The following is a 71,783-nucleotide window of genomic DNA, read 5'->3' on the forward strand; positions in this document are numbered from 1 at the left end:
ATGAGAGTGGAAGGATGGGCTTTGGCCGTGGCAAGCCCGAGCTTCCCACAAACAGGGGAGGTATATAACAGGGGAGTTATCCCTGTTCAGGAAATATGCCTCTAATCCAGCAGTGTGGTGGTTAACTGCTGGTAGTCAATTAACAAACACCACCAGCCTGATTAGGTTGCTTAGAATAGCCTGCCCTTGAAACAGAAAGGGAGATTGTGCTCGAATCTCACACAACTTGTGAGACTGAGCATGGGGACAGTTGTCTTGAGCCTGCCAGAAGAAACAGCAGTGCTGCTTTCAAGACACAGGGGAAACTTCTAAACCTGAATGCTGACAAACCCTGAGGAAAAGGTAGCAACCAGGAACAGAGAAGATTTTCCCTCCAAACCACAAGGAACAGATAAGACTTTCATTTATAAGACTTTTTATATCTGCTCATTTCATGATATATGTTTGGGGCTGGGAGACATGCTTATCTAAAGGGAGTTGTGGACTGCATAGTATTTCACTAGAAATACTCCCAAGTGAATAGAAGCTTTGTTTACCCCTTGTTTGGATGGTTTCCTGATGTTAAGGAAACAGGCGCAATAAAAGCCTTATTTAATTTCACCATAACCAGTCTCCCTTGCATACCTCTGTGAGCGTCCGCCTACACTGCCCTATTCCAGCACCTAGAGGCCAGTGATGGGATCACAATAGTTTACGGGTTGCTAAACCCAAAGCCCGAAGTGCATTCCAAGAAAGGCCCATCCAATATGGGGCATTACTAACTCTATGCAATTTAACCCTTACTATGGGTAAAAAATGTATAAGTACCTCCCCAGTGTAAGAGTGCAAGCTACCACGGGATAAAGTTTAGATTATTATGTTTTTGTGAGGATGCGGTGATTGCGGCGCTCACAGCGCGACCCCTCCTCACCTCAGAATGCCCCCGCTGCCGTGAGACGGCTTCCTCTCCTCACCCAACCTGCTCCCGCTGTGCGGGGGCGCCCCCCTCGTTCTCGGCGGGCCGGCGCTGCCCCGCGGCCTCTCAGGGCTCTGGCGGTTCCCTCTGGTCCCGGGCGCGCTCTCCGACCTCACAGAGCACGCGCCGGGTAAGGATAATTTATTCATTGCACTAGCAGTGAAACCACGCCCCCAAATCTCACAAAGGCTGCCACTTAACCCTAAAGCTCCCCACCTGGCTGCATATTATAGGAACCAATCCAGGACAGCTCCTCATGTTCCTCCAGGTCTGCCTCAGTTCCCTATTGGTCAGCCGCAATATATAGTCCCTGTGTTGCCTCTCTCACATCGCTGGACATAGTCTCTGCTTACAGACGTCTATTCTGGCTTTCCCTTTGCTCTTCGTTATTCAGGCTGCGACCCGGCTTGGCGGACGTTCCTCTCTGGCTCTGGACCCCGGCTCCCACCTGACCTTGCAGCTTCTCTCACCCCTCGACTACAGTTTGGACCTCGACCTCCCAGATCTCTTTCTCCCTGACCTTGGCTAACGGCAACGACTTTGTCTCTTCTGTACCGGTACCGGCAAGTATTGCTACACCTATTCACACCTGGCCTGGCAACGCCAAAACACCACACTCTGGACACGCTCCTTCTGCTGCGGGTGCGTGCACATATACGTGCCCACCTCAGTATAAGGGACGAGTCTGGTCTGCGGGCAACACCGGCGTAACAGTTTTGCCACGAGTTTCTATCAAATGAAATGTATGTCTATACCTGTGGAGCCTTATAGATGTCAAATAAAGCATATTTTATGTTTTATCAAACGTTCCCGCCACCTATCCTTTTTCTGCTTATTCACGCCCAGCCTGCAGCGGCTCAGCACCCTGAAGAGAGTCTAAGAGACTCAGCATTGCCGTGTATATAATCAATCTGATGTGACCTCCTTTAGAGCCGGGTAAGGAGGGTTACATTGTTACTGGTTATAAATCTCCCTCCAGGGGGATATAAAATAGCCCCCAACACTTGCAGGTCCGGCGGACATAGAAGAAGCCTTAATGTCATCAATTGTGGCTTCCTATTGGACTGCAATTTAAATCCCGTTTAAATACCACTAAGTTATACCGGTACCTTCACTGAAGAATCTTGAGAAGCAGAGATCGCCCAGAGCTGGAAAGAGTGCAGTTCAGATACGGAGGGTCCGCCATAAATTCCCATGCTTTAAAAAAAAAATGTTTTAAATAAGGAGGATTTAGTGGGGCGGGATTACGGCTTTAATCCCCCTTTCTACATTTATTTATTTTTTCCTTCTTTTTTTTTTTTATAACTTTTTTATTAGGAAACAGGCAAATTTACAATCATATATCACGTCACACTTTCCTAATACACTTTGTTTTTCTGATTTTCCGTGTTGGGAGAGGGGGGGGGGGGTGTACCGCCCCCTTTCTACATTTATAACTGGGCTAATATGGAAAACACATGAGTTCAGGGGTGGACAAAAATATTAAAAGGGGAGGTGGTTCGGCAGCTCGGATTATTGGAGCATTGGAGTATGTGTTTAAGTATGCATGTGTGACACACACTGGCAGACACACGCATGCCACGGTAGACCAGGTCTTTTAACACATTTATATTTAAGGGATCAGTCACAAGGCAAAACAAGGCAGTGAAATAAAATGAGGTTTATGTGGATAAGACCTCGGAAACACACAGAAATATAAAATACAGAGAATATACACACTTCCTGGGGTCTGGGGGTTGAGATCTAGCCCTTTCCTAGTTGCAGGGCGCCTTCTAAAGCAAAAGGCGTTACCCTGTTCGCTCTGTTTGGTTCCAGCCTTCTGGCTGGGCCTCTCCATGCTTCTGTGTTGGTGTTATAGCTCTTTCACACAGAAGCACCTTTGAGAAGCCCACCAGCAGCTGCTTGTCTCTTCAAATCTCCAACAAAAAAGACAGTTTTCTGCTTGCTGCCTATCTAATACATTGAGGGGGCTGGCAGCCAATTAGAGCACGGATTGTGGTTGTGCATTCAATGATAGAACTTGCCAATGGAAATCGTGCCTATGAGTTTGAAATCCAGCAACCATTTTCCTGGCTAGCCCCATCCACCCTGTGCTCCTAGCTCCCCTGTGTCTAGGTGAAACAAAGGCTTTCTACTCCAGATATCTTGTTCAAAGCCTTTCCCCCTCATCATGTGCCGCAAACCTGCATGTCTTTTGCTATGCTAATCTACCTCTGGCTGCCTTTTGTCCTGTATGCAGTCCAGCTCACAGCACAAACACAAAATGCCTTGTAGTTTTAAAACACAGCAAAACTAAAATTTGATCCCTAGAGGTTGCACTCTACAATTTGGACCTAAAACGTGGGGTCTGTGAACTGGACTCTAAAACCTGTTCTAGGACACCAGCCCCTACACCCAATACAGTAGCAGTAACATTTGATCCCTAGAGCTGAAACTCTAAAACTGTGATCTGCGAGTGGGGGGTTCTAAAACCTGCGTTAACATACAAGCCTTCTAGACCCAGCTCTAATACCTTGCTGGCAGGCAATACAGGTTAACCCTGTTTGCCCCCAAATATCCCCCTTTTTCCTCATGTTCCAGAAGTCTCTGCCCTGCAGCTATTTCACATAAGGGGCTACCCATACAAGGCAACCCACTTATAAGCTCGCACAGGCAGCTACGGGACCATGAGTCAAAGGGAATACAGCATAGAATGCATTAACTGGGCTTACATAGTTAACCCCACACACGGTTCTTAGCTTATAACCCTATGGGGGAAATTATAAGGGAACAGAATTACAGGGCAACACGGTAAGCCGACACTCTCAGCTCTTGCCATACGGTTTCAGTGGCAGCCAGCCGGGCTCCGCCTTTTTTTTTTAATGAAGGCCGGCTACCCCCTACCTACACAACGCGCATTGGCAGTCTCACTTACACCGACACTCACACACACACAAGAACAGCCTGACATACACATTCACACACAAACTCCCCTCCCCATAGTTAGGTGCACAGGAATAGTTCTGGAGCACTTAGCCACACCTTCCCATCCGGCCCTTCCCCACACAGACAGCTGACTGAACTGTCAATCACCACCGTGGCCGGTCACAGCGTGCCTTATCCTGCTTTAATGTCGCGCTAGCAAAGTATGATGGGGAGCAGTGTTGCCGGTTGTGGTGGTGACTTACAGGTCAGTAGGCACTGCGCTGCAACATAGGCAGCAGGACTGAAATTGTAGTCGCCCGGGGGACTAAGCGCATAGGTTTTCCATCCCTGCATTAAGTTTATGCATGTTTATGTTGAAACAAAGTGATTACACTTTTCAAAGTGCTACTCCCTCATCACTCTTCATATACAAACATAGAAACTGACCACAGGTAAAAACCACTTGACCCTCCTAGGTTGTCCATTTCCGTTGCTACAAAATTAAATTCTATGATCTTTTCCTGAACTGCCTCCCCCTGTAGAGTTCCTTTGTGTCTATCCCAAGCATAGTTCACCCTACTACTGTACGTTTTCTGGAAGGCTGTTCCATGTCTCTATAGCTCTTCCGGTAAAGAGACATTTCTTCAATGTATAACTGTCGTGACCCGATGCCCTTCCTTCTTTGTTTCAGTAATATGCCTTTATTCTTGTACATTTGAGATATTTGAAGGTCTTTATCACATCCTCATTAGTCTGCTCTCTTCCGAGACGTACATACCGAGGTCTATCTTTATACAGATTTAGAATAACTGCTTTTATTTGTGCATTCACATGTCCAATCCAAACAGTTTACAGTGTCAGTGAACATGAAGTCACCATAAAAAGTGAGCTTTTCATTTGTTTTTACTTTTATTTTAGTTTTAATTGATTTTAGTTTGTTTTATAATTGTATATTTAGTCATTTTTAATGTTACTTTATTCTTACAATGTAAATGTTGTATTTGTAATATTTTGTGTTTATTCATTGTGTGGGGTTTTGCTTGGGACTTTAGATTCTTGTATTCATTTATCTCTTTGGAAGTAATTGTCTGCAGATTATGGTAAAGTTTCAGTTCTGCTGAATCTGCAGTCCCCACTCTTTATACGTCTGTGACACGATTTATAAAGTACTGTAATTTGTTATAGTGCTCCCTAGTGCCTTGCAGCAGTCATTACATAAATGCCCCCTCCTCCTTCACTACTACTACACAAGATAATAGCCAAAACAAAGATGGCCACCACTGCTCCAGCAAATAACAGCCTTAACAAAGATGGCCACAACTACTTCAGCAATAGGAAATACCAGCCTTAACAAAGATGGCCACCACTGATTCAGCAAGTAGTAAGAAATAGCCACAACAAAGATGGCCACCACTGTTTCACCAAATAGGAAGACATAGTCACAACAAAGATGGCCACCACTGCTTCAGCAATTAAGATATCGCCACATGAAAGATGGCTCTTAATAAGTGCCCAATCACTACTCGGCGTGCGCACAGCCCCATCCCTTTCAAAGCTTATTTTAAAAATCAGGACCATTTTTATAACATTGAAAATAAAAATATCACTTTACGGGACCAGCTCTAATGGTGAGGGGATTTTGGTAAATATATATTAAGTTATTTGTGTTGCTACAAGTCTATAAAAAAAAAATAAAAAAAAATATTATCCTCAATATGCTGTTCTTAGTAAACTGGTTCTCAAAAATGACCACTATGGGAAAGGGAGATGGGAGGGACCTTGTATCACATCAGAAGTAAGGCTGCGCTTATAGTGACGGCGACGTCAGACTGCGGTCGCTGGAAAAATCAAATTGAGATGACTTCCAGCGATCGCGACCAAGCTGTTGAGCTTACTATAAGCGTACGCGGCAACAATGCATTTGTTTTGACGTCGCTGTAGCCAGCACTATAACCGCGGCCTTATGAGCGACCCCCTCAAGAAGCGGTCAGTCCACCCATAATACTACAACCCTTGCAGGGGCGCAACTTCAAACAATATCTGTTTTATGATACTTTGCGCTGCCTACTACTAATAGACCCACCAACTGTTTCTTATCTATGATCAATATATGGAATACGTCGCCGTACGGAAATATATCCGAGCAAATTCCCTCCCTCCCTCCGGTGTTGGGTTCGCCCACTGCACACGGACGTGAGTGACGTCCGAACCCGAGGGAAGCGGCCCCCGGGTCACGTGATCCTCTCCGCCCTTATCGATCACTCGGTCGTGAGCTTGTTTTCCCTAGCAGGGGGGGGGGTGAACTCCTCCAGTTCGATTTGTAGAGCGCCGAGTCCGCAGCGTTATTCAGCACCTCACAGAGCCAGGCGGGACTGTATCTGCTCATCATGGTAAGGATGCGCGGGTGTCACCCGTTAACTGCCTGCCGCTTTCTCTCTCCCCATCACTCCCCCCACCCCTCAGCCAGTCTCGTCCCTTGGTGGCGGCCGGTACCGGCCGTGACTGCGCAGCGATAGTCAGGGAGAGGCCTAGTGCGGCAGGTGGGCCGCAGTGAGGCGCCCGGTGCAGGGGAGAGGCTTTGGATCCCTTGTGGGCTTTTGATTACATATTTGGCAGCAACGAGTTACCGGGTCGGTCTCCCCCGAGGTGTCAGGGAGGTGTAATGTCACAGGCAGCTCGCGACTTATCTGCACTTGTTACTCGGTAAAGTCACTTCAATGCTGATTAACAGGCAGCCGGTTAAATAAGGGATCAGTGCAGCCTTACACTAATATACCAGCGTTACCCTGATATGCCCGGGACTGAGCGTTAGTGTTACCCTAAAATGCCATGGGCTGGGCGCTACCCTGATATGCCCGTTAACCTAATATGTCCGTGGCTGAGTGTTACCCCCGATATGCCCCAGGCTGAGCGTTATCCCCGATATGCCCCAGGCTGAGCGTTATCCCCGATATGCCCCAGGCTGAGCGTTATCCCCGATATGCCCCAGGCTGAGCGTTATCCCCGATATGCCCCAGGCTGAGCGTTATCCCCGATATGCCCCAGGCTGAGCGTTAGTGTTACACTTATATGCCATGGGCTGAGCATTACCCTGATATGTCTGGGGCTGAGCGTTACCCTGATATGTCCGGGGCTGAGCGTTGCCCCGAAAATTGTGGCAATCAATGCTGATCCTATTTCAGAAAGAGATATATCTATATATCCCTCTAATTTCGATATTCGCTGATAAATTGGCAAATTTGGTCAATTTAGGATGCAGGCCGCCTAAATACAGTTGAGTATCAGTCATAGAGCAAAAAAGGCAGGCACGCTATGTCGCAGAAATGTTGAAATTCAATAAAAATTTATTTTTCTGCAATATGAGGTGCCTGCCTTTTTTTGCTCCATCTATATATCCACACACTTTTCTTACCTAAAAAGGTAAAAAGCCAGAGAGGCATCCTAAAAAAATATATGTATATAACCGTTGTTCTTCAAAAGGAAAACTTGTGTGTGGTGGGGGGAACACACTTGCAAAATAAATAACATCACACTTGGTCAATACTACAATTGCCGTGTTATTTTAACCTATCGCTACCGGAAGAGCATGGAACACCCCATAACTCTTCTCATTGCACCCTAAAGATCCTGTTTGCCAGATATACAGATGTGCTGTGTGAAGCCCTTCTTAGCCAGATGGATCCGGTGTGCTGTCCATGTACAGCGCAGTATACTGCAGGCCTTTGCATTGGGCACCCTCTGGCAGAAAAGGGATTCCATGCCTTGTACTCTGCATTGATATTTTAAAAGCAAATCTGTATTTATATTAACCGTAGCCCTATTAATATAGATTTGCTATTAATACCGGCTGTTAATGCCATTCTGCGGCAATATCAGATGCAACGTTACCTGTGCCTGCTCTATTAAGCCATTCGCTGTTGGCGCTTAAAATGAGAAAGCAAAGGGATTCGCTAACCTAGGTTTGGAGAATGTTCTAGAATCCAAATCCTTCATTCTGTGCCAGAAACTTTCACTTTCTCTTTTCCCTCCCTGACTCGATGTGAGATGGCTGTACTTGGAAGTATTGTAATTTTAGCTGTGTAATGATGGCATACCTTGGCCACATTTAAGCTTCTGCTGAAAAGCTGCATTCATTTAACCCCTTTTGTGCTAGTCCTCATCAATGCCTTGTAATGGTTTTTATAGCCATTCTGCAGCAAAAGGGAGTGACTGCAGTTTGGAACTCTGCTCCATTCTGTTAAACACAGTAGATTTAAAAAAAAAATTTTTAGATTCAGCACACAATACAATTAGTGGAAACGAAGAGGTATGATATCTATGGGATGTTCAGTGGTGTAAAAATTTGCATCAATCTTTAGATAAATGTGCATTCAAATGTGTGTATGTATAAATAACATGTACACATCACACACACTACTTATTACAGGAGTGGCCAGCTCCAGTCCTCAAGGACCACCAACAGGACAGGTTTTACAGATATCCCTGCTTCAGCAGGGATATCCTTAAAACCTGTCCTGTTTGGTGGACCTAAAACCTGTCCTGTTGGTGACCCTTGAGAACTGGAGTTGACCACCTCTGTTCTAATACATTACACATAATCGGACAGTAAATGAAGAGTTTGTTCACAAGAGAACACTGCCTTCTGTACCATGTGGAACAAGGAAGCTGGGTGCTCAGGTAAACAGAGGGATGGCGGAGCAGGGTCACAGCAAAGTCCATTGAGAGCAGAAGCCGAAAACTCTGCCACTCGCGGTTCTTGATGCAAGGCGAGTATATTTACTGGAACACGGCATGCGACCCGTGTCTGGTACGCTCGTGGACTTTTACCAAGATGGATTAAGGCCCGCGACCGGACCGAAACATTGATCGTTTGCTATATTTATCGAAGACATTCGCCTTGAATGAAGACCTGTGAGTGTCCGAGGCTTCTGCTTCTGCCGCCTGGGACATGAATGGTTTTTTATTCTTCCACTTGCCCAATTTCTGCAATAATGAAAATGTTTTAACTATCCTCCGATTCAAGCTTTTGCGTTAACATGAGATGAGAAACCGGATACAATAGTTTATTTTTCCCCTTCCCCAACCTATTTGACACGCTTTAGGAAACCGGTATAATGTCCACAGTGTTGCATTATGAATACATTTGAAACCTAAGAGCCCTCTCGTACCAGAATGAAACAGATGGTATTTAAATGTACTGCTAGAGCTGTTTGCTGTGGAGCACTTGATGTGCAAGTTCTATCTCGGTGCTTTGGAAGGGCTGTTTATGCTGTGTACAATTTCTTATGGATCTCTATAATTGTGCAATGGAGCTGCCACCAAGTTTAGTAAGTAAAACAAACTTGGGCGAACCCAGATTACACTGCTTATCCTGTGAAGGATAAAGTATGTAACTACCTTTATTGTCAGAGGTTATTGCGTGTGTTTGGTGCTGCGATTTATCACTAAAAGCTTCTCCACCTCCCCCCCCCCCCCATTGTGCGAATGACCTGTAATTGACAATATGTGGCTATGCATTTTTACCTATGATTTAGTATTGTGGCAGTGAGAGGACATGATATATGCCTCCTGTATCGCAATCATGATCCAATTCAGTCAGTGCATTATAGCTGGAACTTTCAACCTCTACTTTTGGGTCGGTGGCATGATGTGAATTTAGTTATCAGAACCAGCGCAAAAATACTTTAGTCTTTGCAGAACGCAGGCGCTTGGATCATACATTTGAATCAATCTGAGAGCAACCACATTTCTACAGTGTTGGCGTAACCACAAGTGGATTACAAACCTACGGCTTTAAAAGAGCCACAGCAGGACTGCAAAGTTTGCCATATAATGTAGTGTCCCTTAAAATAATGTTACATTTGCTTCTCACTTATACAGTTGTGTTTCTGTTTTCACATGCTTAGTTTCGCAACCAGTATGACAATGACGTGACAGTGTGGAGCCCTCAGGTAAGACCTGGCTATCTCTACGTGTTGTTTAAAGTTCCAGCCTGTCCAAAATTGAGAGTAACAAAGGACGTTCATTGTTTGTTTTTGTGTTCAATTTAATTCTAGAAATCTCATCTAAACTGTTACTCCCTAAGGCCCGGGCCATAGAGGGGGGGAGCCGTGCTGAGGCGAGCGGACGCTGAGGCGCGCCTGCAGAAGCTGGGCGATTTCATGCCCATACAGGCTAGCCAGCGTCCGCGATCGGAGGTGGGGGGAGACTGTAGGGAGGCGGGGCAGTGACGTCGCTGGGCCAATCGCCCGCGACGCACTGACGTCGACGTCACGGCGCCGACGTCACGGCGCCGACGTCACGGCGCCGTGACGTTGACGCAGCCCCACTCTCATTGGAGGGTTTCAGCCGACAGCGCGCTGAAAAACAGCTTGGCGCTCGGCTGAAACCTCCAACTCCTCCGCACGCCTGCGGACGCTCGCGTGAGCCCCCTGTTAAGGCATCCTCATTGAGGATGCAGGGGCTCAGCGCTGAGCGTCCGCACGCCTCAGCACGGCCTGTCCATCTATGGACACGGCCTAAGATTTAAAACTCCCAAAAGACTTAAAAGGTGCAACCGGATGCTTCTTGGGTGTTAAAGTATCAAAGAAAAAGGAATTCATGGCTGAATGAGGCATTGTAAGGCTTGTTCATAGAGTAAAAACTATACACCTGAAAGTCCCAAGAAAACGTATTTCTAAGAACCTTGTGGGTTTCCAGCAAGCTGCTTTTTGTAAAGCAGAAACAGCGAGACAAAGGTTAACTTGGAAAACACATTGATATCATGGAAAAATGGAAACAGAAATAAAATCTTGCTTTGTTCTAATTGGTCTAATACGTTGTGGTTAAAAATGTTTATGCTGAAAGGAGCAAAACCACAATCTTCTAGCTTTAGAATTTTTTTTCGGTTTATCACAAGCAGCTGATGGTATAAGGTAATAAGGAAACGTAATAATTTCACAAAAATCAATGCAACAAAACCGTAACATGATACACTACCTACTTTGAATCCCAGAAAATGCATAGAGTAGGAAAATTTAAAAAAAAAAAATTCTGAACCAAAATAGTTGTTTTTTGTTGCCGTCTGTTGCCTTTTCTCGGTTGATAAAAAATACCTTTTCTTCCTGCTGCAAAGGGCCGGATTCATCAAATTGAATATGCCATGGAGGCTGTGAAGCAGGGCTCTGCCACAGTAGGACTGAAGTCCAAAACCCATGCAGTGCTTGTAGCTTTAAAGGTAAGATGAAAGGCCTTTGTGTATTATTGTCTTACAAGCACAGCTAAAACACACACCGCCCACCTTAACTGCCTACCCCCTACTTCCCTCCGAATATGCCGCTGGTACCAGCCCCGGCTGGGGAAACAATTGGAAGTTTAAATCTCCCATGGGACATGAGTCAATAGGAAGTTGCAGCTTCCTATTGGCCTGTGTGCCACCGGAAATGTAAGGACCAGGATGTACCTGCAGGACCCAAGGTAGTTAATATCTGGGGGGGTGTCCACGGAACTGAAATGAATGAGGTTCAGCTCCAGAGACCCCCCCCCCCCCATCATACTTATTTAGCAGTTCCGGTACTCCAGGGGCCCCATGATGTAGTAATGAGTAGTAGTGGCTACGTCATGCCCTTAGAGGTCTCGTTTTCTAGGGGAGATCGCGACCTGCATCTGTAATGCAGGGGAATGGAAGAAGACCTCTCTTCCGTTTCTGGGTTAAGGGCTGTCCCGGTCACATGATTGCATTCTGCCGTAGGGTTTAAGCTGCAGTTCACGTTTGGAGTGTGCCCCCTATACTGTACACTAACCTGCTATGATATAAACTACACTATATTATCTTCTTACAAAAAATACAACCATAATATTCAAAGCGGCTACCCCCAGTCCCCACTTTGGATGTCTTCTAAATTGAAGCTTGAAATAAAGTTGACTTTCACATTGTAGTAATAAGCTTCACGTTGCAAGAGACCTGGCTGCCAGTCCTGGCTTTGTTTCCTGTAAGTATTGAGGATGAGTGCAGTACGTGTTTGTTTTTATACAGCGAGCACAGTCGGAGCTGGCTGCCCATCAGAAGAAGATTCTGAACGTGGATAGCCATATTGGTATCTCCATTGCTGGTCTGACTGCTGATGCTAGGCTGTTATGGTGAGTGTGTGTGTGTGTCTCTTCTCTCCTTTATCCAACAAACAACATGGTATGTGTCTCAGACACTACTTTTGTTAAAGGCTACTTACAAGTTCATGCCTAATAGAGGCAGCAATTTCCAAGTTAAAATATTCAGGGCTCTGTTATGAAGTAATTTTTATAAGGTTCAGAAACGTGGCCATTTTTATAGCCCCATCAAATATTATTGTAAATATTACGTTTAAAAGTAACTTTTGAAAGAGAAGTCGTGGATCTAGTACTTGGGACTTCATATTACATTATTATTAACCCGTCAATACTTGGCCATTGAGGGACTCTGCCATTTTAACACCTTCGGTGCTGCTGGCACATGCAAAATGTTTTGAAAGCCTTTCTATAATTTGACGGAATCACGCTTTACAAATCTGGTGAACTCTGACACAGGAAGCTAGACTCTAACTAATTACAAACACTTGTTTTTGTTTCTAAATGTCATCGGGCTTCTCTGAAGCTTCACAGGCCGGGCGTCTATTAATTTACGTTCATTTTCTCTTTCACAGTAACTTCATGCGTCAGGAGTGTCTGGATTCCCGATTCGTGTTTGACCGCCCACTTCCAGTGTCCCGCCTCGTCTCCCTGATTGGAAGTAGTATCCTTCAAGTCATGAACAGCTAGATATAGTGTCATCACTTTTAGCCTAGGCTTGGTGTTAAAAGCTGCGCTAATGCTGATCAATATCTCTAGGCAAATCAGCAGATTCCCACATCTCATGTGGTGTACGCTGATCTATTTCTTGATGTAGGCCAGTCACGCACTTGGTTGTTCCTCAGCGCTATTATAATCTCATGTGACCGCACACAAGCTTACAGACATCAAAGTCCTATATTTTGCAGATTACCTGTACACTAGAAGACATAAGGTGCAGTCTGTCTGGGAACACTTCACTTTATTAATCTGATGTATCATTTTAGAAGGAAAGGGATGTAGTTCAACTGTTTAACACTGCAATTACTTATTGTAGCCAGGTCAGTAAAACTGATGTACCACAAGATACTAGATAAAACAAACATCCGTATCTGTAGTGGATCTTGTGATGAATAAAATGTAGTTTGCGTGGTACATCACACAGAGTTTATTCACAATGCTGTGGGTGCTTTCAATAACCGTGATTTGGGTTTGTTCTGTTCAAATCATGTCCATATTTACAGCACTGCTTCCGATTAGCAAGTACATGTATATACCAGTTTTGTTCTAAGATTATCACTTCAAGTAAACAGATGGGCACTCAGACTAAAGTATTTATTTCTAGGGCACCATCTCTATATATTTTGGAAAGTTGTTTGTCTGTTCGCTATGCATTTGGACACCTCTTAGTAGATCGTAACCAAATTTTGCATGATGGTTCCGGAGATCAAGGAGCAGGTTTTTGTCTGTTTGGAATTTGGATACCTTCTATTTTTAATTCTATGAGTTATTACAATTTGTCCGACAAGCAAGTCAGCCACTGGGTGCTGTACTTGGTAGGCTATTTATCTGGCACGTGACATCATACTGGTGACATCATACTGGTGACATCATAATGCACATAGCCTGGTGGCAGATAAGGAGAGTGATACCTATAAAGTTTACACAGAAAGCAAGCAAAGAAAGAGAGGAAGTCAGTTGACACATGAGACAGTAAAAATTCTGGAGAAAGAGAGGCGGAAATTATTTGGGACATCATAAGGTATTAAAGGGAAGTGAGGGCAAGAGGAAGAGGAAGGGGGGGGGGGAGGGAATGAGGTTGGTTTCTTAGAATTCCTGAGCAATGCCGGGTAGTTTCGGCTAGTAGGTTTATAAAAGTGTAAATCCAAATACCCGTTTCTTTATTTGAGAAACCATGATACATTGAGAACCACAGCAGGCCACTCCCTTAGATTAGGGTACCGGACGTCAACAAACGATTGAATTAAACGATAAGACAGAGCGTTGCACTTTTATTCATATCTAGTTCGGAGATTACACAGAGGAGAGCCTGATCCTCGACACGTTTCGCCCAACTCCTTTGAGAAATTGTTTGCATAGTGCTTTGTGTAGTGGAAATTGTTTTGTTCCTTAACTGTCTTCAAGAAACCCAGGTTCCAACGCAGCGTTACGGCCGGAGACCATACGGAGTAGGACTGCTTATTGCAGGTTATGATGTAAGTGTGTTTGTGAATTTAGGATGTGTGCGGTAGATTTGCATATTTTAGGCCCAAAAGCCTAACTTCAAACAGTACAACAAATGTCATGTAATATATAGCAGTCAAAATAGTGATTTGTTAAAAATGTCTCCTGTTGGGAAGTCTGTGTCCCCTGCTCTTGTTTTGAAGCTCACCCATCCCACCTCTGCTTGATCAGCATGTCCCAGCACACGTGTAATCGCAGTAATCACTGAGAGATTTCTTCCCTAAGGGGGAGAAAATAACAGTGCGTGTGTATGTCACGCATCCCATGCCAGTGTTTTGTTTTCGCTATGCAGTGGAGGAAATGCAAAGCACACAGTATAAAATAGGTAGTGTAGGAACCTGCTGAAAGAGTTTGCAACCACGTTAAAGTAATCTTAAAGCAGCAGTCCAAGCTGCCTTTTTTGTGTGTGTGTTTGTATTTGTTTTTTTCCCCTTTAATATGTGCATCAATACTATCCACACATAAGTAAATAGCTAATTTGCCGACCAATCCGTTCTCCTGGGATCGATCGGCGAAGGTTCAACTCGGGCTCACTAAATGGCTGTCAGTGCAGCAGAAGAGAGGGCCAAAGATGCACAGTTCTGTGGGGAAGATCATGTGACCAGGCAGTCACTAGATACAATTGGTGCGCTGCTAGAGAGAGGGCAGGGCTCAAAAGGGTGTGTGCCAGAGCCTCTTTCAGAAGAGGAAGGGGATATGCTTTTGTAAATGGTTGCTATAGAAAGAAAATTGCTTGTTACATTATAATACATTAAACATGTCTTTCAGTGTTTAATAAAAAAAAAATGCTACATGTATTTTCTCATACTACAGAACGGATTTATTTAAAAAAAAAAAACACATGTAGGAAATTGCTTGGTCTGCAGCTTTAACATGTGGCCAAAAAATTGAACTAACGTGACCCAAAAATAACACATTGAAAAGAGCTAAATGTAATTTGTCACATTGGGCGTGCATTGCAGCTTCTTTGTTTACTGATGGATATTCTATACCTTCACCCAAACCCACAGATCACAGTTGAGTATGCAGCATACCGCAGGTAAGTGATTAAAACCTGTTGTGATAAGTAGAACATGTTGGGTTTTCTACTGAACACGCCAGGGTTTGCTCACTTACCTGCGATGTGCTGCCTTGGGTGGCGAATACATGTGTAAGTGATTTTTATAATGCGCGCACTCTCCTTTTTACGTGCTAATGCTATTTGAGGTGCGTCTGCTGTACATATTATATCTATCAATCTCCCTCCAGGTGTGATTTTGTGACGTAGCACAATCCGTATACATTGCATAGTTATGAATTCCTAACTATTTTCTATCAATGTTCTCTCTTGTTTCTATAGGACATGGGTCCTCACATTTTCCAGACTTGCCCTTCTGCAAACTACTTTGACTGTAAAGCAATGTCCATTGGAGCGCGGTCGCAGTCCGCTCGCACATACCTAGAGAGACGCATGTCCGAGTTCTCTGACTGTGAGTGGTCATGTATTTTTGTTGCTTGAGTGGGCAAAACATTTTGTCCCATGTAGTTTCACTTGTTGCCGTATGAAGTCCAAGATTTACAAAGCGCTGCCTTGTTCACTGCACAGGTACATCCAGTATGTCCTTATATTTAAGTAATAATCCCCTCAGAACAGGGCTTTACTGGCCAATAATGCCCTGGCTAGAAGAGTTGAAAGCCCGAGGCCAAGCCGAGGGACTTTAAACCAGCCAGGGCTGTTCTGAGGGGATTATTACTATTATAGGCTAAATGTAGGCTTACAGGCAGTCCTCGTTTTACAACGATTCGCTTTACAACGAATGGCTTATCCAACGCTATGCAATGCATACCTATATTCATTTTTACAACGCCAAAATGGCTTATCCAACGCTCTTAAGACGCTTTGCAACGTTGTGTATGTGTGTATATATATACACATTCACATAAACAACGTTGCAAAGCGTCCTAAGAGCGTATATATATAATATTATATTATACTATATAATATATTATTTATTATGTTATATATATATATATAATACAGTATATACACTATATAATATATGTGTGTGCTGCATATCTTATTGCCGGCATAAAATATTTGGTGTATTTTAGTGTTAAAAATGCCTTCAGGAACGGAACCTTTCATTTAAACAGTGTTCCTATGGGAAAATGTTTCGCTTTACAACGTTTCGCTTTACAACGCCATTTTGAGTAACGCATTGTGTCGGATAACCGAGGACTGCCTGTGTGTGTGTGTATATTAATTATATATATAGACATAGACATAGACATAGACATAGACATAGACACTTTTTTTAGTCATATTGATTTTTATTAGCATGATCTACATTATTTTACTGCACGTGTTTATTAAAGGGAAATTGTACATACACAAAGCACCCTCTATACACCCACACTCTGCAGCCCCCCCCTACCCTACACCCACAAAACACTCTGCAGCCCTCCTCCACCCTCTACAGTCACAAAACACACACTGAAGACACACACACACAGAGCAGCCCCCCTCTACACCCAAAAATACACACTGCAGGCAGCCCCCTATAAAACCGCAAAACTGCAGACACATATACACACACATACCAAAACACACTGCAGCCCTCCTCTATCCTCTACACCCACTGAAGACACACACTGCAGCCCCCTCTAAACCCACAGCACACTGCAGACACACCAACAAAATAGACGGCTGCCACATCTACATCCACAAAACAAACACCAGCAGAGCCCCCCTCCACACCCACTGCAACCCCCCTGTAAACGCACACACTGCAGACACACACAAAACACTCTGCAGACACACACAAAACACTCTGCAACCCTCCTCCACCCACAAAACACAAACGCACACACTGCAGCCCCCCTCTGCACCCACAAAACACACACTGCAGACACACCAACAAAACAGACTCTGCTGTCCCCTCTACACCCACAAAACACTCAGCCGACACAAACATTTCTCCTCTGTGTTCTCCTGTGTGGAGCTCTCTGCAGGCAGGGTGGGGATGGAGTCAGTGCCTTGCTGCTGCCTTCTGTCCAATCGGCTCCCCTGTCTGAAAGCTACTTTCACTCTGTGAATGAAACTGAAAGCTGATTGGCTGAAAAACTTGGCAGGGTGCCAAAAATTCCAGGCCATTACGGAATGGTTAAAATGCCGGGCATTATCCAATCAGAGAGCAGGGATTTCAATAATGCCCTGACTTTACCAGCTGTGGCCTATAATACGTAATAATTATCTACGTGCATGTGTTGTATAACCCTGTGTATCATTTCATAGAATACCTCAGCAACATGCAGTCACCCGCGAAAGTGATATTCATACCTAGAAGTCATTTTTATCATTCAAATATTCCTATTTCCTAGTTCTTATTTACACAATCGTTGAGTTAGGAGACTCATTCTCACTACTCCAAGAGGTACATATGAAAACTAAACCAAGCAAATGTTTTTCGTGTCTGTTTTCCCCCTCAGTATATTGTGATATTACACTAAACTAGTGCACATAGTTTTTTTTGTTTTCTTTATAGTTGGAGTAAGATAGGTAAGCAGTATAAATATCGCAATATACGTGTGAATAACGAAATGAAATATCCTGGTTCAAAGGGCTATTGCTCCCAGGCAAAAATGACCACTGACTGGAAGCTGCTTGCCAACAAAGGTTGGTGGTGAGATAGTAGAGCGCATAGCTGCTTCCCAAGCAGTTGACCTTGGTTCGATTCTCGGCCAATGCATGGATCCTGGAAGTGTAGGTCCTCAGAGATACAAAGCAAGAAGACCTCGCAGGTTAAAGTAATTTTGAGCAGAAATGAGCTTGATCACAACTGTCCATAAATAAGTATGTTCATGTTGTTCCCTTGTAGGTAATTTGAATGAGCTGGTCAAACATGGTTTGCGTGCGTTAAGAGAGACCCTTCCTGCAGAACAGGATCTGACTACTAAGGTATACCTCCTGGTTCTTTGTTGGTTGTGACATGTTTTCTGGGATCAGCATACAAGTTGGGACAATCTTGTTGCACACGAGCATTCAAAATAACACGTCTTCCAGGGCCATCGGCAAAAAAGGAACCTAAATACAATACACGTGTAAAAGAGTATATACTATATGTCCAATTCCTCAAATGCTGCAGTCACAATTGGAGACGGCAGCAATTTGTACTGCATTATCGAAGATGTATGAAAAATATTCAACGTTACGGTTGCTGTATTTGAGCAGAAATGTATGCCTGCACATGTAACGGCTATCGGAAGCCATATACTGTATAAATAGGGTATCTGTGGAGGACGTTCTTGTTTATCCATTAAATGACCTCACAGCCCACAGTGAATCTGTGAATCCATGTTAACCTGATAGTTGCCTACAGTCATGAAAAATATAGATGCAGCTACTAGACTTAAAGGAGCGGTGCCTCTTAGTTTGTTTTTTAACTTGAGGGGAAGCAGGGGATCTTTTGAGCTGAACTGTGTTAATCTCAGCTCCAGGGACCTCCTGCTTCCTGAGAGATACCCGAGAAGGTGTCCCCCGGTAGTAACCCTGGCTGGGCACCCGATATGGCGGTTTAAAGCTCCGGCGCCCCACGACGTAATTCCTTGCGTCGTCTTATTGGTCCGCGTGATGCTGGAGCTTTTAACTTAACAGAGATTCCGGCTGCATCTTTCCACGTATCTCAGCGAGCAGGGGTCCCTGGAGCTGAAATTATCTTGGTTCAGCTTTGGAGACCCCTTGCTTCAAACCTGAGGGTAAATCAATTTTTGTTTTATGAAAGGCATCGCTTCTTAATTGACATTTATCTATGCGCGCGCACACAATGCATTCAGGGTTTTGGTGCATTCCAGAGGCACATGGCCTTTGCAACACTTAAGATGCATTGCATTTGCGTGACCTGTATGTTATCCACACACTATACTAGTGGCCTTGTTCATTTAGCATTTACTTGAAAATAGAGGATTAAGGCCCTGCTGATGTGCTTTTGCAATGCGTGTGTTGAAGAATAAGATCCCCAGCGTGCTCCTTGGCTATGAAGTCATGAACAAGTTGATTATTTCTAAAATAAATTCGCAGTGAGAGTTGTTCCTAAACTGAACTCTGTGTTTTGTGTTGGTATACGGCCTTACATTTGTTCAAACACAGAAAACTGACATTAAATGGACATTTCTGAGCATGTAATAGCAGAAAGCAATACATCAGGTGTGGAGGAAATGATTTTTTTATATTCTGTTCTCCAGAATGTTTCTATTGGCATTGTTGGGAAAGAGCTGGAGTTCACAATCTACGACGATAGTGAGGTCTCCCCATTCCTGGAAGGCCTGGAGGAGAGGCCACAGAGAAAGGTAGGAGCTGTGTTACCTGCAGCACATGACAGCTACCATCGTGTGTGTGTGTGTGTGTGTGTGTGTGTGTGTGTGTGTGTGTGTGTGTGTGTGTTCACTGTAAGGAAGGCACCACAATTAGGAACCTGCCATTGATGGCCGCATTCGTGAGAGTCGCAGCCTCACAGCCAAGTCATTTTATTTTAAACAATCTTTTATTATTCTTTGACATACAATATCTTCAAACCATAGCTAGATTTTTACAAAATGGAGTCTATTTTAGGGCTCTGTGTAGCTTTTGAAAAAACAAATGTATTTTTTTATTTTAAATCTGTTGCTAAATTGATCTGGTGAAGGCGATGCACCAGTAATCTTGTACACAAGGTGCTGTATTGCTGAGCGGGGTGTCCGCTTTTATGATGAATAGCAGTTAAAAATCATTTTGATTCATATACCGCGATCTGCAAACCATAACTTTATTTCATATAGTGCCTTTCTCCCAATGGGACTCAAAGCGCGTCACAATTACAGTATAGCGCGCGGTACTCAGCACATAGGAATTCTACAGACACAGTCCCTGCCCAGATGAGCTTACAATCTATGTTTTTGGTGCCGGAGGCACAGAGAGATAAAGTGACTCGCCCTAGGTCACAAGGAGCCGACACCGGGGTTTGAACCAGATTCCCCTGATTCAAACTCTGTCATTGTTTACAGAGTGTGTGTCTTGACTCATCCCTTAATCAGAAGTGCAGGATGTAGTTTGCGACACGGCAGCCCTCCTGCAATATGGCCTTATTTTAGTATGCTACGTGGTACCTAATTGCCTGCATTGCTGCATATCCAGTCCTGATGGACACGGAGCTGTGACGTACAGCAGCTATCTGCTTGATAACCTAGAACCTGGTGCGATTTTGTGATTTGCAACAACCTGGAATCGCACAGTTGTTGATCCTCTTGATCATTGTGCATCTGAATGCTTCCCTTCTAATACACAATTATGTAACACTCACGTTTTATAAGGACACCTGACACCTAAGGGGTATAATAATAGAATAAAAATGAGCAGAGCGTTGACACCATAATTTAAATATACGTTATATGTTACAATGCTTCTACCACTACCGTACATAATGTTTGTGTCCTGTACCCAGGTTGCTCCACCTGCTGAAGATCCCGTAGACAAGCCTGAGGAGCCAATGGAGCACTAACGCTTAGGGGCCCTTGAACAGGCAACGCAACGTTTCAAACATATATTCCCAGAATCCTGGAGAAATCAGCCCACTCCAACGAAGACCTCATGAAATGTTATTTCATTTCCAAATCTGATCTTAAAAAAAAATCAATGTAGACGCTTCCTTCAGAAAAAGAAACCTGTTCTCCTTTTTCCGAATGGTGCAGAACATGGCTTATTGTTTTGTATGACGCCATATTGCCACTACAGTTTGTGAAGGCGATTGTGGAATAAAACTTTATTTTTTTTTTCTTGAACCCGTTTGCTTTTTGTTTTTTAAATGTCATGCCCTTAACACATAAAAGGAAATCCCAACTCGTAACTGCTTGCTTTGTATTAAAACTTCAGTGTAACAAGGAAAGAGGTATCAAAACAAACCTCTGTAGTTCTCACCTGTACTAGAAATGTGGGAAGCTATAGCAATGGCTTGCTACTAATATTAAGGGAATGACCTGCCTGGTTGTGGTTTATGTAAAGTCAGAATCGCTTCACACCGTGCAATCTGTCATCTAAGCGTTTAATCCACAATGCAAGTTCCAAGAAGAAATAACATATATACACAAACACACACACTGGTTCTTCTGTATATGTAAGAAAGCTTTCTAACGTTTGAATGATACTTTTATATCATGCACATTACTATTTTTGAATCTTTGCTCAAATTAGACAAAATTGCCAGATTTAATTTTGATTGAACGTAGAGAACTTTTTTGTTCCAAAGCGGGGGTTTCCTGTAACCATGTTTATGAGGCGGTTTAGTTTTTTTTTTTTTTTTTTTTCATACAAAGAATTTAAAAAAAACAGCCCTCAGAACTCCTTGAAATAGTATTTATAGACTAGTAAAAAGAAATAAAGCCCACTGGTCCAGACCATTTATATATATATATATATATATATATTTTTTTTTTTTTAAGTGGGAGAACTTGGAGATCTGATGCACATTCCTTATGACCCTGAACAGGTCACAACCTGTGCTTTGGGCGCCAGCATATTAAATTATCTCAGAGCTGCCTCTGTGACCATGCAATAATCCTTCCCTCTAATCCTTCCACTACCTTACTCCAAATAATTTGCAAAACATCTGCATGAGCGTTTCTGGTGAATGGAAGTGGTTGAACATGAGACATTTTGTCAGCTGTCTTTTATATACAGCAAGGCCCTGCTTTTCGTCGATCCGCTGGCACCGAGAAGGGGGCCGCCATGTCTCCTCAGAGGTGGCGCAGAACGGGCTGTTGCTGCCGGCGCGCATGCCCAGAACGTAGGTTGCTGGCGCAGAATGGAGGTCGCGCATGCGCGAAATTGCCTGGTTGAGCACAGCTGAAAATCGCCGGTTCTGCTTTCTGATGATTTTTTACTATACGGCGGGCCCTTAGAACAGAACTCGCCGTATTCCCGGGGCCCTGCTGCAATATATTTTTAATTGACAGGATGAAGGGAATCAGTACAATTAAGTAGAAGTCATTTAAAGGAAGCATAATGTACTAATCATATACTCGGTTCTCGCATAAACTTCAATGGGTTGTCAAAAATCTGAATCAAGAGCTGTTCTGGAGGAGACAGAAAACTGTCCATGATGGAGACTGCAACAAGAAAGGATGTCCAACACAGAGGGGCTCTTCACAGCAGCCTGTGCACACCCATCTGTCCTGGTAATGGATATAAGGCCACGCAGAAAGGAGGTTATGATGGGGCTGAGAAGGAAATGTAAGGAGAATGGTGTAGAAAAAGAGGTGGAAGAATTGTATGATGGAAGAGGTGAAGGTGTGGTGTATGAGACCTACACATATCAGCCGCCAAATTATGGTTAACAAAAAGACACTGCACGCTCAGAAATAATAAATATAGAAAAGAATCTACAAACAAAACCCTTAAAATAAACACACACACATATAAAAAAAAAAAACCTTTTGCTTCAAAACCATTTAACATGGTCCCCTATAAGCTTACACTTGCTGCATTTCACAGCTTTGAGCACAGCCTTGCTTAAGATGCATAGCCAGTAAACCCACCCATAGACCGCTGTTTCGACCTTAATGGGTCTCCTCAGTGTGGGGTTGGTTATACTGGCTATGCAAAATGAAGCAGGGATAGGTTATGGTGGGTAAAAAAAGTGACAAAAACCCTCCACAGTAAAGTATTTAGCAAATGGAAATATTACTGTGTGCTCATCTGCATGTCTTAGACAGGTCTGCAACCCCGCCTTTCACCATTATCACACAGCACTTCCACTACAGCAAGGGATTCTGGGAAATGACATGCAAATGAGCACACAGTGCCACCTTTTGCTTCAAAACCATTAAACATGGTCCCCTATAAACTTAAGCTTGCTGCATTTCCCATCTTTGAGCACAGCCTTGGTTAAGAGGCATAGCCAGTAAACCCACTCACAGACAGCTTCTTTTTTTTTTTCCCCTGTCTCAATCAGGGGCCCAAGCCACTTCAGTGGCGAGGGTGCATGCCCTTGGACTGTCCTCCCGAAGTTGGACCAGTCCTCGGTTCATTTCCCCGATGGATTTCAGCCCGAAGGCCTAGGTCCTCGGGGGACATTGATGCTTTCCTCCACTAGCATTCAGGACATCCGTCTCTTCCTCCCTCTGGCCAACCGGCCCGCATGGGAGTTCACGTCAGGTCGTTTTCCCTCTTTCGAGGGATGGTGACTAGCCCGTGGGTTGTGCCGGAGCACCCCAGTCCTAATGGGACAGTTGTAAGAATACCAATCCTCCACAGCCAAAAGGCGCAGGAGAGATGTGGGCCTGGGACTATCCTACCCCTCGACAAGCCAGAGGACCAATGCGTGCCACAGACCATCCTACTTAAGCCCCAGGTAGGATAGGTACTGCATTGGTCATAGCCAAATTCTAGATCTTAGCCAAACGGTCGAGAAACCACCCACACTTTTTGTTTATTATGCAGAAATATTTTTTTTTTACAATTTTTGCTTTTCAGAAAAAAAACCCACATACATTACACATATCATATCAATATATATTACAGAAAACCGTACTCCGATGCAGTAAATCTTTCATTAGCAAAAATAACTGTCTATTCTTTCACCCTTCTTCTAGACACTTTGTTGGCATTGTTTTCTACCCAAATGAAACACTTTTAGGCGTAACCTTCACACAAACCGTCCCTAAACAAAACATACTCTTTCCACATCCATCCATTAACATACATTCACTTACATTACTTCTTTTGTTTGGTCCCCACATGCCTTTCCTCCATCTTACTCCAGAAACGGAGGGGGGCACTGGCCCGCCTCAACTCTCCGGTACACCACTGAAAAGACCCATCACGCACATACAGTGCAGATCGGAAATAATTGGACACTGATACAAGTTTTGTTATTTCGGCTGTGTACCAAAATAAATTCAAGTTACAGTTAAATAATGAAAATGGGCGTAAAGTGCAGTCTATCCGCTTTAATTTAAGGGTATTCCCATCCAAATTGGAGGAAGGGTTTAGGAATTACATCTCTTTAATATGTAGCCCCCTCTTTTTCAAGGGACCAAAAGTAATTGGACAATTGACTCAAAAGCTGTTTCATGGCAGGTGTGGGCTAATCCTTCGTTATTTCATCATTAATTAAGCAGGTAAAAGTTTTGGAGTTGATTTCAGGTGTGGCATTCGCATTTGGAAGCTGTTGCTGTGAACCCACAACATGAGGTCAAAGGAACGCTCAATGCAAGTGACACAGGGCATCCATAGGCTGCAAAAAAAAAGAAAAGAAAATCCATCAGAGAGATAGCAGGAACATTGGGAGTGGCCAAATTAACAGTTTGGAACATTCTGAGAAAAAAAGAACGCACTGGTGGGCTCTGCAACACAAAAAGGCCTGAAAGTCTGCCCTTCTATTGCATCTCAGTTGCTTCATTTCAAATCCATTGTGGTGGCGTATAGAGCCAAAATTATGAAAATTGTGTCAGTGTCCAATTATTTCTGGACCTAACTGTAAGTGCCCTAAACAAAAAAAACGTAACTATGTCTTCTTCTCTTTTCGGTAAGGGCATGTGGGGTTCCTGCATGCTCTCCTTACCCATACTCAATCTACTCACACAAACATTACCATTCTTATTTCCTATCATATTGCATATTTTTTCATATTTTTCGATCTAAAAATTTTCAAACTCTTTTTCCGAACTATTAAATTCTCTAATCTATTCATCAACTGCTCAGTAGTTATTCCTGGATTTAACCGTCGCAAGACACTATGCCAAATGTATTTACATAATTACAAGCCATTCATCAACGTCTCGGTCCCAGCGTGGACCCTTTTCGCGATACAAAAGCAGTGACACCTGTGTGCTACGTATGCCCACCAGATGCCACGGGAAACATGTAAGGGGCAGGGGACAGGGAAGGGACTGGAAAAATAGCAGCAAGAGCCCAAGTGCAACTGTGCTAGGCAATTATCCTAACAGTGTTGTGCATAGATGAGGCTCAGCCATAGAGCAAGGTAGTTGCCTTGGGCTCCGCACTCCCTTCTGTTGGCACCGGGATCCAAATTCCGCCCGACAAGAGAAGGGTAGAGCTGGAGGAGTGGGCTGGGGTGTCCCCGAACCAGCGCAGGACCGCATCACTGCTCACTACAAGGTAGGGATGAGGGGGTGTGTTGAGATAGGCTGTGGGGAGATAAGAGGTAGCAGGGGGGCGGTACGCGCGCGTGTGTGCGTAAAGGGGGTCTTACTTTATGCGGAGCGGCCTTCCTTCTGCAGCGTTGAGTTGTCATGGTGACGCATAGCCATGACAATGCAACATCACGTTCCGTTGTGATGTCATGATGCCGCAGAAGGAGGGGTCACGCTGCCAGCATGCCGCCTTGGACACCGCCAAAGGTAAGGCCGACCCTGCGCTGTGATACAACAATAGAATAAGCATTATTGTGAGTATACACAATTATAACAAAAGACAAAAATGCCCAACGCTACATCCAATTTGACAGAATACATACTGCAATACTTCAGTGCTGATATTCTCATGAGTAAGGGTCATTGAGTTAAACCCTTTGGCCATTTATACATAATTATACATATCTCACTTGAATACAATACATTTAGATCATAATAAGAAACAGAGCGGTGTCAATACTATATATCAGGGGTGCGCAAACGTCTCACTCTGCCTGTCCCTGCCTGCACTCCTCCCCTGCTCGCTCCCCCCTTCTTACCTTGCCGCCGAAGACAAGGTAAGGGAAGTTGCAGAGGCCTCATGCAACCCCCTGGCATTTCATTTAAATGCCTTGAAGGAAGAGCGCAGGGCCCCTAACCGCTGCCACCGATCCTCACCCACCCCATATCCTCTCACCCCTCATCCTCTCACCCCCACATCCTCTCACCCCTCCACCTCATCCTCTCACTCCCCCTCTCACCCGCCTCATCTTCTCTCACTCCTATATCCTCCAACCCCCTTCATCTTCTCTTACCTCCACCCCCTCCTCGTCCACTCACCCTCTCTCATTCCCCACCATGATGGGGGGAGGGAGGGGTGAGAGAGGATGGGGGTCCCATCCCCTCTCACTACCCCACTGGTTAAAGTTCCTTTCCTGACTGTGGAGGTCCTCCTGGCAGTGGCACCTGCCGTCCTCCGTCGCAGATGCCGCTCTCCTCCACCTAGACTGCGAGTGACGGGCTGCTCTGCTGTCTGACTCTGCTCCTGGCTGCCCCGCCCGCCGCCCCCATCACCAAGCCTGGAGCCGGTCAGATCAGAGAGGTGAGTTACAGTAGCCTCGAGCGGTCCCCTGGCATTTAATTTAAATGCCTTGGGGAAGAGCGCGGGGCCTCTGTAACCACCGCGCCCCGCTTCTCCCCCTGGAAAATCTTGCACCCCCCAGTTTACACACCCGAGTTACACCAGGTGTGCACAAACTTTTGAGTCTGCGCCTCCCTGCCTGCTCCTCTCTTACCTTTTGTGTCCGGCGTCTTCTGACATCACGACATCATGTGACGTAGCGTTGACGTGGCATCATGTGACCTCGCGCGCACTCCCCCAGCTTTTAATTGAAATGCTTTGGGGAAAAGCGCGGGCCTCTGTTAGGCCTGGGACATATTGCCTAAAACAGTGCGGAGGCGCGCTGAGGCTCAGGGAAAGCGGTGCTTTTCCTGGCCTTACACAGCGCGCCGTCCGTGGGCGTGTCGGGGGCAGGCCAGTGACGTCACGGAGCAGGTTCGCCCTCATTGGGCGAACCGCTCACGTGACCGGCCCTGCGCTCCGGCGAGCGCCAAATCTGAAGACTCGGTGAGACACACGCTTCCGCAAGCGTGCGCGAGCCCCTGCTAAAGCCGCTCTCATTGCGGCTGCAGGGGCTCAGTGCCGAGCAGCAGCGCGCGCCTCAATTATGCGCTGACCATGCCCGAGGCCTAAGTGTCGCGGCCGCACCCTTGAGATACATGACTGCAATGTTGCTTCTCTTTTATCAGTTCCAGCGGAGTTTATTTTGTGGCCTGATGTGCTTCTCTTTCCTTCATCATTAATAGTTTGCTTTATTACATCTATTAAAAGATCATATAATATACCTACTAACCTATCATGTATATCTTAATTTATATAGCGCTTAACAGCAGTAACACACATGACACTCATATAAATAAGAAATAATACAGATGATAACAATAATGGGAAGAAGCGCTTCAGACATAAACATGACATTTAGAAAAAGGAGTCCCTGCTACGGAGAGCTTACAATCTAAACACACACCAACACACCACTTCCTGGAGTTTTCGCGTTTCGGTTTGCTGGAGGACTCTCGGCCCTACCAGGCTTCCGTAGTATTGATGTGGCTTGTGCACCGCCAGGCACTTCCACGTCACCCAGCGAGCGCTTTACTCCTCCCTGACACGGACCGAGGCTGGAGACGGGGCCGCCGGGGATCCAGGTAACCGGGCCTCTTACCCTATCCCGCCGCAGGTAACCGGGCCGCTTACCGTATCCCGCCGCAGGTAACCGGGCCTCTTACCCTATCCAGCCCGATAGGGGAGAGAGCAAGGGGGCTGGGAACTAGCTACTTGTCCTGAGCTCGGAGAAGACCTCCCCGGCCTCATATACCGTAATGTGATGGAATGACCCGGCTGCAGGGCCTCGGAGGTCTCAGCTGCTCGGGCCACTTACTGCAGATAAGAGGGCGAAAAGGGGTTAGCCGTTACCCTACAATTGGGGGGGGGGGGGGGGGGGGGAGAGGAGGGTGTAGGTAGAGTACTATGGGTATGTGTAGGTAGAGTAACATGGATAGGTGTAGGAGGGTAACATGTAACATGGATAGGTGGAGGTAGGGTAACATGGATAGGTGGAGGTAGAGTAGCATGTAACATGGATAGGTGGAGGTAGGGTAACATGTAACATGTAACATGGATAGGTGGAGGTAGGGTAACATGGATAGGTGGAGGTAGGGTAACATGTAACATGGATAGGTAGAGTAACATGTAGAGTTGTATTAGAAGTCCCAAGGACGCGGAGGTGAGAGATTTGGGAATTCTGTAGCAAAAGTGAGGTTTTCATGTGAAAGTCAGACTGAATCTATTGAAGTCTATGAGAGAGGTTGTGACAGGGGTCCTCATAGGAAAACCAAGGATGAAGGATTGTTATTATTATATTGTTGTTGAAAGACTGCATGCCATTTTAAAATACTACAAAAAAAATGATAATATTGTTAATGTAATTGTAGCAGGTTTTTTTTTGTAAAAAGGGTATTCGGCTTTATAGGAACTTTCCCTGAACTATTGATAAGCTGTGGTGGTCTACTGTGTGTTTTATTTTCGGGTAAATGTCATCTTCCCTTCAGTATGTGTTTGTTTTTCCCCAATTCTTGATGCCTTACAGTTTAAAAAAAATAGAAAAAAAAGTAGTTAAATAAAAAAGGGGAAAAGCTCCAATAATAAAACGTTAGGTGGGGAAGTCCTCAAGACAAACACCTGCCTTTCTACACTTCACCATACCACCCCGTTTTGATAGCTCGATTTATAGCTCTCATTCAGTCTGTCACCAGTTGAGCTGAAGGACATAAAATAAAGAGCTGGTTTCCTTTGAGCTTTCTTTAGCGTTCTACACATAGCTAGACTCATGGCTTGGTTTCTAATACTTTAAAATGAAAAGATGAGTATCTTTGTTTGAATTCACTTCAAAGAATCGCCTTCCTTCACCTTTTCTCTGTCTAATTTGAGATAACGATGTGGATGTGTAGACACTGGTTTTGCTCCAATGTCCTGAGCCCCTTGTACCACTCCATATTTGACCCATCCCTGTGGCCGAGATGGGTTAAGGTTTAATCCTTTAGAGATTTTAGCAGACATCCATTGAGGGGATGAATTGAATAGTGCAAATTAATATTATAAAAGCAATTCTTTTATGCTCTTTAAGTATGTTTTGTGCTCAGTTTGTATTAATTTATTTGGTAAATGTGAGTCCCATCAGATGTAAATATGCTCCTTCTTCTTCTTCAGGGTCAGCTACTTCCTTGAAACAGCACTGTATCTGAAGGCAAGCGGAAACCATGACTGCCGCGGAGAATGTGTGTTACACCCTTATCAATGTCCCGATGGATTCAGAGCCACCATCAGAAATCAGTTTGAAGACGGACCTAGGTAAAACATAGCAAGCCACTGTTACCTTTTTTTGAATGGTTGCTCTTTGTTGTCGAAGTCCAAAGCAATGCATTGCAACCCAATCTGGCACGAATAGGGAATGTAATTATACAGGTAAATAAGAATTTTAATCAGTTAGTGTTAGGACCTGCGATATAATGGTCATGCCTTGAAGTGGCTCGCAGGCTTATAATGCTTTGGCCAAAGGGTTAAACTAAATTACCCTTTTTTCAAGAGATATATGTATTTGTATATGAATTTCACTAGGTATTTTTGTCATATTGGAAGTAGCTCTGGGCTCCCTTTGTGTTTTGTTTTTGAGGGTTAATGAAGGTGTTTGTGGAGGTTGTATATAGGATGGGTCTAGTGTTTCTTTACCTTTTTCACTTCGGATACATTTCTTATCCTTCCTCAGAAAAAGGAGATGTCAAGTCCAAGACGGAGGCCTTAAAGAAAGTGATCATCATGATCTTGAATGGAGAGAAGCTGCCAGGTCTTCTCATGACCATCATTCGGTTTGTGCTGCCACTGCAGGATCACACCATCAAGAAACTGCTTCTGGTCTTCTGGGAGATTGTTCCCAAGACGACTCTGGATGGAAAACTGCTGCAGGAAATGATTCTCGTGTGTGACGCTTATAGAAAAGTGAGTGTAGAGCAGGAAATGCAGGAATCCAACAAACATCTAGGCAAAGAAAATGACTGGAGTTCGGGAAACGATTTTACAAAACGTGAATGGATTTTGAATCTGCTATCAGGGAATCCATGTTATCTTTAAAATGCATTGCATAAAGTAAACAAAACACCTTTTTTAAATTGTAAGCAAATTTTGTGCCAGAAAGGTGGGCGTATATGAACATGCTTTATCGGAGTGTCACTCACCACTTGCATATGTTATAGTTAAGGGCTCCTACTGATTGCATGTTACTTATGTTGAGCGAAAATTTACAAACAAGCTTCTATTCTAATAGTTTTCGCTATTCTGGACACCATTTCTGTTAGGCCAGGTCCCCGCTGGCTACTGCAGCGCCCGCTGTGGCGAACGCTGCAGGGACAAGATTCACCCCACAAGGGGGCCGGGCCCGCTGCGAGGGGGGGCTGCCGCGCTGACAAACTCCTGCTCTCAAGAAAATTGAGATTAGGAGTCGCGAAGGAGTGCTAGGCCACGCCCTCCCCCCCCCGTGGTTCAGCCAATGAGGGCGAACCTGCCGGGTGACATCACGGCCGCGCTCACCGTCTTTTCTCCTGCAGCCCACTGCAGACGGGGGACTTGGCTGCACGCGCCGCCTGCCACGCAGACGCGCGTGCAGTGCAGGCAGCGGGGCCGTAGCCTTACATGAGAGCAGTGTGTAAATTTGGTTCACTTATCTTCAAGTGCTATTTCTTTAAACTTCTGGTCATCTCTCCATGATATTAAATCACTCACTTTGATGCTATATATCAGCAGTCTTGGGCCCTGAAGTTAAACTGACATTGAGAGGCATTCGAATCATGTACAGGCATACCCCCGCTTTAAGGACACTCACTTTACGTACACTCGCGAGTAAGTACATATCACCCAATAGGCAAACGGCAGCTCGCGCATGCGCCTGTCAGCACGTTCTGCACAGCAATACCGGCTCCCTACCTTTACCAAAGCTGTGCGCAAGCGGGGAGACTATAGAGCCTGTTACAAATGCGTTATTTACATCAGTTATGCACGTATATGACGATTGCAGTACAGAACATGCATCGATAAGTGGGGAAAGGTAATGCTTCACTTTAAGTACATTTTCGCTTTACATACATGCTCCGGTCCCATTGCAACGTTAATGCGGGGTATGCCTGTATTTAGTAAAGGTGCAATCCCACAGTCGGCCAGTTGAATTTCTTAGCGGTCTCTGAAGGGGGACATCTTTGTCAACGAAGTGTTTTCTTCACCCTTGCCCTCTGTCCTTTGGGCCAATAAAATATTTTTTTCCCCATATTTTTGGTCTGCCTATCCCTTTGTTACTGTATTTGTGTACAATACCTTTTTATAGGTACTCCTGGTATCAGCACCCTCTCCATTAGTCTTGTTTATACTAGTTAAATGTGTTCCCCAATCCCTTCACTATAGATATAGATATCTATATATCTATCCTGATTTGGTTAAAAATTGTATCAATTACCCAGATGGGACCCCTTAAAGACTTCACTGGATTTGGTTCACTTTGGTACTTAGAGGGATTGCCCTTTAACACGTCAGCGTGATGTGTTTCTCTCTTGTTATATTATTGAAATGACCCGGTCTGAGCTCGTTGTTGTTGCAAATGTTTGTCTAAATTGTGATAAGTAAAGAAAAGTAAACTTCTAACACACTGCATGGTATTCATATGTTATAATGCTGACGTTGAACCCTCACAATGTAATTAATTACACGTTTACATCAATAGAGAGAGTAGAGTCCTGATCATGTTAGTGAAGCCAAACATCCAACTCAAGACCCAAGACCATTTCCGGGTTGCTTTTACCGAGTCACATAATCTGTGCCTCAAGAACCAAAAACATTGGGGTCAGGGATTCTTTGTACAATTCTGTATACAGCGCTATGTAGTGTCGGTGCTAAGACGAGAGTAATTATCATCCTGATATCTTGGGGAAATGTTTCATATAGGGGAGAACATAGAAAACTTGAGGCGCATGTTCAGATCCGGCCACCTAAACCGGTTCGACCGAAGTTGTAGACTTACAAATAAATGTAACAACTCCAAAAATTGAGGTCTATGAGACTATTGCTTATAAAAATGGGTCAGACAGCCTTGTACTGGCTAAAACTAATTTCCCTTGAGTGAGACTTGGCAGGCCTGGGGGACCCTGTAATTGACTTGTAAGGGCTCCTCGTGTGATTGTGTTGAGGGGGCTTTGTCACCTTTTTCACCCTTAACTGTGTGTGTATTCTTCAGGATCTCCAGCACCCCAATGAGTTCATCCGCGGCTCTACGTTGCGTTTCTTGTGTAAGCTGAAGGAGGCAGAGCTGTTGGAGCCCTTGATGCCGGCAATCCGAGCCTGCCTAGAACACCGGCACAGCTATGTCCGTAGAAACGCTGTGCTTGCCATCTACACCATCTACAGGTAAGTACTGAGTGTAGACTTCCACTCGCTTTGCTATGTTTGGATCAACTAATGCAACAATTCCCCAAGGACATTCTTTAAACATGCCAACAGAAAAACTGCCTGGTGTCCAAGTGTAGTATACAGCACGTAGAGAGAAACAATGTTCTGTTTCTCAGTTCTTCCGGGTCAGGAATACAGTTGGCAATGTATTAGCTGGCTAATGAAGATAAACTTGCTTGAAGATGGACTTGAAAAAGCATCGTAGAGTATTTGTATGTAATGGAATAATATTAGCTCAGATTAAGGGTGTATAAACATCAAGTCCTGCAGTGGATAATGTAGTCAATAACTGTAGATGAACAATCTTGACTAGTTCTCTACCTGCGTGGACAACCAACCCTAGAGCTAAATGTGCAATATGCAATTTTCCTCCCAGAGTCAGATGACCATAGCGTGGGAAAATAATGAAGTTACTCTTTGACAAAGCGGTGAAACACGTTAGTTACTGACCTCGCTCATGCAATGTTGTCACCTGATTAATTAAAGCTGCTTTTATATTTAGTCCGTGTATTGTAGCCCACATTTGTTGCTGCCGTGCTCCGCTTTTTCTATCTTTATTGGATCCTCTACAAGTGTAGTATAAGTTGTTATATAAAGTATGCCCTGCATCTGTGCCAGTTCAATATGGTCAAAGGGTACTTCCTACTGGTTTCCTACATGTTCATGCACTCCATCATCTTCTCTATTAAACTGGAAGACTGGTATGTTACCTTAATATTTCTTTGTCAGTATGATTTACAAAAGGGATTGCCACTTTTCTTATTCACCAACTTCGCTTTGGCTCATTCTTGGCCATGTGTATTTCTTTCCTTCCCAATCGGTGCTCTTCTAATTTTGTCTGTAGAAATTTTGAACACCTTATTCCTGATGCTCCTGAACTCATCCATGATTTCCTGGTGAATGAAAAAGACGCAAGCTGCAAGAGAAACGCTTTCATGATGCTTATCCACGCTGACCAGGTAAAGGCCAGATCTCGAAGAAAAGCTTTAGGAAAATCTGGACATCTCACTGGGCCGCTACTGCGACCCGTCTCTCTAGGTATCATGTATCTGGTCTGAGCTAGAATTGGGCATGGGGTTTGCCCTAGTTTCAACAATCATTAATTTATTAGTGAAGCATTCTGAGTAATATAAAAATTGGACCTCAGAATGTTTCTTCTTTTACATCCCTCCCTTGAAATCGGAGGATAAAGATTAAAAAAAAATACTTGGGAACCCACGTGGGGGGAGTAAGGAGATCACACAGGGTTTATGGAGTGGTCCTAACGCAGGTTCACCTTACTGGTTACGCAAAGGAAAACATATGCCGATACAGGGTCCATGTTAAAATGACAAGAAGCAAGAGGTGACGCACTGTGTGCTCATTTGCATGTCATTACCCAAAATCCCTGGCTGCAGTGGACGCCCGGTATGCTAAGAGATAATGGGGAAAGGCAGGGTTGCAGACCGGTCTGAGACATGTGAATGTGCTCACAAGTGATATATTTAGTTGCTAGAATAAAAGAAAATGGATCTTTTTCTATTGGCTCCATTTTTAATGGTTGCTTATGTAAAATTATGTTGTAAATAGACATTTAATTTCCCTTTCAACCATTTTACAGGAACTTTCTCATATCTACCTGCTGATAAACATGTTTTGATCTGAATAAGGCTTCCTTGCTGTACGAGAAGAATCGCTAGCTTATGGTTGTATGTTAAATAGGGGAAATGGTAGAGTAGCATTCTCTGTGCAACTTTACTTCTCAGGAACTTGAACATCAATACAAAAGAAATTTGGAGGAGGTAAACACCTTTTTTTCCAATCTCATTAGTAATATGTGATTTTTTTTTTCTTTCTCTGTCTCCCCCAGGACCGGGCTCTGGATTATCTCAGTACTTGCATTGACCAAGTGCACACATTTGGAGACATCCTTCAGCTGGTTATCGTTGAGCTGATCTACAAGGTACAGTATGAGGAATAAAAGGCCTTTCTTGGTGATTGACGGTACAATCACAGCATCTTAAAGAAGAGTTGCCTGGCTTACATTAAGCTGTTGAACATCTCTATCTATTGATCTATCGTTGGTTTGAACCATGATATGATATCCATGGAAACGGCAAGACGTAGTGAGGTTTGCAAAGCATTCTGGTGGGATGGCTGGTTTATATGTTTGGTCATACAGAATCCTCCACCTCACCCTGGTACTTATTGTAGGCAGCAGTTTAAGTTTCAGCAAGCGTAGGATTATACACTTTCAGATCCCCAATAATACATGCGGTTAATGGGAACATTAGTTGCTCTTCATCTACCCACAGTTTCTGTTTCTAAAGCTTCAACTTGGTGAATAAATTCCCCCAAATGTGCAGTAATTTCCTGCCGCTGGCCCCACAACTTCTAACGCCCCCTGACATTCTCTAAACCCCATTGGGGAACAACGTCGATTTAAGAAGGCTATTGTTCTGTTGCTTGTATCTGCTGTTTATATTTACAGCGATTAGCGCACACACACACACAAGCACACCTGGCAGATAGACAGTGGCGTTTGTTGGACACGTGACGGGTTTTTCACTTCCCATAACAATGTGCATGTACCTCTGCAGGTTTGCCACGCCAACCCCTCCGAGAGGGCTCGCTTCATCCGATGCATCTACAACCTTCTTCAGTCCTCCAGCCCTGCAGTGAAATATGAAGCAGCTGGGACGCTGGTCACACTCTCGAGCGCACCAACGGCCATCAAGGTAAAACTGTGCTGTTGAGCTATACATTTTATCTTTGCTAGAAATGACATTTCCCTTTTTGATTTTACTTCTTTTAAAGTACTTCGGGGGTGGAAAAATCCCATGTCGCCCCGGGCGCCTAATGTCCCCCCTGACGCCTGTTCGCTGTGCAGTGATGACTGACCTGATTGACCGGTCAAGTCACCACTGCTCAGTGAGGAGAGCGGGGGGATCGGCGAGCAGAAGGCAGGCATGCGAAGGCGGGGCTAGTCAGAGGAGACGGAGATGCGTGTCTCTGTGCCCACGCCTGCTTTAATCTCAGTGGTAGTTGGAATTGTGGTTTGATATCCAAGGCATCTGCTTGTAGCATTCACAGGTTTTTAAGGCTGCGCTTATAGTGCTGGCGACTGCGACTCAGCGCCGTAGCAAGTACATGCAGTCCGTCGCGGGTGCCAATAGTGGACGCAACCATGACGGAGCGATCGGCAGTAGTCAAAGGATTTTTACTTTTTCAGCGATCGCCACGTGACGTCAGCGACACGTGAGCGGTTCAGCCTATGAGGGCGAACCGCTCACGGCTACGCCTCCGCCACGCTCCCTATAGCCCTCCCTTGGTCTCCTGCACCAGAGTGCAGAAATCACAATAGTGACGGCTGACGTCACACAGTCGCGTAGCTAGCACTATAAGCGCTGTCTCAATCTGCATGACGAACTGTAGACCTTCTGAAAGCTACCGTCGTTGTAACATTTTCTGAATATAGGTGAAACATACCGTTGACAAGACTATTTGTAGATGAGATATTTTTTTTGGCAATACAGACTGTTATTTTTACCTTTGTTTGGCCTGATCCTCCTCCTTGCATGTGAAAGCTGGAGGATGGTTGCAATCCACTTCGCTTCACAAACAACCTTTCAAGTTAAAGCGACAACCCCAGATTTATTTTATTTTTATCTTTTAGATATCTTTCCCCCGGAGTTAATTGGTGGTCCAGCACCAGGACACCCCCAATTTAGTGTAGCTTAAAAAATGAGCAATATATAACAAAATAGGAAGCGCTCTAACAATTTAAATAAAGTCCAATCTTTTGAGATGATTTGGTGCGTTGCAGCTTGAACAGTCGAATTATTCCAAATTCCAATAACAGCAATGACGTTCACAATGTCCAGCGCTCCTCGTGATAGGGAAAGATGTGAGAAAGATAAAGGGGAATATAGTGAAGTACGTCACAACATTGAACATACAACAAGAGGGTGGTAAGATATGCACTCACGTTCAAGTGCCTATACCAGGCACGTAATGGTATCTTTTGATGCAGTCTCCTGGTGTAATTTCCCCTCTGTGTAGAAATGAAGACTTCTCAACGGGGATAATTATAAAAGCTCCTGCTTAATAAAAAGGTAGGTTTTACACATGACAGTATAAAAACACGGTAAGGACAAACTGGTCTGTTCTTACACCAGGAGACTGCATCAAAAGATACCATTACGTGCCTGGTATAGGCACTAAAAAATGAGCAGCCGGAATTGCTGTTTTGTTACACTTTCTATAACTTTTTATATAGAATACTTGTTTACCCAAATCCGTGTTATTACAACCTGCAAAAATTCTAGTTCTGTTCCATGTTGTTGTTGTTGTTGAAACGTTTCCTTTTCTTCCTCATTTAGGCAGCTGCTCAGTGCTACATTGACTTGATCATTAAGGAGAGTGACAACAATGTGAAGCTTATTGTCTTGGACCGTCTGATTGAATTAAAGGACCACCCTTCCCATGAACGCGTGCTACAGGTGAGCAGATTCATCTGTTCAGGACTTGCTGCGCGTGTCAGCCATTTGTGTGTGAAGTTAACCCTAAATTTCAATCTACATTTTTGGACAACTGCATCAACTAAGCCTTCGATTAATTCCTATAACTTTCAACATTATCTCTATGATATTAGGTAAGGCTCCTAATGTCCCCAAATTCCAAGAAACAGGAACTAAATTGTAAGCTCCCGAGGCAGCAATTGCAGCTGAATGGTTCTACCTTGTACAATGCTATGTATATTGGTAACAAAAAAACAGGGAAATGGCTACATTTTTTGTACTGACAAACTGATGAGGGGCATCAGCCTGCGATGAAGATTGCCGACATATAAAGTTTTTGAGTCAGGGTTTTGTGTATTGTCCATTCTGAGATCAACATTTTATCTACTGACAGAACGATCTCCTCTTCTGGACTCTGTCTAGAACAGGGGTGGCTCAGTCAACGTCTGAGCCACCTGCACTAAAGAAGGGATATCCCTAATACCTGGCCTGTTGGTGGTCCTTGAGGACGAGTTGGCCACTCCTTGTCTAGTATTTAGCAGGAAAGCGCAGATAACAAAGGCCTAAGACTTTCTCTCGGTGTATATTTTACAGGTAGGGCTTTGATGCACACGTTGGAAGCGGAAACGTTCTTCACATTTACTAAAGTGTATTGTAGTTTGTGGCTTAATCCCTTTGCTGCCAGAGTGGGCAAGTTACGCATTGTTTTGCATGGTTTAAATGCAATGTCATGCTAAGAAGAACCTGCAAGATCCAGTATAAAATGTTGTCACAAGCAATATTGTAACACAGAACTAAGGCTGCGGTCCCAGTCACTGCTACAGCGCACACCTCGGCGTGCGCTGTGCGTGTAAGCACCGCCTCTCAATGGGGCTGGGCCCAGTACTCACCTTCCCGCTGAAGGTGCAGCCGCACTGTACTCGCAGTTTTTATTAACTCAATGGAATTGAGTTCAGAACTGGCGACGGAGGCGTGGCCACGCCCCCGCCGGCGGTTCACCCAATGAGGGCGAACCAGCCGCGTGAGGTCATGACCACGCCCCCGCAAAACCCCGACCACGCCCCCTCCCGTCGCAATCTCCCTAGAGATCGCGGATAGCGCTGTGCACGCGCCGCCCCTCACCTCCCCCGACCCCCTCCCCCCCCCCCCGCCGGGCGCGCGTGTCACAGTGATCACTGGGATCGCAGCCTAAGGCAAACATTGCTTCTCTGTTCTGTTCAGCACACAAACAATATGTATAATGCTCAGTTTTCCAACATGCTGTTTTAAATCCATTTCAATAATTGAATGTTTTATTGATGTAAAAATATTATATATATATTATTATTATTTTTTTTTATTATTACATCCCAGGATCTGGTCATGGACATCTTAAGAGTACTCACTACCCCAGATTTGGAAGTGCGCAAGAAAACTCTTCAGTTGGCTCTTGACCTGGTGTCTTCAAGGAATGTAGAAGAGGTAAGACACACACACACACACCCACCACCACCCCTCCCCACCCCACACCAGTTGTATTTTGCCTGGGTGCTCTGCTAGGGCAGCACAAACAGCAGAGAGTAGTAGGCAGACACACTCAGGAAACTTAAATATGGTGCAAAGAAGATTTATTTGTGCATCAATGATTCGTTCCTACTTCGGACCTTTCTCAAGCTGAAGATGTGAGGACTCTCTCGCCTTGATGAACAAATGCCTGGGAGCCCGTACCGGATATTACTGTAGATTCAAGGACAGAACGGCACTCGCAGGAATGGTGAATATTTATTTAGCAGAAGTCAACGTTTCAGTCCTTATTTAGGTCCTTTATCAGGAGCCTTCTACCTACAGCGAGGCGCTGTACAAAATGGTTTGACGATCACTTTGCACAGAGCCTCGCTTTGGGTAGAAGGTTCCTTTTCACTACTTGAGTTATCATGATGAGCACTGAAATGTTGAGCTATGCTAAAGAAATATTCACCTCTGCAGCCACTACTGTGAGCGCCGTTCTGTCCTTCATTATACATCTAAAATATTCATTCTTATCACAAGAAGAAATGACCGTTGTTGGACAAAGATGGTACTTGCCTGGATTTCAAGAAAAATGATCAGGTTCAAGACGAGCAAAAGTAAGATGGGTGAGTGAAATCATAAAATGTGGTGGAGAAGAGCGGTTTCAACCGCAGTACCTGGAAATAATAGGGGAGGCCTTCATCCATTATATAGATAGATACGTATCTATCACGTTTGTACACATAGACAAATACTTAGTATTTTGTATTGCTGAAGTTGAGAAGTAAATGACGACGATTTAGTTCTGATGTGTCAACATTGCTGTTCCAGCTGGTGATCGTGTTGAAGAAAGAAGTGATCAAGACGAACAATGTGACCGAGCACGAGGACACTGATAAATACCGCCAGTTGCTGGTGCGCACGCTGCATTCCTGCAGTGTCCGCTTCCCAGACATGGCGGCCAACGTCATTCCTGTGGTAAGGGAGAAGTGCTGCATGCTTTCCCAGTGCGTCACAGAGCAGAAGTGTGTGCGCAGCTGTGGATGTCTTTATTAGAAAGGATGCACTATCACTGCAACAGTAAATTCAGTTTCGTCTGCTCGAGGCGAACATTTGGAGTTTAACATTAATCAGAAAGCGGGTGTTTCTTAAAGGGGCAATTTGGTGGGCGACTTGTTTTATTTATTTTTATTTTTACACACAGTGTAACATTGAAGCAGTGGGGTCTCCGAAGCTAAACCAAATTAATTTCAGCTCGGGGACCCCTTGCTTCCGTAGATACTTGCCTCCGTAGGGGGTGCCGGAAGCCGTTTGATTAGCAGGGATCACGTAATGGGCGCTTTCTCAAAGCTTGCGGGCCAATAGGAAGCTGTGATGTCATCAGGCGAGTCTTCCTGTTGGCCTGTGTGATGCGGGAGCTTTAAAAGCAGAAGGATACCGGCACCCCCTTCGGAGATGAGTATGTCTGGAAGCAGGGGGTGCCAGGAAATGAAATGAAATGGGGTTTCAGCTCCGGAGACTCCCTGCTTCAATCCTATGTTTAAAAAGAAAAGCAATCGCCCGCTTGGATTACTCCTTTTCAAGCTGAAAGACACTTTGTAATGGCTCATTCTCTGCCCTGAGAGAGAATGGGGACGAAGGTTGAAATGAGCTGGTCAAAAAGGTTGCTCTAAAAAAAACACATTGTTTCTGTAGCTGGCTTCAGCGAGTGAGGGAGATAATGCTCCTTATCTGGCTGGAAATGTCTCTTTCCTTCTCCCTTCCCTGTTACTTTGAGTCGCTCAAGCAGTATAAAGGTTAACGGGAGGTCTTGGCTTTCAGCTGATGGAGTTCCTCAGCGACAGCAATGAAGCAGCCGCTGCCGACGTCCTGGAGTTTGTACGCGAAGCCGTGCAGAGGTTTGATCACCTTCGGCCGCTCATTGTGGAGAAGATGCTGGAGGTTTTCCACGCCATCAAATCAGTCAAGTAGGTTTTCCCAAACTCTTGCAGATCAGTCCTGCTACGGATGGAAGTAGAGGGTAAGGCAGCGCTTATAGTAAGCGAGACGGAGCGACGTCGCGACCAAAAATTTGGAAGCCAGGTATATTTGATTTTTCAGAGACTGTCGCCACATGTGACTGTCTCTGAACCAATCAATGACCCTGTCGCTCGCGACGTCGCTGCAAATTAAATTACAACTTTCTCTAGTGGCGACGGGCGACGTCATCGGTTGCGTCGCCGGCACTATAAGCGCGGCCTTAAGATGTAACAGTCGGCCTCTTTGCATTGTGGCATGAAAAGCTTAAATGCAGGCAAGCTGTGGGGATTTTAAGTGAGATGCTGCAGACATGAAGGATTCTGGGTAGCACCGTTTGGTAAAGGGAGAGGAACCCTAAATCGTTTCTCCTTTTGAAAGATCAATAGGGAAAAAACGGCAACATGTGTTTTCTGATCTCAGGATATATCGAGGGGCTCTGTGGATTCTGGGTGAATATTGCAGCACAAAAGAGGATATCCAGAGTGTGATGACGGAAGTCCGCCGATCTCTGGGAGAGGTATGTACTGCACAAAAACGTAGCTCCAGCAAAATCTATTATCCACAAGGAAATCTTTTACAATGATGCATATACCTATAGCATCTATATTCCAACTCTCTGTGAGTCGGGTTACTGGCTCTGCACTTCTGTAACCCAGGCTGTGTGATGCGGCGGGCCGACATAAGCGTCTAGGGCTCCATGTTAAAATGGACAAGAAGCAAAAGGTGACCCTGTGCTCATTTGCATTCAATTACCCAGAATCCCTGACTGCAGTGGAAGCATTGTATGCAAAGAGATAATGGGGCAGGGTTGTGGATCTGCCTGAGACATGTGAATGTGCTCACAAGTGGTATTTTTATTTGCTATATTCCAATCAAATAATTGCTATCTCAATAATGAATTACAGGACATTTTTCTGTTTGTGTACCCATATTTATCGTGTTGATCTGAATACCTTGAACATTAGATAAAAAAAATCTGGGCTCTAGTTCACCTTGTGGGCTTTTAAAGTCTGTATAATTCAGTAGAAGGAAGGGGCACTGTGTGCCTTCTAGCAGGGGTGCACAAACTTTTAGGAGGAATGACTAGGTCTATCGAGGATCTCTCTGAGTCTTATTATATTAAACAAAGAGAGATAAAACTCCATATAGGAGCAAAGTAAAGCCGCACATTTCCTAACCGGCAATCGTGAACATTTGTAAAAACTCTGGATTAAAATAAGGCCGTTGGTGCTTCTGTTTTTTGTTATTATTTAGGCGGTAACCATATTTCTGTGACTACGTTCTTGACTTCTTGCAGGTTCCAATTGTTGAGACCGAAATCAAGAAGGAATCGGGCGAACTGAAACCTGAAGAGGAAGTGACTATAGGCCCAGCTCAGAAGTTAGTGACCGAGATGGGCACCTATGCCACCCAAAGTGCCCTCAGCAGCTCGCGACCTGCAAAGAAGGAAGAAGACAGGTCGGTAACGAGGACGGATATTAATTAAAGTCTCCCAGCTGCAAAACTGGGGCGTAAAACGGCACCAGAAGACAGGGATGGCCAAGCCAACTCCATTCCTCAAGGGCCACCAATAGGTCAGGCTTTAAGGATATCCCTGCTTCAGCACAAGTGGCTCGGTCAATAATTGAGCCACGTGCTAAAGCAGGGGTATCCTTAAAACCTGACCTGTTGGTGACCCTTGAGGACTGGAGTTGTCCTGGTCACCCTTGTCTTAAGAGATGCCATTTCCTCTGTCTCTCTACTGCAAAGACGTAACTCTGCTGAAATCCCTCTCCTGGTTTTCAGTTAAATCCTGTAATACCTTCAAAAAATGTATTTCAATGTTATATAGTCCTCTGCCCTGACGTCTCGCTATAACCCTGCTTACTGCTTCCCTACTGCTCAAGGATGTCTTCTGTCCACAGTTTTTTTGTACCTCAAGCGCTCTCCTACCTGAGATCTCGCTCACTGCCCAGCACCTTGACATGACTTTTCCCCTCATTATCCACAAAGCACCTTCTCTTCACTTTTTATTCCTCTCTCAAAACTCGCCTCTTGAATGAAGCACTTCAATAGTTCCAAAGCACTCGCCCCCTTGCATGTGCACTTACCACATTCTTACCCTTTCCTACTGTCTCGAAGTAATCCCTTCTTAACACTTAGACTGTAAGCTCTTCGGGGCAGTGACTCATTTCCCTAATGTTTACTTTTTATATGTGTAGCTCTTTTCCCTTTTCCCACGGTGTATTACATCTCATGTCAGCTTGTTGCATCTATTGCTGCTGCGAAGCACGATGTACATGGATGGGGCTAGTCAAATGAAGATAGACAAACATTATGAGAGGTCTTCTCTTATCGTTAGCGTTGTCCGATGGCTGGTTAGGAGGGTGTAAGTTGGGAGATGTCTGCTTGAAAAAAGGGCAAAGAAACGGCAAGTTGTCTAATGGTTTATTCTGTTAACACTCCAGTACATGTTGCTAGATGGCACCGTGACGTTCGCGTTCCCTATTCTGTTGCAGACCCCCGCTGCGAGGATTTCTGCTGGAGGGGGATTTCTTTGTGGCTGCCTCTCTTGCCACCACACTGACCAAGATCGCATTGCGCTACGTTGCATTGGTTCAGGAGCAGAAGAAGCAAAACGTATGTTCCAAATCCTTGCTTTCTAGTTATACAGGAGACAGCTCTTCAAAATAAACTTTTAATGCATGTAATATACATTCTCCGAAAGAGAAAACAGACCATGGTGTAGATAGAAAATACAAATGAAGTTTATAAAATAGCTCTTCCAATTTAAGGCTTCCTCATATCTGCACCATAGTCTGTTTCCACTTTCTGAGATCCACTGGGACAACCTAATATCATACCCAAGATAGAGACTTCATTGCCACTGGTTGGGATACTGCTTTGATTATTTGCTCCACTCTGAGTAGATATTGTGGAAGTTTTTTCACTTAATAATATTTCTTTACACACGAATTTTGCACTAGGTGAATTTTTCTCTTCTGCATGGTATTCACCACGGCTCCTCTTACGTTCTGGAGAGAATCGTTTGCAAGACCCTTAGATAGGCTGACCATATTTCCTTGAGACAAAAACGGGACATTGGGATGGCAAAAACGGGACTCCCAGCTCCCCCCGCTCTCAGCTCCTCCCGCTCCCTCCGCCATCAGCTCCCGCCGCTCGCCCCTCTCCCAGCTCCCCCCACACACACACCTTATACTGGGGGGTGGGCAGTAGACGAGAGAAAGGAGCAGCCATCCCCCCAATAATATATTTGGCTGGGGGGGGCATCCGTCCCCCGCCTCTGGCTCCCCCCTCCCCCGTCTCTGGCTCCTATCTGATGGCGGCGGGCATCGTGCCACGAGGTCTTCAGTCAGACTCGCACTAAGCAGACCCCGGAAGCTGGAAGTTCTGGGTCACAGTTGAGCGGGTTACTGTATGCGAATGGAGGGGGCGCGTGCGTTACGCGGCGGAAGGGAGCAAGGGGGCGAGCATGCGCTAGTGCATCGATGCGTCCGCGTTACAGTTCGGAGCACTCGGTGGAGGTGGAGGGGGGCCGAAAACGGGACAAAATAGAATTTCATATAGAAAAGACAGGACGGTCGGGAAATGGGGTAAAACCGGTACTGTCCCATTCAAAACGGGACGTATGGTCAGCCTACCCTTAGTCCAGTCTATTTATTTCAAACGTTTTTATTGTTTTTTTGTGGTATCACATCAAGACTTTGAAACAGGAAGAATAATGTACAGTCTTTTTTAATGGTTTGAGTGGAGGCGTCTTCTTATTTATTTTTTGTAAACACTTTTTGCACCATTTTAGTTTTGATACCAGCCACATTTACACTTGTTTATTTGGTTCACTGTAAATAGCGCCTCTATTTTCCACTGGGAGGTAAGGAGAAAGTGTTAGAGCGCCATCCATTGTTTTGTGTTATAGGTCACTTTGTCTCCCTGTGCCTCGGGCACCAACAAATAGATTGTAAGCTCATCTGGGCAGGGACTTGTGCCTTCAAAAATTCTATGTACAGCACTGTGTACACGGTCAGCACTATGCATGAAAAATCATAATAATAATGCATTTAATACTGTAGGACTTGTATCATGGAGGTGCTGTTAACATCTCATATTTCTGGGTAGCTTCCCATTCTTGGACATCCTTTGCTGTAAAAACCAAGTGTTAAGTGCTCCGATTCTGTCACATTAAAACAGTTTGTTAATTTGCAGTAAGGAAATTAAAATGAATTGTATTAAGATCAAAGGGGCAAGTTAATAGGTCCCAGCCGTTTTTGACTGTGCCAGACTGCACTGGAAACATTTTCCGGTTTTTGTATTCCATCAGAAAGGTGTTTTAATATCAATAGATAAATGTATTAATAAGTGAAATTGAACAAGTATATTGTATAAAAATGCCTTTTGGGTCTCGGCTTCAAACAGTTGGGATGGATGGAAATAATGTATCTCTTCCATTAGCCTCTCCTTTACAGTGTAGCACAGGCTATACTGACAACGAGCCGGTTAACCTGTATGTAGGATTGCAGTATGTTTAAGATCAATGCTTATTTTTTCTTAGGTCCCTGGACTGGATAAAAAACATCCACTGCAAGCCACTGGCTCTGTTTTACTCTATTGCATTGCAGGGGTGGCCAACTCCAGTCCTGAAGAGCCACCAACAGGTCAGGTGGACTTTTTAGGGCTGGAGTTGGCCACTGCAGCTCTATTGTATAAATAGGTCTAGCATATGTATTTGCGTTTCTAACGTGACACCTTCGACATTCTGCCTTCCAATAGTCCTTTGTTGCTGAAGCAATGTTGCTCATGGCCACCATCCTACACCTGGGGAAGTCCTCCCTTCCAAAGAAGCCCATCACAGATGATGATGTGGACAGGATCTCGCTCTGCCTCAAGGTGCTGTCCGAATGTTCTCCACTAATGAATGACATCTTCAACAAAGAATGCCGCCAGTCTCTGTCTCAAATGCTGTCTGCTAAGCTTGAGGAAGAGAAACTTTCTCAGAAGGTAAGATTATAATTGGCAAGAGACTCTGAGCCTTATTCTGTATACAGTGAAGCGACCATTTAAACTCTGAATAATTTTTGCAAGCTGGTACATTTCCCCTTTAAATCAGCAATATCCTCTACCTACACCCCTCTTCCCCCACCCCCCCTCCTTTTTTTTTCTTGGAAAACGGCAATGGATGATGACATGACTTCCCATTGGCACGTATATGACTTGGGAGATTTAAACCACCATATTGCATCCTCTGGAGTGGGTTGAAATGGAGTTACTGCTGTTATGTCACACACCGCTGTTTTTTAATCTGATTACCTGTCTATCAATATTGTATTCATTTATTTTTTTTAGTCTTGCACATTAACTTCCTGTAGGTCACGGCTGGACAGGAAGTGTTACCTGTTCCTTAAATGCCAGGGAGAAATATATATGGGATCCATATTAGGTTCGTCAGTGATCGGCACCGAAGAGGCTGCTGCTTTTTTATGTTTCACTTTCCTCTCCCTGTTCTTTTCCCAACAGAAAGAGTCGGAAAAGAGAAGCGTGGCCGTCCAGGCCGACGACCCCATATCCTTCATGCAGCTCACGGCTAAGAATGAAATGGCTTCCAAAGAAGATCAGTTCGAGCTAAGTTTGCTGGCTGCAATGGGAACAACGCAAAGGAAGGAGGCCACGGATCCGCTGGCATCCAAGTTAAACAAGGTAAGGCAGCGGGGGATGTGCATGTGATGGAGAAGGACACCCCAGCCAATCCGGAGCCGTCAGAAATATATAGCGCGAGCACTGAACTCCGATTGGCTGAGATGCTCTTTTCATGCGTTTGAAAAAAAAGTTTGCGACATTGGTCTTGATCTCCCATTTATTGAAGTGAAACTTCCTTAGTGGCACCTCATTCGTGATGGGGCAAAAAAGAATTGTGGAGACAGAAATGAAACGGATGTGACGTCAGTGCTGGCAGTTGAGGCCGGGCTGTGTTCTGGCTCAGCCCGACCCCAACACTGACATCACACCCGCTCCACAAATCAGATGCGGCGGCGATAGCCGCCGGCGCTGCTCCCAATCGCCCCCCTCCCCCCCCCCCCCGAGCCCCACCCCCCCACACATCGTGACATATGCGGCGGCGATAGCCGCCGCTCCTAACGGCCGCTGCCATGCCGCGCAGCCTCTCTCCTCCCTACCTCCGCTTTCCTGCGTCCCGCTGACTGAGCGCCGCCGGGGTCGAGGAGAGGAGGCCAGGGATCATGGAGGGTATCCGCCGCCGCAGCTCCTAACGAGCTCTGCTCCCCCCACCCGCTGACATGCGGCGGCGGCAGCCCTCAAAATTTAATTGCCGCCACTCCTGCTGACCTCCCTCGGCCGAGGCATGGAACGGGGGGGGAGGGGGGGGTAGAGTGAGCTGCGTTCCCCACAGCACCAAGCCAGCTCCCGCTGACGATGACGTGCTGCCCCCCTTCCCCGCCGACACTGCCTCTGCCCACGCAGCACTTCCGGAGGGGGGCGGCCTTTATTAGGCAGCTCTGCCTGTCTGTGAGGGGGGGGGGGAGGAGAGTCTCAGGCAGAGCCGCCGCGGGTCCGCAGCTCTGCCTCTCTGTGAGGGGGGGGGGGGGGAGGAGAGTCTCAGGCAGAGCCGCCGCGGGTCCGCAGCTCTGCCTGTCTGTGAGGGGGGGGGGGGGGGGGGGAGGAGAGTCTCAGGCAGAGCCGCCGCGGGTCCGCAGCTCTGCCTGTCTGTGAGGGGGGGGGGGGTGTGAGGAGAGGAGGAGAGTCTCAGGCAGAGCCGCCGCGGGTCCGCAGCTCTGCCTGTCTGTGAGGGGGGGGGGGGGGGGGTGTGAGGAGAGGAGGAGAGTCTCAGGCAGAGCCGCCGCGGGTCCGCAGCTCTGCCTGCCTGTGAGGGGGGGGGGGGGAGTCAGGAGAGAGGGGGCAGGACACAGAAAGAGAGACACACATACATATATACACACACAGACACACACACTGACTGACACACATACACACACACACACTGACTGACACACATGCACACACACTGACACATACACACACACACACTGACTGACACACACACACACTGACTGACACATATACACACACTGACTGTGAATAGGTTAGGGGGATGTGTGAGGTGCAGGGGGGCTGCGCATACGTCACACGGTCACACGCACGCACACGGTCACACACACACGCACATGGTCACGCACACACGCACAGTCACACGCACACACACAGTCACACGCACACACACACAGTCACACACACACAGTCAGTCGCGCGCACAGTCAGTCGCGCGCACACGCACTGTCACGTGCACCGTGCACTGTCACGCGTACACGCACTGTCACGCGCACAGTCACACACAGTCACACAGTAACACGCACAGTCACACGCACAGTCACACAGTCACACGCACAGTCGCACGCACAGTCACACAGTCACACGCACACACACAGTCACACACAGTCACACGCACACACACACAGTCACGCACACACGCACACACACACGAGGAATTCACGCTTAGTGCAAATACAAGGGATGTGTACGCATGTTCTAAGTCAAATTTATTTGCGTTTTGTCAATGAAATTGTATTTTGATTTTTAATTAAAACATCACCAATACAAATACAATTTCTGTGACAAAAGTCAAAGAAGTTTCACTTACACAGCACACACAGCTTTTTTTTATAGTTTTATAGGTATTCAAAAGTGATTTGTAGCGTTGTCAACATTTGAGACATGATTTATAACGATATTTCCCCCCCCCCCCCCCCCCCATAGTGAAGTATTATTGCCTCCTAATTGGAACAAATCTGCTCCATCTAATTCACCTTTGCAGAAATTAAAAATTATTTACCACATTTATCTACGCCCTTTTTTTGTGTGGAAAATGAACAATGTTCCTAAACTGCAAAAAAAAGCCTTGGTTCTTAGACAAACTTAACCTCTGGGATCCTTTTGGTTCAGTCCATTTTGCGAGCGAATCAGTGTGTAACTTAAGTGTTTGTTTTGGGCAAAACGGCGTGTGACAGCCAGTAATATTTTTGACTCTTCTTACCCCCCCCCCATAACCTTTATTTTTATTAGACTAAATGGGAATGATGCAGCTGTTTAATAAACATTATTTACTGTACGGTGGAGGTTTTTGTCACTTTTTTTACCCACCATAACCTATTTATTGTGCGGTTGAAACCTATCCCAGCTTCATATTGCAAAGCCAGTATAACCAGCCTCACACTGATGAGACCCAAAAGGTCGAAAACTGGGAGTGCTCATCTGCATGTCATTACCCAGAATCCCTGGCTGCAGTGGTATAATTATATGCTAGGAGATAATAGGGAAAGACGGTTGCAGACCTGTCTGAGACATGCGAATGTGCTGACAAGTGATATCTTTATTTAATTTGTGTAAACTATATAAAAGACAGCAGGACATTTGCGTTGTAGAAGATGTGGCTTTGCAGTGTAACTGTGTGTGCGCCTAATCTCGTCACTGACTTTCTGTATTGTACCCTCTGTAAGGTCACGCAGCTGACGGGATTCTCTGATCCGGTCTATGCAGAAGCTTACGTTCATGTCAATCAGTACGATATCGTCTTGGATGTCTTAGTAGTCAATCAGACCAGTGACACTTTGCAGAACTGTACACTGGAGCTGGCCACTTTAGGTAAGCATATTTTTATCTGTGTACGATGATGGACCTGTCCTGAGAGAGCCTGCGCCTCATTACACTTCCCAGGGGCTCTGCGATAGGTACAACCTCACTTATTAGAAATATTTTGTATTACTATATTTGCTCCCATGTGTGTCTTTTTAATTTTAATTTTGTTTAATCCCGATGGCATATTTTAATATATATTCTACAGACGTTTGTTATTTTTTATTTTAGAGCAATTCTGATATTGGGGTATTTCCAAGGCCTGTTTTAATACTGCCTTGTTACTCAACCATATGCTTTTGGCTGGGGATGTAACTCGCTACGACGCTTCAATGAAAGGAAACCAGCTAGGAATGGACTAAGGAGTTACCCTCCACTATTCATTATTTGTTTTATATATCTTTTGTTTCTATAGAGGTTTGTATGACTGGACTCTACAGTGTTTAAGGGGTGAATGTTAGCCAAGAATGTAAGTGGCCGGCGCATCAAAAACAGATTAGTCCCATAGAAACATGTATCTCCGCCTGGACCTCTGCTCTGTGACTTGGATATTAATACAGCATCCCTTGCAGGGGACAGAGACTAGTGCCCACTGGCACACATATGTAGTACATAGATTGTCCCATAAGCTGACTTATATAATAGCATGAACCCACAGGGATAACTCACTGTTCAGCTTCCTCTCGGATCCTCCAGTGCGGTCCTATTGCGATTCCTCCAAACGGCGTGCTGATCCACCAACAAGATGAACAAAAAGCAGAAGGAACAAAAAACCCATACACCTTGATAAAGGGCACACGGCCCGAAACGCGTTGGTGTCGTGCTTTTTGATGCTGTCTGGGGGTGATGTTTGATTCTTTTATGGAATAAACCCTGTTATTGTACTTGTGAGCCGCCTCCTGCTTTTTTGGCAGTGCGCTGCCTTTTTTTGCTCCTTCTGTGAATGTTAGCCAACCTGTTGTGACCTTTTTCTTCATGTGTTCTTGGCAGGTGATTTGAAACTTGTAGAGAAGCCCTCCCCGCTGACTCTCGCCCCGCACGATTTTGCAAACATTAAAGCCAACATCAAAGTCGCGTCAACAGAGAACGGTATCATTTTCGGTAATATTGGTAAGTGTTTATTGTCGCAGGAAAAGTGCAATATGACAATACCCTGGCTCTGGTGCTCTGCCTGTGCCGCGCTCCTATTTGCTAAGCTGTGAAAATGCTTCACCGTGTCAGGAAAGCTCTGAGCTCTACTCATTTAAATGGAGCAGAGTGCTTCACTGACCATAGAGAAGCAGTCTCATAGCATAATATTGATTAGCGGCTTCCATTTCTCCTTCTATAACTGTGTTATTCCCATGTGTTTCTGAGGCAGTACTCCCCTCTGCCATTGACATTGTTAACCCTATGGCTGCTAGGGAGATTTGTTTTATTGTTCCATACCACATTAGTTATTGGGAACAAGGTGTTGGTGTTATGGGAATTTGCTGTACTATGGATCTCCTGTTACAAACACATGCTTGCTATCCTGTACCAAAACCACCAAGCACTAGGGGGCACCACTGAACTTGCCTTTAAAGCTCTATAATAAGAGACCTTTTATGTGATAAAAAAAAGTGCATTCATGTGGAAGCAGCCCCCTGTGGTGCTTTGTTTAAACCCTTCACTGCCTGCAAAGAAGGGGTTAAAATATATTTGTTTTGGGGGGGGGGAAGGGGGGGTTACATTATGAAACTGCTGGCTCTACGTTTTGGATTCTTTTGTGGGTATATTGATGTCGGTGTACTGTTCCTGAGATCAGAAACACCATAAACCCAAAATCCAAGGAATGGATGAAAATGCACCAATGTGCACACATACTACTTGCATCTGCAAAATCTGGAAGAGAGTAGATAGAGCGACGCTCAATAACCATGTGTGCACACATACATCTTGATAGTTGAAAAAGATAATCCAAGTAGGAACACATTATTTAATCCATAGGCTCATGTATATGGCATCATCATATAAGGGGGGGCAAAAATAAAGACCTAGCGGTCAGTCTGCCTGACTACCGCAAAGATGGTCAATATTGCACATCCCACACTTAAAATATAAATCTCCCCATGGGGGTATCAGGTAATACGATAAGGGCTAATGCCTATTACCTGCCCTGGGGGTATACTAGAATCTGGAGCGCCGAAGTCGGATGATGGTTCCTCTGCGTGCAGTCCTGAAGTCTTGAAACAATGGAGATGAAGGAAAGTAAAGGATGCACTGCACTGCACTGTGTATACCTTGATAAAGTCCTGCGGGACGAAACGCGTTGGTGCGGCTGTTATATACACCCATTTGTGAGTCCATTCAATAAATACCCTCTATTTTATTTTGGAGTTTGCCCAACATATATTGTCAAATACCTTTCCAGTTGCAGTGCATCCTTTGCTTTCCTTCATCTCCATCAGCAAAATCTGCAGTGAAAATGCAAAGAAATGCACAAAGCAGCGCACTGCCCAGGTACACAGGTGTATCAAAAATAAAATATAAGTTTATTTGTCAATCAGACATAGCAAACAAGGGGGTACAACCCTCCAACGCGTTTCACACAACAAGGTGCTTTATCAAGGAGTATCACCCAGTAGTTTACCCACTCCATCATCTGAACCTTGACTGTTATTATATGATTGATGAACGTACATAAAGATTCCAGGACTGTTGGAGCACCCATCACATTTCTATATCGAAATGAAAATAAAGACGCAGAGTCTGTTTTCTAATTCGGAGACCGTAGATAAATGCACGCTGGTATTGTATGAATGTATGTTTGTATATATGCCTCTTATCTCTCCCATCCTGGTCATTTGGTGTTTTACAGTGTACGATGTGTCTGGCGCAGCAAGTGACAGAAACTGTGTTGTCCTGAGTGATATTCACATTGACATCATGGATTACATCCAGCCGGCATCATGCACAGACACAGAATTCCGACAGATGTGGGCAGAGTTTGAATGGGAAAACAAGGTATATCCTATCTGTACTCCGTTCATTGAGCCAGTGTCTGGTGCTTGGGTAATCCGTGTTGTTACTGCTTGATTATTGTAGGAAGCCAAGTTCTCGTTATCGGGACATTTTGTTAACTGCTCATTTAAACGACTTTTTGCACATTTCTCTGTCAACCTACAAACTGTTGTAAATTTCCATGAAAATTGGCATGTACAATTATTTTTGAAGCGCCTCAAAGGAGGCTGGCCTAGTTTCTAGGAAACGCAGAACTCGGGCCGGGTAACGGTTATTGAGAGCACAAGACGGAGTCAGGCTAGAGCAGGGGTGGCCAACTTCAGTCCTCAAGGGCCACCAGCAGGTCAAGTTTTCAGGATATCCCTGCTTCAGCACAGGTGGCGGTCATTGACTGAGCCACCTGTGCTGAAGCAGGGATATCCTGAAGACCTGACCACCTGGTGGTCCTTGAGGACGGGAGCTGGCCACCCATGGGCTAGTGCTATAATGGGATTGGTGTACTATAGAATCCGGTTTATATTCACTAACTCGCTGTCCTTGGTTGGTTTAATTAAGGTGACCGTGAACACAAACATCATTGATCTGAATGAATATTTGCAGCACATTCTGAAGTCGACAAATATGAAATGCCTTACACCAGAGAAGGTACGTGCCATACAGTCTGGTAATCGGCCATAAATAGTTTGTGTGGGGCCAACCAATTCTTACAGATTTATCCCAAAAGCTGTAGTATGACATTACAAGTTTACGGTATTAATGGCTTTCTAGTGACTTGGTAGGCCTCGAAACATGTCTTTAGCAACATCTATGGAGAATTCCCGCTTTGGCCCATTAGAAGGTTTTGCATTCTGCAGTCCTCCAAGACCAATAGGGGCGCAGCTACATTGTGGTAGGAACACAAGTTAGAAAATGTCCAGTTATAGGTCCTGTGACCCTCATAAACTGTGCCACTTTCTGCTTTGTTTATGAACATGCTGTTTAACATTATTAATGGGGATAAAGAATTGTTTAGTGATAAAGGCACCATCTTTTGCAGCAGTGAAACATGTTTAAAATCCTAATGTTACCTGCTTGTAACCTTCAAGAAGCTGTCTCCCATTGGCCAACCAGGAATGTATTCTGTGTACACTGCAGCATTCTAGAAATAATATCCTTTAATATTTTCGCTAATAATTGTGCTAACCTACGTTTTAATAGTGGTTGCGTTTTACTGGTTGTGCAATGACTGGTAGCGCTGCCTGGATCCAAAACGTTTAATTAAAATATTGTCATTACTCTGTATGTACAGTTTTTTGAGATCCTGGCACCCCTCCAGTGCATCTTATGTTTTCATTTCAATTACATAAGTGCGCCTAATCTGCATATTGCAATCTTGCAGCCATGGTATGACCAAAAATATGGCGCATACTGCAAGGGCCAGAGTCCCCAAGCAAAGCTGTTAAAATCTCTCTGTCCAATGAAGTATTCAAGGCTCAGTATGCCTAATGTCTTACTTTGCTGTCCCTGAGGTTCAACCTGCCAGTAGGGTGAGATTGTAAAGTTGCGTGTGCTCCTCCTACAGGCTCTCTCTGGTTACTGCGGCTTCATGGCTGCCAATCTCTACGCCCGGTCTATATTCGGAGAGGACGCACTTGCCAATGTCAGCATTGAAAAACCGGTTCATCTTGGACCTGACGCCGCGGTGACTGGACACATAAGAATTCGAGCGAAGAGTCAGGTAATCTTTGGTTACTAGATGACCCTTCGCTTTCACACACAATAGATGTGTTATTTTATTTGGATTGCAAATGTGTTGCCCACACTGTCTACTTATTTAAAATAAAATCCATAAATATGTAACATTTTTGTAGAAAACTAGTAATGAAATGAAATTGGCAAACAGATTTGTGCAGATCCCAGAACCATCAGGCAATCTCCTCTCATTATAGCAGGGACACTCCTTCCTGCTGCTCTAGATTCTCCCGTGATCAACGGGGTAAACTAAATGACAAACACAAAAAAAGCGCATAGAAAGAAACTAATATGTCAAAAATCCACTTTTACGTAATAAAAAAAAACAATTAAAAAACTTACATTGACTATTTAGGGAAGTCATTCATATGGAAGTCATCTCCCCACACGGGGGAACCACTGATGTTGGCTGCAGGAAAGACAGATGTACAAAAAGGGGTGTTGGGTGGCTTTACCAGTACTCGCCAAGGGCAGTTGCGAGTCCCTGCTAAACCTGCCCTGCTAGTGGCAGCGCGAGGCGGCTGACGTCACAACGGGATGAACAAAAAACCTACGCGTTTCGCGTAACATACATTTTGTGTGTGTGTATATCCTCATGCTTTCCTGCATGTGCATCTTCAAAATATTGGGCCAATTTGCGAGACAAAAAATTCACCCTTCTTTCACAAAACTTTTTAAATGCACCAGGGGCTAAGATACTTTTCAGACTCCTAGCTTTTCTAAATACAACCTTCTGTCTGCCTGCAATCGTATCTATCACAATGGGATAAGTTACGGCGAGTAAATAACACAAGAAGGATGAAATGCCATGCGATTTATGGGGCCCGTCGGGTTTGTAGGCCGTTCTCTGGCGTGCAAATGTGCGTATAAGTGTTCTTTATGACTCCTGATTTTGCAGATTTTGAGTGTAATTTTTAGTTTTAGTTTCCTTAGTTTGGAGAGCGCTCCAAGCATGAGTGCCGGGTGTCCTCCGATTACGCAAGAGTGCGCAGGGGGAGGGGGGGCGGCATTGCGGGCCAGCTGAGCGCGTGGGGAAGTATAGGTTTTTGTTTATGTAAACGCCGATCGCGGCTGAGCGTGTGTGCACGCGCACCAGCGCCGCGCGCACCATGTGAGCGGGGACTTATATAGATATATGTATGTAATTCCGCGCCGCCCGATCAGCGCTAGCAGGGACTTAGCCTTAGGCGGGATTGCACCTTTTAAGCAATCTGTGTTCTAAAATACTCCATCTCAGCTATTGCTTAGAACCTAATTTTTCATGCTTTGTAATTTTAATTAAACAGGGCTAGCATGTTACTGTAATTGCTGCAGAGTCGGGCTTTTTTATTACCCAGCAAACGTTTTTATTTTTTTTTACACGTGCCTCTAGATTCCCATTAGTGTAGCTTACTGCAGTAACGAGCATCAAAAGAGTAAAGTGCTTTAGAGAATAATCCTGCCTTTGCGTGTAAAGTCTGTTATATGCACAGTGTGTCATTTACATTCCCAAGCTAAATCTATATATTCTCTGTAATGTAAACCGTTTAGGGGTGTAAAAATAAACCCTTGTTTGCGTGACCATTTGACCCATATCGGTGTATAATGGGTTCATCCGTGCAATTGTTTGTAACCAATATTTTTTGTTTTCTTCTCAGGGAATGGCTCTGAGTCTGGGTGATAAGATCAATCTGTCACAGAAGAAATCGTGTATATAAAGCAGGAAACGCCACCTCCGGATCAATTTAATATCAAAACTTTCAGCCAGTGCCCTGTTAGGATTCAGAACATGCTGTATTCCTCCCTGCTCTGTGTGCTAAGTAGAAGATAAGATTTCATGCAGAATGCGTTGGCGCCGATCATTTATACCATATTCAAATCCTTGAGAACAAGATCCAGTAAACCTACGCAGCTCTCTTTTTTATTTTCCCTTTGTCTTATACTCTTACTGTCTCCTAATACACACGGAGACTATTTGACATACAATAAAGAGATTTATGTCTGTGCTCTCATCTTTCGTGACGTCTGACAATAAAACAGTCCTTTTTGATTACTCTCCTATACCTAGTAAGGTTTTATTCATTTACCATTTTCTAAACGCTGGAACCAATCTGCTCCTACTAGTAAAGCAGTCTCCACTTGAATTCATTGCCTTCCTTGCCAGCAGTGAACATTTTGCATTTTACAAATGTGAACAAGTTTTAGATTTGGCGATTTGGCAATTTATTAAACCTGACACTTCCCTTTCCCCAGGAATAAGTAATACCTTTTTTGAAGATCTTGTTTCATTAATCATCTAAACTGACACAGCCGGCCTGTTAAAGCCTTTACAGCACGTGTGTGAACAGCACATAGCATATACTAGAACATCTTGCCCGTGTTGATTCCCACTTCCTCAGCAAAATGTACTCATCTTTTCTGGTTACAGATGTCATCTCCTCCTGCTGCTACTGTTTGGGATTTTATATTGGGTGAACAATAAATCCTTTGTAAAATCTGTTGTATATGACGGCCAGTCTAACCAATCACATCTGTAAGTTGGGCTGGTTTTAACTGGCATAAAGGCTCGTAGTGCTAAACCCTTTCCAAAGACAGGCCTTTTGGGTTGCAGGGGGTAATGACAAGTCTGATCTTACCTCTGCTCCGACCTGTTGCTAGTAGGAGACAGTTGGCCTTCTTGTATTAGGACTGATGGTCGTTTTTAAATAAGCTTTTATTCAAAATACACGAGACTTGAACTTGTGAGAAGACGGTCTCATGTAGGGGCGCATACATTCCAATCAAACACCATTTAAAGCCAGTAGTATGCTAAATTGCTAGAGAAAAGGTAGGCCCGATGCCAAACCTGAGCCAATGAGTGGTAAAGAAGGGCAACCTGTATAGTGTTCTGGATAATCATGCATTGTGACAGTAGAAAGAAAATATCCAGAGGGCTTCTGCGTGGCACCTGCACCTAGCGCAATGTTTTTCCACAGCCATGATCCAAATGTTTAGCATTCTAGCCAGAGCAGAACGACCACTCTGACATCTCACGCAGCAAAATAATTGGAGCAGAGATTCTGCTGCAAACAGGTTGGGAGCCACTACTCAAGCGGTTTAAATGTGGTACCAGGACCATGTGGCCAACTCGAATCCTTATGGGCCACCAACAGGTCAGGTATTAAGGATATCCCTGCTTCAGCACAGGTGGCTCAATGACTGCACCACCTGTGCTGAAGCAGGTATATTCTGAAAACGACCTGTTGGGGTCCCTTGAGGACTGGACTTGGCCACTCCTGGCCTAGGGGGTAATTCTATATAGTCTGACGCAGCTGAAGCCAAAAATCTCCATGGATTTCTATAGGGACCGGAAGCTGATAACGGCCACTTCAGGCAATATAGAATAAGGTCTTTCACGTCTGTTCTATTGTTATAGCAACTGTGTTACAGAGGTTCTTGTCTAATAGACTTTCAGGATAAAGCAACGATATTTCATGGGGATGCAACTAATTACTAGAAAGTGCCACATTTAGGAAGATGCAGAGAACTTTTTACTTGAAGGGTTAATCTATACCCCAAAACGTTGTGTTTTACAGCTCATATTTAATAAATGGTCTGATGCCCCCTTTTTTTTCTATGAATGTGTGCATTTATCTTTATGGTGTAGGAAGATGCAGAGAGGACTGGTCCAATACAACTCTCAAAAATGAGGCTAAACAAACAACCGCTCAACTCTCCTAGCTGTTGTTATACTCACCAACACTTATCATAATTACATTGTTATACAGTCTTCCTCTCTATTACGCTGGGCTGACCGCCGATCGGGTTGTTTGTAGTGTGTGATCCGTTGTGGACAAAAGATGTGTGGGTCTTGTCGGTCAGTGTTGTGTGCATATATCACCACCCTCGTTTGTTCCATCCAAAATCAGGCAAGAAATTTGAAGGCGGAAGGATAATTGCAGAGATTTAATAGGAAGGGAGGGGTACCATGCTAAGCTCATTTAGTTCTCAGATTGGAAATCTTTACACTGGACCTTTAATTTGCAGCCATGTTATGGAACCTGCTAGTACATGGCTGCATTTTGTCACTGGAGGTAAATGCAAAACGATTGTATTTTTCAGAGCCACCACGTCTTTGCGCTTTCCGTACACTCGGCATTGCTCACTACAATGATTAACATGATTACCCAATGTAATGAAACGTTCAGATCAATATAAATGTATTCCTCCAGTGCTGGAGCCGCCTGCGTTACATTCCGCTGTAAATCATTGCAGCCATTCCTCATTTGCATTGGAATGGATGGAGCGCAGTTTAGATCAGCTTGGTGGGGGGAAGGTCCCGGAACACTGGCTGTGGAGGCATAGTAACATTCTAGATCTGTCACATAGAACTCCAATTTGAAAAATGATTGTTGAATGCCGTTTTTTTAGTGGCCAATGCACAGCATGTGTACACACACACACACACACACACACCTAAATGTAAATGATCTTGTAAAGTATTTTTTTTTTAACAAAGTTATATTGCGTTTGCACATATTAAACATATAACATAACATCTCATTTTACTGAAATCAACATATATTGTCAAATCACAACAAATCAAAATCCCCGGAGGCGGAGGTAGAAAGGGGGGGGGGGGGGGGGGGAGTCGGAGGTTCTCTTGTATCTCTTTGGTCCAGGCCATCCATCTTTTTTCACCGTGTTGTATCCATCTAGTGCCTTATCCTCTCCTGTGCCATCTCAATATCCTATTTCCGTTACTTTGATCGCTTTTTGCTCTCTTAATCTTCAATGTCTTGGAAACTGCGATTCCCTTAGTCAAAGGAGAAAGCATTTATTTCAATCAAAGCAGAACTGTGGCACTGTTCACCCCTGGGATATCTGTTTGAGCCAGCCACGGTAGCCAAACTTTTTGGAATTTAGCGCCAGCGTCCTTAACTAAACTGGTTAATTTTTCCATCTGGCAGACAAACCCAATTCTATTTCGAATTGTAGTAATAGATAGAATTTCAATTTGCTTCCACAATGCTGCGATCTCGCATGTCTTTGCTGTTGCAAAATGAGCAATGAATGTATTTTCGACCCTGGCTAATCCCTGAGCTGGTCTGTTCAGCAGGAAGAGCCTTGGGTCCATGGGAATGGTGAGGTCCAAGATCCTCTGTAGCCAATGTCTAATCTGCTCCCACAGGGGCACACCTGAGGGCAAGACTACAGCATATGTAGCAGAGCCGCTCTTTCTCCACATTGTTTAGGGCACAATGGTGAGTAACCCAGAATACATTTTGATCATTTTAGTGGAGTGAGATACCATCTCATTAAAAATTTATATGAGTTCTCCTTTAACGTCGTGCAAATCGAACTCTTTGCCACCGCCAAAAAGTTCTCATCCCATTCTTCCTCGTCTAATACCTCTCCCAAGTCTGACTCCCATTGGGACATATACTGTAGCTCTCGTGAATACTCTGATCCCGAACCGGTCACTTCTTTGTACATTTGAGAGGTTAGTCACCTAGTGCCTCTTTCCAAAATACAGAGCTTTTTGAAATTTGGCAATGCGGGACAGGGCAGAAATTTGTTGTAGAATGCCCTAATCTGGAGGTATTAAAAAAATTCTGAATTGGGGATGTCTTAGTTTGACTTAATTTGTTCAAATGTTTTAATATTGATTATACCCTCCAGATCTTTGAGTCTTAAAACCCCCCCTTTTTTTTTCAAATAGGAAAATCCTTACTATTCAGACCCGGAGCAAAGTCAGGGTTGTCCAATAAGGGGGTCATTAAAGAGTGTTTGGTAGTCAGTGAGCAGATTAATTTAGAAGCCTCCCAAACTGCTAATGAGCTGGTGATCGAGGAGAGCGGTTCTCGCATGGACTTATGGGTCCTTTTGGGTAGCCAAATCAGGTCACGAAGCTCAAGAGGGGCACACATATCCCTCTCCACTGCCGCCCAACGTTTAAGTGCAGGATCGCCATGCCACTGGGAAATTTGACATAATTGGGCTGCTTTGTAGTACGATAACAAGGAAGGTACCGCTACTCCCCCCTGCTAATGTTGGTATCTGTAGGATCTTCCTCTTCACTCTTGGTCTTTTATAATTCCAAATGAATTTTGTTATTAGGGATTGCATTGAAAGTATACCTTTCCCCCCCTCCGGTACTGGAAGAGTTTGAACTAGGTACAGGATGTGGGGAAGTAAGTTCATTTTAATACAATAGATCTTGCTTATCCACGAGATATTATATTTGGACCAAGTTTGAATGTCTTCTCTCAGGGTTCTGAGTAATTTGGGATAATTTTCTCTGTGAAGGGATTTATAATTATTTGTAATCTGAACTCCCAAATATTTAAGGGCGTGGGGCTGCCATTTAAAGTTGAAATTTATATCAATTTTTCTATTTCCTTTGGTAAATTTATATTTAGAGCTTCAGATTTTGATTGATAATTTTGAACCCAGATATCTTATTGAATTTCCCCAGAAGACTGGACAAGTTGGGCAGACAGGTGAGGGGTCTTGATAACGTCAAAATGATATAATCCTCATATAAAGCGACCTTATGTTCTTGGTCGTTTATTTGCATTCCTGTTATGTCAGGATTCTTCCGAATTTGGGCTGCTAGTGGCTCCATGCTTAATGCGAATAGCAAGGATGAGAGTGGGCAGCCCTGTCTTGTGTCACTCTTAATTTGCAAAATATCCAATAGAAAGCCCGGATGTGTTACTCTTGCCGCTGGTTTGGAATACAGTGCCTTGATTGCTTTTAATATTCTACCCCCAAAACCGAACACTCCAAGCGTAGCATTAAGATATGGCCAATCAATTCTGTCAAAAGATTTTTCGGCATCTAGACCCAACACCATTATTTCAATGATTCATCTGCCTACCCTAAATAAATCCCACTTTTCAGGGGGGATAAGTCTAGGCAGGCTATGGCTTAGTCTATTAATCAGCATTTTAGAGTAGATTTTGATATCTGAGTTTATCGAGATTGGTCTATAGCTTTTGCAGTCCCTATCTTGTTTGTAAATTAATGAAATAGACGCTTGAAGCTTCTGCTCCGGGAATGAAGTCCGCCAGCACTGCATTGAACATGCGCAGAAGGTGGGGGGCTAGCAAGTCTATACATTTTTTATTATAAATTAGGAAATCCACCAGGGCCTGGTGCTTTGGATTGTTTCAGTTCCTTAATGTTCCTAAACTTGTGTTAATTCTTCTAAAGTGAAATCTTGTTGTAGACCTTCTCTCTCCTCTCTGCTGAACGTACAGTACGAAGAACCGGGTCAGACAAAAAGTCTCTCAAAGCCTGACTTCCATTTACATTATGTATGACCTTCTCTCCATTATATAGAGTTTCATAGTACTTCTTAAATTCCTCTACTATCAATTTAGGGTTGGATGTCATATTACGCGATTTTAACCGAATTGCCTGTATATTATAATTTGCCTGTTTGTTTTTAATTCTATTAGCTAATAAGGTATCTGGCTTGTTCACTTTTTCAAAAAACTTCCTCTTAGACCAACTCATGGAATTCTCGACTTGGGAGGTCAAGAGCATTTTTATCTCTATTCAGACATTTTTCAACTCTTCTAAAGTGTTAGGTCTATTATTACATTTATGTAAGGCAGAGCGCTCTTAATTTTGCTTGGAGTTTCCGCAATTTCGACTCTTTTTCTTTTTTCCGCCCTGCAGCAATGCTGATAAGGGTGCCTCTGAATGTGGCCTTATGGGCTTCCCACAGGGTGATGAGGAAGTCCACACTACCTAGATTTGTTCTGAAAAAAGTGGTCGATCGCTGTATTAACTTTCTGAAACACCTCAGGGATTTTTATAATTGATTCATTCAGTTTCCAGGTTGCTCTGTCTATGAAATATCATGGATCCTCGTAGAGGAGTCGTTTGGGACCAGTCTGTGTGATACACAGAAGTAATCTATTCTGCTCTAACTGGAGTGTGGCTGTTAGTAAAATGTATATCCTTTTTCTGTAGGATGTAATTCCCTCCAGATGTCAGTCAGTTGATTATCCCACAACCCTTTGATGAGTGTGACCGTACCTCTTTTTCTGTTGCTCCTAACTGTCTTAGATTTATCTAGATCAGGGTCTAGGGTTTTGTTGAAATCGCCCGCTAGGATTGTATAGCCTTTGGCTACCTTGTTTAATGTATTGAAAAATGATGTGAAGAATAATGGGTCATACTCACATGGTGCGTATACGTTACCAATGGTCAAGTATTGACCATGTATAGTGCTGACTAGGATCAAGAATTTGCCTTCCTTGTCTTTTTTGGGTCTGTACCACTACGAATGGGAACCTGTTGTGGAATAAAATCGCTACACCTCTTTTTGACGGTGGCCGAGGAAAGGAAACATTGTCGAAATTATTTGGCAAAAAACTTAGGAAAGCTGTTGTTGCTAAAATGTGTTTCCTGTAGTAATTTGATTTCAGCCTTCTTCTGTTTGTTTGTTTGTAATCTCGCATCTCTCACTCAATTCTCCTCCTCACTTTTAAAGCTTTACACTCTTCTGCCCCTCCTTATATCTCGGCTCTAATTTCTCGCTATGCACCATCACGACTCTTGCGTTCTGCTCAAGGATGCCTTCTCTCTACCCCCTTTGTATCTAAAGCCCTCTCTCGCCTTAAACCTTTCTCACTTTCTGCCCCGCACCTCTGGAATGACCTTCCCCTCAATACCCGACTAGCACCCTCTCTATCCACCTTTAAGACCCACCTTAAGACACACTTGCTTAAAGAAGCATATGAGTAACACCGTGGCTAATACTATACACGATAGATAAAGCTTGGCCCCCTGCAGACGCACTTACCTGAATGCCCTCCTACTGTCTCTGTATGTTCTCCCCACCAATTAGATTGTAAGCTCCCCGGAGCAGGGACTCCTCTTCCGAAATGTTACTTTTATCTCCGAAGCACTTATTCCCATGACCTGTTATTTGTATTATTTGTTATTTATATGATTGTCACATGTATTACTAATGTGAAGCGCTATGTACACTAATGGCGCTATATAAATAAAGACATACATACATACATCTGTTAAAGCTAACCGTCTTTTGCTTGGGCTATTAACGCCCTTCACGTTATGTGAGATAATGTTTGCAGACATCTAAACACACAGTATCTTTGGCTTACTAACTCTGCGACATGGTGTGGACCGCACAGGAGAGTCCCGAACCGACGGCGATGCTGCAACCACCTTCTGAGAACTCAGACCGTCCAGTTGGACGGTTTTAGAAGTAATTTATGGGTAAGAAGTGGTGGGAAAAAAAATCTGGATGGATCGAGCCATATACTGTATGGTTGAGGACGACAATGGCTCCTCTGCCCTTGGGTGGGGAGAATCTACTGGTCCTAAAGAAGATAGGAACCAGTGACCTGCTCAAAAGAAACCGTGCAAGGTCCCAAGGGTCTAGCTTGGTAATGTGGACGAGACCCATGCAACCCTTACACAGGAACATGTGAGCGACTGGGGCCATAACTCTCCTCCGCCGCCTTTCCGCCTACCTTGTCTCTCTATGGGGAGGCCTGCCACTCTCTCCAGACCCCGCCAGAGGCTCGTCCCAGTCAGGGAAAGCCCAGCTCATCACCTCAGCAACCGCACATTCCGGCGGTACCACAGCCGAGTTCCGATACAAAATGGCGCCTCTCTCCCACTGTCCTTTCGCCTCCGCTCGGCCGACATCAGACCCCCCGCTGCAGCGCTGGGGCCAAGCCGGGTGTGCCCACGGTGGTTCCTTAACAGGTGGGGTCCCCGCACACTCCCCTCGGCCCAACGGAGGATGAGGTCGCCGGATTAATGGGGTTATGTAAGCTCCGGCCGTGATTCGATGGCGTGCCAGAGCAAATATATTTATTTATTTTCAGATCTGGTGTTATCCTTATATCTCTGGCGGGAGAAAGCAGGGAAGGGGGGAATCAAGTTTGTGGTGTTTCTGTTCTGTCCCACGATGCATGGACCTCAGCTAGGGGTAGGCTGCACAAGTGTACAGTGAGGTGTCCCACTCTACGTTTCTGTGCATCGGTATTGTATTATATTTTATTTCTCACCACGTCCGCTAGATAAGGGAGGGGAGAACCAGCCCCAGATTCTGACAGGGCCTCTGTGTGCCGGGTTCAGCTTGTGGCCCCAGCCACCAGGCCTCAAAATTAGTCTTTTGTTTTCTTTGCAGATATTAGGTAGATTTGTCCCTTTTTTGGACCGGGATGTACTTTATCGCATCAGCTTTTGTTTTTTTGTATTTTTACTGAGTGTTGAATGATTAAACACCTGGATGGTTTAAGATTGTTAATTGCCTCGCAGGGAGCTTCAGCTCAACACAGCCATCTTGGTTAAGATCCAGGCCAAGCCCCGTGGTAAAGTATTTTTAAAGCAAAGAAATGTTCATTTTTAATGTGTTTTCTCTGCAACTTTTGTGTTGTTGATAGTTTTCTGCCCTCATGCTAAAGACCACCTTGGCACTGTTGACGGTAAGTAACTACATACAGGCATACCCCGGTTTAAGGACACTCACTTTAAGTACACTCGCGAGTAAGGACATATCGCCCAATAGGCAAACGGCAGCTCACGCATGCGCCTGTCAGCACGTCCTGAACAGCAATACCGGCTCCCTACCTGTACCGAAGCTGTGTGCAAGCAGGGAGACTATAGAGCCTGTTACAAATGCGTTATTTACATCGGTTATGCACGTGTAATGGTATTTCTGAACCGGCCTGACCCACCCAATCTCACATTGGCCCCTGTGGTCTAACCGGCCCCCATTACAGTGTGGTAGTGTCTGGTGGTGCACCTGTTGGCAACAGGACTCCTGAGTCTCCCGCATGATGGTGTGGGCTTAGGGACATACGGGTACTCCAACCCGTGGGATGATTTATACCGAGCCATTATGGTTCTCTCAGCCCTACTTATCCTAGTCAGGTCAGCCTTACCTGCCCTCCCAGGTAACACCCATGATAGGGGCTCATCAGGGTCCACGGGGTCTGATAGGATGCTAGGACCCATGGGTTCTATCTCCCTATGCTCAATCTGCAGCCACCGCTCCTGCAACTCTCTGTCCCTTTGTTCAGGTGTGAATTCTCCCACAGCCCACCAGTAATCCACTACATCTTCCCGCCGGATGAGGAACCGAGTGCGGTCCATCCAGGCGGAGTACCCTTCGAATAATGGGGCCCACCACCGGGTCTCTCTAAATTTATTTGACCCCCCTGACTCCCTATCATCTTCAAGGGAAAATACCCCCGACGACCGTTCAGATCGCGGTACAGACCACCTAGAAGATCCTGGGGCCTTTTTCACTGGTTCGGGTGCTGTCCTGGCCACTCTCAACTCTCCCCCTCCCCGAGAATCACCCTCCGTAGCGCCACTGCGCTGTCTTTCCCCAGTCCGTCCCCCTTCTCCCCCTGATGATATGTCCACAGATTCCAAACTAGGCGGGGAACCCGGGGACCGTGTGATTGGGGCAGGGGTTTTAGCTAGGGCGTGGGATTGGGCGTATGGGCAAGAAATTGGACCCCACGGGGTTACGACCCGTTCCTGGCTGTCCGTAGACTGGTCCAATGAGGATATCTCACCCTCCTCAGTCCTTGGATCGCCCATCCAACTCCTGGGCCTTGTAGGTGATCGGGGACCTTCCCCCGATCGCCGAAGCGTCGCTGCATTCTTTCTCGGGGTTCCGCTGTCGCCACCGGAAGTGATGTCCTCCCCGGAACCGGAAACACCGTCATCGCGGGTTGGACCCCCATTCGGGATCTCTTCTTCAATGACGACATCCGGAAGCTCCGCCGTCGTCCTCACTGGAAGTGATGCCGTCTCTCCACGTGCGCCTGTGGCCTGGCATGGCCTCTCCGCTCCTACACCGTCTGCTGGGGCAAGGTAAGTGAAGGGACTCCTCTTACCCGTCCGCAGGGGTGCCGGCGTCTCTCGTCCGTCGCCGCCACGTTCTGAGGCGGAGGGACTCCGTCTCTCGGCTCGCCGATCTGCGGGGGACGTCCTGTCTTTCTGACAGCTGCTGGTACCACGGGGTGTCGTCCTCCCCGGTTCTATCCTGGGCCTCGATGTCACCTCCGCTAGTTCACGGAGATCCTCGTCCGAGTATTCTCCCTTCTCGGTGCGGTCAGGAGGTGACCCGACTGTCTCGGTTGCGGCCGACCCAGCCGACTTGACCGGCTCCAGTCCCCTTTCTCCGGGACTCGCACGTCCGATCCACAGTGCGCCAGGGGACTCGGCGGCTCGCCTAGCCTGGTCCCCCGGGGGGTCAGCCGATTGTATCGGTATAAATGTTGGCATAGGCCATAAGTACAGTGTCCCGCAATGTGGGCAACGTGCCGCCGTGCTGACCGTGCCTCCGGGCAGCCCGCATTGTAGGCAGAGCCCGACCACCGTCTCGGTGTTAGCCACCCTTACTACTAGTAGCCCGCCGGGTACTGAGTAGGGCTGGGTGGAGACCATAGTTCCCACAGCGGAGGGACAGGCCATTCTTTTTGTAGGGACCACTTTCAGTGTGGGTCTCTCCAGGTCAGTGGTTCCTCGCAACTGACCGGTAGAAGCTTCTGGGCCAGCCACTTCCTGCTTCGGCTCCTCCTTCCGCTGACATAGCTGGAACCCGCCCCCAGGGGTTGCAATTATGGGCGGGTCCCACAAGGGAATATCATGCCCCTTAATTAAGGCCGCGCCTCTCTCAGTCCTGGTGGGCGCGGTCTGCGTTTTCACGCCAGTTTCCTCCTCAGAGCTGGATTCTTTTCCCGCGGCTAGTTCCCGCCTTCTCCTTGCAGCAGCTTTGCATGCAAAATATCCTTCTTTCTTGCAAATCATTTCCGCGGCCGGAACTACTTTTTGTAGTGGCGCCGTCTGGATATCAGTCCCTGGGCCCAGTGGGTGCATTCCCACAGGCCATAGTTGAAAGTCACTCCCCCTGGTGGAAATCAGGGGAGGGTCCCATAGACTAAGCGGTTGACTCAGCACAGGGGCCGAGTGAGTCACTGTCCATGAAGGCGCAGCCATACCTTTCGCGCCATGCCCCCCATCAGGGTGGGGCTCTGCTGTTCGCGCCATTCCCGGCCAGCTCTTTGCAAGTTCTGCATCAGCCATTTCCTCTGTGACTGTCCCATGCGGTTTCCCTAGCAAGCGGGAACCGCCATTTTGGTTGGCTTTTAAGCCCAAAAAGTCAGTTTGTTTGCTCTCCTCGCGGGGTTCTCCCCCAATTATTACAATTTCCTCACACTCTTCAAGGGTGGCCCCTCGGTGTCCCAGACAGGATAAAAACGGGGCAGCCACAGCCTTCGCTCCGCTCCAGAGCAGACTGGTTAATGATAATTCGGCGACTGTTTGCTCTTCAGTGAGGTGCACGCCACGGGTGCCCTCCCCATCAGCCTCTGGTCGCCATTTTGTGTTCTCCGCACCACGCGGATCCTCCATTCTCTCGTAACAGTTATCGTACATGGGACTCTGCTCTGCGGGGCAGCCTCCACATCAGTACAATAAAGATTGCTCAGATGCACCACCACATGTGTACCTGAACTAGGCTGGACTCATGTTGCACTACCTCAGGTTAGGCTCACTCTCTCAGTGTCTGCTGTGACTCCTTCCTCCCAGTCTGTGCTCCCTATGGTAAGTGTCTGGAATGGGCTAGGTACTCTGGCTCTGCCATGCAGTACTTGGGGCGTCTACCTCTCTTGGTCAGCCTAGCGCAGACCCTCTCCAGGATTCCTGACCAAGTTACAGGCTATCCCTTCTGGCATCCTACCAACTAGCACTGCCTCAAGGTGACTCGGTCAGCTATAGCCCGGCTCCAAACCCCTCACTCCTTTCAGGCCCCTAGGTCATCCCTGCGAACTGACAATATCCCGTCAGCCCCCTGACCACCCCTAGGTCCGTCCCTACGCAGCACAGAGTGGCAGCAGACTCTCTCCCTGTTTCCCAGTGTGCCTAGCTAGAGCCTGTCCTGATGACAGATCTGATCTCAGCAGCTCGCCTCCAATTATTACGGTATTTCTGAACCGGCCTGACCCACCCAATCTCACATTGGCCCCTGTGGTCTAACCGGCCCCCATTACAGTGTGGTAGTGTCTGGTGGTGCACCTGTTGGCAACAGGACTCCTGAGTCTCCCGCATGATGGTGTATGGGGAGGACCCGTCCAGACAGGCAGCTGAGGTAGTGTGCTGAGTCTCACCTAGTTCCAGTGCAGCGCCTCCACCTCATCAGGGTCCCTGCGTCCGCATGGGGATGGTCCTGTTGAGGAACTCCTCCGTGGTGCTCCTCTCTGTACATTCACTCCACACATGTACACGAGAGGGTTTGTGAATGAGAACATCTTTATTGATTGATGTGGGCTAGCTGCCCCTCGCAGTAGATTCTTAGCCACTCATGTCCAGTCAGTGCCTCCCTTTAAAAGGTGTATCTCTCCTTAGATAGGGATTCCCTATCCCCGCAGGGATCACTGCCCTGTGCCAGGTCCCTGGACACAGTCTCCTCTCAGTTACTATAACATAACTAGAACTCTTATTAACTCAGGCTAGTACTAGAACTTGAACTCCTGCCATAACTGGACGCAGATCTAACTTTAGACTCAGTGCTGTGCCTTATGTATACTCTGGAAGCTGACACACCTCTGACATCACTAACCATGGAGTCAGAGCATGTGACTACTCCCATCCATACACAGGGCACCCCACCAGGGTGTGAGGGCAAACCTCCATAATTACTGCTGGCATGCCCACAACTTACCAGGCCTTACTGTCAGCAGGAGAGATGACTGTAGCCATTTTACATGACCGCTACACACGTATAGGACGATTGCAGTACAGTACCTGCATCGATAAGTGGAAAATAGTTTGTGCTTCACTTTAAGTACATTTTCGCTTTACATACATGCTCCCATTGCGTTCGTTAATGCGGGGTATGCCTGTATTCAGAACGGCCACTTCGGGCTGCATAGAATTACTTCCTAAGTGTTCATGATCATGTCAAAGAAGGCGGCATACAGACACACACAGGCAAACGAGTAGATGTTCAGATGAACTGACAGTGCCTTTGCAATGCCATGTCCCTGAGGTAACTGTGTGACAGGTCGTGAAGTTGGCAGCCTAGCCCACGTCAAGCTGATCTTGTCTTTTGCTTTGCTAACCTATGTCCTCTGTTGTCCGTGCTCATCGTTTACTGATTCCTAATGATATTAGCAGAAATTCAAAAGGTTTACAGCGTATTTTCAGAGATTAGCATTTTTCAGCTGCAGAATTGGGTCGGCAATGATTTGATGTGATCTCTATCTATCTATCTCAGTAGTTTTTAAGAAAAACACAACAGCTGCCATAGACCCTTAAAAAAGTATGGAACATTGCTTGAGGGTGTTACATAGTATATGGCTAATCCATTCTCATTCCAATATCAGCCACAGATCAACCGTAAGCAAGGAGAGGAGCAAGTGCAGAAAGAAACCAGCGCTAGATTTTAAAGCTGCAGACCAAGTAATATATATTTTTAATAAATCGGTTCTGTACTAAGAAAACAGTAAAAAAAATTAAACAACTCTGAAATTATATTTGTAATGTATTATAATGTAACAAGCATTTTTTGTTTCTATAGCAACCATTTACAAAGTCACATCCCCTTCCTCTTCTGAGACAGGTTCTGGCACACCTTTTTTTATTTATTTACTAGCTGATATACCCGGTGTTGCCCGGGAGTTAATTTTCCCGCTCCCCCTCTGTCTCCGCTCCCCTCCCCCGTTCACAGTTCCACCCCCCCAGGTCACAGCTCTGCCCCCCCCCGTTCACATTTCCAATTCCTCCCCTTCACACCTCTGTTCCCCTTCACAGCTCCGTTCCCCCCCTTTATTCACAGCTGTGGTCCCCCGCCGCGCACAGCTCCGTCCCCACCCCCTCGTTCACAGCTGAGGTCCCCCGCCAGTCACAGCTCCCATTCCCCCCCGTTCCCACACACCCCCTATCCACCACGTAGGATATGCAGAAACAGATGTACACCATATACAGAAGTATGCAAAAAGGTTTGTAGTGTGGCAATCCAAATAATGAAAAGAATTGTATATTCTAACAAAGGAAGAAATCAAGCTGTTTGTATCAATGACTGACCTCAAGGCCTGCAACCTGCATATAGTATATCGAGGAGAAGGAGTGGCTCAGTGAGTGAAGACACTAACTGGCACTGAGTTTGAACCTGGTTCAATTCCCGGTGTCAGCTCCTTGTGACCTTGGGCAAGTCACTTTATCTCCCTGTGCCTCAGGCACCAAAAACATAGATTGTAAGCTACACGGGGCAGGAACCTGTGCCTGCAAAATGTCTCTGTAAAGCGCTACATAAAACTCACAGCGCTATACAAGAACATGCTATTATTATTATTAGTACTGTAGTAGTAGTAAACAAACCAGGGCAATAGGAACTGAAAACACTGTTGTTTAGTAGTCATATTGTATTTTGGAAGCCAAATGACTTGGATACCAGAATACAATACAAACGAAGAACAGATTTTCGCTGTTTTCATTTGGATCATATTGTCTAAATTTAACATAGGTCGAACTGGATGGACATATGCCTTTTTTTTTTTTCAACCGCATCTACTATGTAATATTGTTGTGTCCAATTGGGTTATCACCATTATAACGTGGCCATCAAGTAATTCATATTTCTTTATATAACTTTATATGCTTGCAAATGGGAAGCATGGGGATGGTGACTGCATTCATCAGACATATCACAGTGCAGGAGTGGCCAACTGCAGTCTTCAAGATCCACCAACAAGCCAGGTATTAGGAATATCCCTGCTTCAGCCCAGGTGGCTCAATCATTCTTGAGGACTGGAGTTGGCCACTCCTGCGATAGTGCACCAACATGATAGGGTCTGTTTATTAATGTCTCCTTAGCATGGTCACATATTGTCAAAGTCATTCCTTCAGTGTGTTTTACATGAAATAAATTCCTATCCTTCTAGCTTAATATTGAGTCCAAAGTGTTTTTCCGCTTTCTTGCTTTTGGTCTGTACATTTAGGGCAATACCTTACCCACAATCATACAATATTAAAATGTGACTGTAACAGGGACTTATCCCTGTTACGAAACTTGCCTCTAATCCAGCAGTGTGCTGGTTAATTGCACACCAGCAATCAGCCAGACTCCACCTGGCTGATTAGAACTATAGAAAAAGCCTGTTCCCAGAAGCAGGAGGAGGATTCCTGAACTCACAATTGGGGCTGACCCAGGAAGGACAGACCAGAGTTCCCTAGTCCACAACTGGGCTGACCTGGGGGAACAACAGATGTCTTGAGCTGCAGAGGGACTGCAGGCTGACGGCAAGACAAAGGGGACCAGACCTCTATACCTGGACAGACATTGCCTTAGCACACAAGGGTGCTGACCCAGGAGAGCAGAAAGGCCTTCCCCTACAACTACAAGAAACAGATAAGACTTTGTTATAGAACTGTTATATCTTTGTGTGTGTAAGTGTATATATATATATATATATATATATATATATATATATATATATATTTATATTTATATATATATATATATATATATATATGGGAGAAAAAAAGAGCAATCCTGTGTAGCAATATAAAAAACTGGATAATTTATTAATTAAGCAAGAAAAGATTGGTTGCTGAATGAACAGATAAAAACAAATAGAATATGCCAAATGACACAATATTAGACAGTACAAAACACAAAAAGAGTACTCTCATAGGGGAGAAAAAAAAGGATATATCCAAAAAGAAAAATGAGTCCAAAAGCTAATGTAGGAGGCAGTGAAGGTGTAGAATGAAGTAACACTTAATGAGTAGCCAATGACTACAGCAACATGGGGGAGTGGAGAGAGTCCGTGAAATAAATCAATAGGACATGAATGTGGAATATTTCAGGCTGATGAATATCTTCTGTGGGAAGAGTATAGTCCGCAATGTAGCAGCAAGGAGTAAATAGGAACGGTCTCACCAGGTAATGTATCCGCGACGACCCCAACGGGTCTCCGCGTCCCTCCCTCAGCTACACCAACAAATGCACGCTGGAGATGATCCTGTAATGCTGATCCGGGTAACA

At 45.2% G+C, this 71,783-nt stretch overlaps 2 protein-coding genes and 1 long non-coding RNA gene across 6 annotated transcripts; 2 read left to right on the top strand and 1 right to left on the bottom strand.

The window, feature by feature from the left end:
- The first annotated feature begins 6,101 nt into the window (after positions 1-6,101).
- PSMA1 (proteasome 20S subunit alpha 1) lies at positions 6,102-20,956 on the top strand. The gene is made up of 10 exons (XM_075567016.1): positions 6,102-6,249; positions 9,766-9,810; positions 10,974-11,075; positions 11,874-11,977; positions 12,517-12,605; positions 14,066-14,136; positions 15,504-15,633; positions 18,022-18,101; positions 19,385-19,489; positions 20,620-20,956. Exons 1-10 carry the CDS (start codon positions 6,247-6,249, stop codon positions 20,674-20,676), a joined length of 786 nt encoding a protein of 261 aa, XP_075423131.1. The 5' UTR covers positions 6,102-6,246; the 3' UTR covers positions 20,677-20,956.
- Positions 20,957-23,756: 2,800 nt separating this feature from the next.
- Positions 23,757-27,627, bottom strand: LOC142464021 (uncharacterized). 2 transcript variants are annotated; one of them, XR_012787562.1, is made up of 3 exons: positions 27,394-27,627; positions 25,387-25,551; positions 23,757-24,408 (listed from the first exon to the last, which is right to left on the bottom strand). It is a non-coding gene; the product is annotated as an uncharacterized LOC142464021 (long non-coding RNA). The 2 variants fall into 2 exon arrangements; XR_012787561.1 differs by having other exon boundaries at positions 27,379-27,625.
- COPB1 (coat protein complex I subunit beta 1) lies at positions 27,439-55,804 on the top strand. 3 transcript variants are annotated; one of them, XM_075567019.1, is made up of 22 exons: positions 27,439-27,571; positions 29,133-29,273; positions 29,689-29,918; positions 32,197-32,366; positions 33,253-33,367; positions 34,258-34,350; positions 34,988-35,125; positions 36,770-36,889; positions 38,261-38,368; positions 39,227-39,373; positions 40,217-40,362; positions 40,835-40,931; positions 41,712-41,872; positions 42,913-43,033; positions 45,182-45,409; positions 45,926-46,105; positions 48,916-49,060; positions 50,042-50,161; positions 51,891-52,036; positions 52,589-52,678; positions 53,595-53,750; positions 55,402-55,804. In XM_075567019.1, the coding sequence occupies exons 2-22, from the start codon at positions 29,183-29,185 to the stop codon at positions 55,459-55,461; spliced, it is 2,862 nt and encodes a 953-aa protein (XP_075423134.1). In that variant the 5' UTR covers positions 27,439-27,571; positions 29,133-29,182; the 3' UTR covers positions 55,462-55,804. The 3 variants fall into 3 exon arrangements, with proteins under 3 accessions (XP_075423134.1, XP_075423135.1, XP_075423133.1); XM_075567020.1 differs by having other exon boundaries at positions 27,476-27,603; XM_075567018.1 differs by having other exon boundaries at positions 27,491-27,635.
- Positions 55,805-71,783: the final 15,979 nt, after the last annotated feature.

Source organism: Ascaphus truei, chromosome 12, assembly GCF_040206685.1.
Source record: "Ascaphus truei isolate aAscTru1 chromosome 12, aAscTru1.hap1, whole genome shotgun sequence".
NCBI lineage: Eukaryota > Metazoa > Chordata > Amphibia > Anura > Ascaphidae > Ascaphus > Ascaphus truei.

What these genes read in the sequence shown, in the direction of transcription:
- COPB1 (XM_075567019.1), top strand. Translation starts at nt 29,183, where the DNA reads ATGACTGCCGCGGAGAATGTGTGTTACACCCTTATCAATGTCCCGATG. An exon ending in TCGTTGAGCTGATCTACAAG is followed by an intron (nt 34,351 to 34,987) that starts GTACAGTATGAG and finishes GTACCTCTGCAG; the next exon opens with GTTTGCCACGCCAACCCCTC. An exon ending in CTTCAAGGAATGTAGAAGAG is followed by an intron (nt 38,369 to 39,226) that starts GTAAGACACACA and finishes TTGCTGTTCCAG; the next exon opens with CTGGTGATCGTGTTGAAGAA.
- PSMA1 (XM_075567016.1), top strand. An exon ending in CGTCTCCCTGATTGGAAGTA is followed by an intron (nt 12,606 to 14,065) that starts GTATCCTTCAAG and finishes ACTGTCTTCAAG; the next exon opens with AAACCCAGGTTCCAACGCAG. An exon ending in TGCTTATTGCAGGTTATGAT is followed by an intron (nt 14,137 to 15,503) that starts GTAAGTGTGTTT and finishes TTGTTTCTATAG; the next exon opens with GACATGGGTCCTCACATTTT.